We start from the raw sequence: 70,809 nt of genomic DNA on the forward strand, positions 1-70,809 counted from the left end.
CGAACTGCCTATTAAAGGAAGAATGGACCGACAAAAAAGAAGAAGAAGAAGAAGAAGAAGAGGAAGAACAGAAGAAGCAATTAGTTGTATTGCGGCAAATGTAGGTGAAGTCGAAGAAGTTAAAATTGAAAAAAAGGCATTGCATCAATTGTTGTGGGCAAAGCTAAAGTTTTGTTAAAGTTGTCTTTTCCTCCCCCAACTTAAGGAGTAAATTATGTACCGTGAAAAGTTAGAGTCGAAGAGAATAAAAGATTATGTTTTTTTTTTCTCCATTTATTATTTTTATTATTGTGTTTTATTTTTTTTCACATATATTTTGACATTTCATTTATTAAAATTTTTTAAGATTGACATCGATAGTGGAATCACGTGTCAAAAACTCGCATATTGAAATTTTGAATTGGGTGTTGAAGAGTGTCGGAAAAGTTAATTAAGTGTCGGATTTTTCGACACGAATTAACCGAGTGTCAAAGAAAGTATCGGATACGTGTCAAAATGTGGGATATGATATAAAGACTCTTGAAAAATGTCGGTACTTCATATTCGAGAGCTTGATCGATGGGGAAATGAGATCGAGCACTTGTGCACCTTCCCATCCATACCAGAGGTCGTCGCGGAGGTCGAGGTGGCCGGCTGTTCGTCCACATCGGCGAAGAGAAAGTGTGTTGCGAGAGAGGAGAGAGAAAAGTGAGAAGAGTCGGGCGAGAGAGCGTGCAGAGGAGGGAAAGAGAAGAGAGGAGAGAGAGAAAGGTGGGGAGAAATTCATCGAGAGAGCGTGCAGAGGGAGTTCTCGGAGAGGGAGGAGGCGGAGAGAGAAAAGTGGGGGAAAATTTGCTGACAATGTGGCCCATGCTGGACACGTGGCGCAATTTGAATTGTTTTTTTATTTGCCACGTTGGAGGACGAGATATACTCAACATTTTCTCCTCGAGCCCCGATCCTTGCCCCCATCGTGTCCGTAAATATCCCCGCTCAGACAGATCAATCATATCAACACACCACAGCACAAACATCTAGCGACTTCACCTGCCGAAATGGTGATGGCCGACGTTACCGGCGGCGGCTTCGGGTCCGGCTGGAGGGAGGCGAGGTCGCTGGCCGCGCACGCCCTCCTCGGGCGGTGGTTCATGGCCTTCGCCGCCCTCCTCATCATGTCGGTGGCCGGGGCCACCTACATCTTCAGCCTCTACTCCGGGGACATCAAGTCCAGCCTCGGCTACGACCAGACCAGCCTCAACCTCCTCGGCTTCTTCAAGGACCTCGGCGCCAACGTGGGCATCGTCTCGGGCCTCGTCAACGAGGTCACCCCGCCCTGGGTCGTCCTCTCCATCGGCGCCGCCATGAACTTCTTCGGCTACTTCATGATCTGGCTCGCCGTCACCGGCCGCTCCGCCCGGCCCCGCCTCTGGCTCATGTGCCTCTACATCTGCATCGGCGCCAACTCCCAGTCGTTCGCCAACACCGGCGCCCTCGTCACCGCCGTCAAGAACTTCCCGGAGAGCCGCGGCGCCATCCTCGGGCTGCTCAAGGGCTTCGTCGGCCTGAGCGGCGCCATCCTGGCCCAGCTCTACCACGCCTTCTACGGCGACGACTCCGAGTCCCTCATCCTCCTCATCGCCTGGCTCCCCGCAGCCATCTCCGTCGTCTTCCTGCGCACCATCCGCATCCTTGAGGTGGTCCGGCAGAAGAACGAGCTCAAGGTCTTCTACAAGCTCCTGTATGTCTCGCTCGGCCTCGCCGGGTTCCTCATGGCCATCATCATACTGCAGAACCAGCTCCGGTTCTCGAGGATTGAGTACGCTGGAAGCGCTGCGGTCGTGCTCCTCCTGCTCTTCCTGCCGATTTTCATCGTCGTCAAGGAAGAGATTGTTCTCTGGAAGAGGAAGAGGGAGATCGTTATGAACAATGACCCTTCCCATCAGCTCAAAGTAGTCGCCGAAAGGCCCGAAACTCCTCCGCCACCACCGCCGCCGAACGCTTCCGAACCTGTGCTGGCGCTGCCTCCGCCGCAGCATACCGGGGCGTGCGGCTGCGGCAATATCCTCCGGCCTCCGGACAGGGGCGAGGACTACACGATCCTGCAGGCCCTCTTCAGCATCGACATGCTGATACTATTCACTGCCACCACGTTCGGCGCTGGCGGGACGCTGACGGCCATCGACAACCTGGGCCAGATCGGGAGCTCGCTCGGGTACCCGTCCCGGAGCACCACCACATTCGTGTCCCTTGTCAGCATTTGGAACTACCTCGGCCGGGTTGTGTCCGGGTTCGCCTCCGAGATCCTCCTTACCAAGTACAAGTGCCCCCGCCCTCTCCTCCTGACCCTCGTCCTCCTCCTGTCCTGCGTCGGCCACCTCCTAATCGCCTTCGGCGTCCCCAATTCTCTCTACGCTGCGTCGATCATCATCGGGTTCTGCTTCGGCGCGCAGTGGCCGCTGGTGTTCGCCATCATATCCGAAATCTTCGGGCTCAAGTACTACTCCACGCTGTACAACTTGGGGGCCGGCGCGAGCCCCGTCGGGAGCTACATCCTCAACGTGAAGGTGGCGGGCCGGCTCTACGACCGGGAGGCGGCGAGGCAGATGGCGGCCGCGGGGCTGGCGAGGGAAGACGGCCAGGACTTGACGTGCAAGGGCGTCGAGTGCTACAAGACGGCGTTCCTGGTGATCACGGGGGCGACGCTCTTCGGGTGCATGGTATCCTCATTTCTGGTGCTGAGGACGAGGAAGTTCTACAGGGGCGACATCTACAGGAAGTTCAGAGAGGCTTCCATCGATTTGACGGGTAGGGGAGATGATTCCAAAGCCGCGGCGTTGGAAGCAGAGGCGGCGGCGGCGAATGGAGATGATCGTACGGCCACCGCTGCAGCAGCTGGGGACCCGACTGCCGCCGCCGCGAGGGCTGCGCGGCAGGGGAGGGGGACGTGAAAGCTCGCTCCGGGAAACAGAGCATGACAGAGGGATGGTTCGTTTCATTGTAAAACTTCAAGTTGGCCCACTAAAGTGTACCTCGCAAACGATAAATCAAAGTTGAAGAAATGATTTGTACTGTATTTATCTCCGAAGATAGAAATTATTGCAGATCTTTTTACATCTTTTTGGCGGAGGGGGCGTTGCTGTTCTCATCATTGTAAAGTTCCTAGCTCTTCAATGGCGAACAGGAATTGTCCAAAAAAAAAAAATGGCGAACAGGAAAGAAGAAAAGGTGTCCTGACTCTTGGGGTTCGTTTCGATACAAGAGCAACGACTTTTCCTTTTCAAGAATTTGTATTAAACTTTATATTTATCTTGTATAATCTGAATTTTTTTACATGTTATATAAACCTCAAGCTGATTTAGTTAGACGATGTTTTAGCTATTTCACTTAAGCCACGTGAACGCCGTGTCAATATTGTTTGCTTTATGAAGTCAATGTTGGCAGATTTTTAATAGTTTTCATTGATAGAACTTTGATGAAGGGTAAATATGTTAGAATGTACATGCTTGAGATTTTTGGTGTCACATAAAAAATTTAGGGTAAATGTGTCACAATAAGCATAGTTTAGGATTTTTGGTGACTTTTACCCTTAATTTTAACAACATATTGGTTAGGAACAAAATCTTTTAGGGATTAAGTTTGGTGAATTGTTTTTCAACAATTTTTTTGCCTCGTGTAATTGCTACTTACGATATTTGTCTATTTAATTAAGGCATGATACCTTTTCTCTCATAATTTGTATGCTTAAAATAAGCTAGGTAAGACTAATAGAAATAAGATATTTATCCTTTGGTAACATTTAAAGAAGAATAGAGTTTTATAAAACTCACACAAATTCTAACTATTGAACAAGTACTTCGAAGGCACTAATTGTTTTACATGAAAGTCGATTTCTACGCTACACATCAGATAGAATATAAGTTTCTAGAAATCTAGAAGGTATGATATATTAGTCATATCTTTGTAACAATTGAAATCTTTCTTGCATAAACAAAAACAAAGTCGATCCGCTTATGATATAAAAAAGTATGCAAATAAAGGGAAGGTTGAGAAAAAGAAAAATAAAAGAATTTCAATGATATGTGATTATAATATATGTAAAGTTAATGAGTCATATCATAAAAGACAGTGTAATAAAGTATTAATACTGATTAATCCATGACTATATGAATCTATTCATAGAAAAAAAATTCAAGAGCCTTGAACCAATAAAGACTAAGAAGATGGACTCAAGAACAAATTTCATGAGGGATTCTATTGTGTAATTCAAACCTCACCATTAAGTGTAATATTTCCCCAAACATGACATCTGGTCCATCAAAATCGGTAGTTTAATAGAGTGCAGTTACAAGATCCATGCATTGAATTTCTGGTTTTACCCCTCGTCATCCTGAAACTTCGACCCCAACTTCCGGGGTCCACGCCTAGAGTGCGGCCTCGGGTGCGTCTCCTCTTTCAAAGCCCGATTGCACACATTTACTGTCAAGAGCACTCCAAAAATGGAAGAACGTGAGAAAAATTTACTATGTTTTGGGCAAAGGCGAGAAGAATTGCGAGAGAAACCCTAGGAATCCGGCATCTGAAGCGTACCATCATGCACCTTAGCTGCAAAGAAGCAGAACGTCTCTTCGTATCCACACAAACCAGCAACCAAACGAGTCTGGGAGGTCAAATTCTCGAGGGAAAAAGAAGCGAGTGCACTGACGTTATGACAAGGGAATCTGCTTTTTACATGGTGAAAAGAAGGGGAAGTGAAAGGTGTGCGTTGATTGAAATGACGTGATTTGAGCATCCATTTTGGCATTTTCTAAGATGGTCTTGGTTTATCCTACCTTATCGTCGAGCACAGCCTGACTAGTCGAGCACAGCCTGACTAGTTGTCACTTAGATGGCAAAACTTAGATGCACTTGAGATTGTCGCCAAATTAGCCGCGCGAGTCAGCTTTTGATGGCCGGTTTTAGGATAAGTACGGCTTGCTGATGTCCTTCGGATAAGTGATGTATGAATAAATGTAGTCCATGTACGTTACTGAAAGCTTGATACCAAAACACGACATAGAAAATTGAAATAAAGATGTGCGCTACACGCTTTTGAAGCGAAAGGAAAGGTGGACAGACATGCAATGTCTATCTGTGCTTCTCTTTTTAGCTTGATTCCCTCGGACTATATGGTCTTTAGTTCCTGGAACTTTTAGGTTTTTCGGCTTTCAATTGGTGGTACTTGATTTTCCTTATCCATGAAGTACTTGGATATTCTGTCCTTTTCGGAGGAATCATTGGAAGTTATATTGATGCAAGAACATAGACGTGTTGAGAACTAGCTTGGTAGCTTCGACTTTATTCTCGATTTAAGTCACTTCAGAAGCCAAACGAGGGTAGTGCTCGACAATTTGAAAACCAGTGTTGAAATTTCTTAGGTTATTTTGATGATTGCAAAACCTAATCGCAGGACAGCTTCTACGAGTTTGTGCTATCACACGAGATCTGACCGTATGAAGATGTCAAGTCGAGATATTCGTATTTTCAAATATTATATTCATCTGATGATTATTGAGAAAGGAAGGAAACACACGTGGACACCGCATGACTTTGGTATACGTTGAAGATCAGGAGTGTGGACGATGTATGCGCTATGTTACTGCTGCAGATTACATTTGAAAGTTTTCGTATATATATCATGCTCGTGGGAACTTAATTTCGAAACTTAACTCATAAATATTATTTTAAAGTATCATGTATCATAACATGCCTAATTTGGTTAAAATTGCGCGATTTACCGGATCGATGATTAACAAAACGTAATGATGTACCTTGCCATAAATGGAACATAGCATACATGCTACACAACTGAACTAATTGGAAGATACTCTTTTTATAGCTCATTATGGGGACTAATGGCTACATTTACTAAGTAAACTCAACATTGATGGAGCAACTATCGATTCAAGCTTTGACATTCAAATTTAAGGAAAATTACCAAAAAAATTTCAAACTTATTGCGATTATACCGATTCAATCATAAACTTATTTTTTTAGATAACTGAGTTCTAAACATTTGGCAATTGTACCACCGCTTGCGGTGGCGCAGCTGGTTCATGAAGGGGAGGAGTTAGAATCCCAGAGGCGTCGCATTCGTGTGACTCACCCACGGCTGGGTCTGTGGTGGTGGCTTAGTCCACCCCAAGTTTAAGTCAGTTGGCCGCCGGCTATATGGTGATTCCCGAATCATTAAAAAAAAAAAAAAAACATTTGGCAATTGTGCCAATTCAAGTACTTCTAGCCAAATTTGGCTGGCTAGTGCCGACGTGGATGCCGCCTAGTGTCGGCGACAATATTTAATATTATTTTATTTTATTCGAATTTTTTTTATGAATTTTTAATCTTTTCTTTTTCCTTTTTTTTTTTTTTGCTCTCCTCCCTCCTTTCGGTGATTGGCCGAGGGAAGGGCTGGTCATCGGACTGAGGGGGTTGACTAGGCTTGACTGAGGGTGAGCTCACCTTGTCGTTGCCAGGCAAGGGTCGCCCAACCACCGGCGAGGCAAGCCTTTGTCAGATCGGGTGAGGGTGAGCCCCCTCGCTGGATCCACTAGCGAGGGATCAATGAGCTCGCTTGATCTAGTGAGGGCTCGCTGCGACGTGGTCGAGCTCCCCCCAGCCACTAGCAAGACAAGCTCCCGTTGGATTTGGCGAGGACACTCTTTTCCAGTGGTTAGGCAAGCTCAAACTCGCATAGCAACAATGAGGCACTTCACCCACTGATGGTGAGGGCTCCCCTTGCCAATGGTTGGGTGGCTCTCGCTCAATGATGGCAGGGTGAGCCCTCACCGAATTTGGGCAAAGGCTAGCTCATCGATTCACTAGCAAGGCTCACCCCTCACCTAGATCTGGCGAGGGCTTGCCTCTCCAATGCCTAGGCGGCCCTTGCCCGGTGACCCTTAATCGGGCCTAGCTGACTGCCTCAGTTTGGCGACTGGCCCTCCCTTTTGGCTGGTTGCCGAAAGGAGGGAGGAGAGGAAGAAAAAAAAAAAAAAAAAGAGAAAAAAAAGGAAAAAAGAGAAAAGATTAAAAAGTTAATAAAAAATTTGAAAAATAAAATAATATTAAAATATTGTCATTGGGTATCGCTTAGCCAAATTTGGCCGGAATGATTGAATTGACATAATTATAAAAGGTTTATAACTCAATTGTTTAAAAAAATAAGTTTAGTATTGAATCAGCACAATTATAATATGTTTATGATTTTTTTGATAATTTTCCCTTTCGAATTTGGATATCAATAACCATGAGAAGTGAAGCTATGAAGACTGTAGAACGTATTGCTACACTCGTGAACTTGCCAACTAATATTCATACTCAAAGAATTTGAAATATGGGATTCTTACTTGAGAATTGAGAACTTTACTTGTAAATATCTTCCCTAAACACTCATTATTCATTTGTAAATATCGGATATTTTCATGGTTTTGAAAATTTGATAGCTGTTGTTTTACAATTGCGCTTTGATAGAAGTTATGAGGGAGAAGTGCCAAAAAGTCTTAAACTTATTGTATTGGTTCCAATTTAGTTCTAAACTTTTCAATTGAATCAATTTAGTCTGAAATCTTTTCACATTTCTATTAATTGAATTTATCTGGCTAATTTATGTTGGGAATTATCGTTATAGATGCCGGTTGTCCTTCATGACACGATTGACATTGACGAGATATTTTTGTATAATATTTAATTATTTTTTCGATTTTTTTAATTTTTATTTGTTTTTTCCTTTTCTTTTCCTTCTTTCCTTCATTTCTTTTCCCCCCCTCTTTCTTCCTTCTTTTCCTCTACGAACCACTATGATGGTTGTTAGTAGCTTGTTGGTAAAACAAACTAAGAGGTACCCTGTCCTACATTGAAAAAATCAAAGTACACATGAGAACAAGATTTGACATTAATTAACGATCATAATTTTTTATTTATTGAAAAATTTGAATTTACTTATTAACCATAGCGTCCCGTGAAATAGTGTGTCAGTTTACAAATGAGTTATGGTTATTTATTATTTGTTTAATTCCTAATTTTGAGATGTCTTTTTAACGTATACTTTGAGAGTGTACTTGTTCATTTTACAACCGTTTGAAGGGTTGCCTATTTTCAAAAGATTGAGATAAGTACGTTAGTCTTTGAGATCAATCTTGATTAAGTTTTTTTGAGTCTTCTTTCTAAAACTACGGCTATCATTTCAATTGTTTCCTTTGAGAAACCCTAGAGAAAGACTAGAATTGTTATATAATATTCTCAATCGAAACTTTGTTGTATCTTGGAGGATATTTGTTGGTTATTTGTTGGTGATTCTGAGCAATATTATGAGGCAAATAAATCTTTAAAGAAAGTTATTTTGACTTAATTGTTCCACCCAATTTGTTCATCATTATTTTCTTAACAACGGCTAGTTGGAGATTGAAAGTTGCTAGCAAGGGAGAGGGCTGGGATGCCCCTTCCTAAATTCAATGAGGGACCTTTGCCCAACCTTCGTTGGCCTTTGGGGAGGGGCTAGCATCACTTGGATAGGACCCCTTGCCATCCAAGTGAGGCTGCCTTTGTCACAGGGTCCCTTGTTAGATTTAGTGAGGGCTGGCCTAGTCAGCCTTTGGTGCTGGCGAGGGCCTTATCTAGGTGGGGTTGGCCCTTGCCATAGGCCGGCAAGGGCTTTCCAATGCTTGCTGGCCTCTAGTGAGGGCTAGGCGAGGGTCCTCTTGCTAAATCTGGCGAGGAGTGGCCTTATCCTGCCATCGCGGTAGCTAGCGACCTCCGCTGGCCATCATGGAGGCTAGCTAGCAATCTCCATGATTTGGGGATTTCCTTTTCGCCCCATTTCTGAAGTTATTAAATGGAACAATGGGCTGTCCTTGTTTTTCATTTCGAGTTTAACTTACATGATATATCATGGGAAGTTAGTTTGTTTCCTTTTGTTTTTTGTGAGGGTGTCAAATTGTCTTGAGATGAGATGAAGGTTTTACATGTAGCTTTTTCTTCTCGGTCTCTTTGGCTGTTGTCCGGTAATTCATTTCGAGGGCTGGAATGTTCCCTGGCGGTAGAACATGATTTTTACTGCCAAATTGTGGCCTGCCTTTCGAGGATGAATGCGCGTTCTCGCTCGACGGAGCCACTGATTCTGGAGGGCATCTTCCCTTTCTGTTTGTTCCTAGTTACATGACCTTGATAGCTCCACTTGCTGCTTTCTCCAAATTTGATCGACTTGCCACAAAAATCAAATGTGTTTTCGTGCTCATCTAGCATCTTCCAGAAATACATAAAGTTTCTGGCCGACAATGAGTTAATATCCCTGCTTTCCTTGTTCTTAATGGGTTGGTTCTTTCAAGATGTAATTGCTAATATTTTGCAGGAGTCTATGAAGTGTTTCTGCCAATTCACGGTTGGTGTTAGAATATCGGGGTAGCTTTATTTATAGATTGTTTAAATTGGGATTGGGTGAAATGCATATTCTGGAGCGAGGTTACTTGTGTATATGCGACCTAGTACATTACATGGCTTTAGGGTTTTATAGACTTGACGGTGGGAGTTCTGCTATTTTTGTCCTTCGACAAGATTGGTCTTTATTATCATGCCATTAGGTTTGATGGGAAAATTTAATGAATTGCTACCCCGTGATCCCCGGTCCTACAAAGGTAATTCAAGCTGCAATCCCAAGAAACCGCTAGGATACGTTGGGAACTAATTTTGGAGTTGCCTGAACTGTATGCGGTACTGACCATGAGCAAAATCTCTGTCTCTGTCTCTCTCACTCTCTCTGTCTCTGTCTCTCTCTCTCTCTGTGGACTTAGGAACACTTCTCGAGGTTGCACTGCAATGACCTGTTGAAGATCTGTTTAGCGTTGTAATAATCTCCTGGAATATCGTAAAGGAAATGGCAAATATTATGTCTTTGTCCTGCGTAAGATGGAGTTTCTCCGTATTTGCTATGCTTTTGGACTGGGACATTCAAATATTGATTATGGATGCATTGATAACAGTTAGTTACTCAGATTACATTTTCCTTATATGACTTCTTGCATTACAGAGTATTCATGCTACTCTTTCATAAGAGGATGCAAGAAGGCACTTCTTCCATCTGTTTGTATGTTTTTTTTCCTTTTTGTCATTTTGTTGGTGACCTGATTGTCTTTCAATACCTTTATATCAGATGTTGACGTGAGAAATTGGTTGCTCATTGATGCTCAGCATTGTTTTACTTTATCACGTGCATGACAAGAGTGGTTCAGATATCATTCTTCATTGTGTTTCATGGTATCCTTTGTCTCTTTTTCTTGATATCATGCATCTTTCTTGTGTCCAAACAGGTCTGGTGAATTAGTGTCGATCTGAAGTTTATGGAACCTGTTGAGAGGGAACTGAATTTGCTTGGGAAGGTACTTATGTTTTTCTCTCTCTTATTGTTATCAGTTTGTATTATTATTTCTATGTTCTTGAAATATGAATTGATCTTTCTAAGCAGCGGCTGGGGCTTTGGCTGCTGCACTTTAGGCAATTTCATTTGCCCTTTTCTGTTATTCTGCAATTGTTATTTTTTCCAAAAATTTATGGTGGGTTTTTCTTCTGCTGTGGAAAATCCATGAGCTATAGGAACTTTGGAAATGATAAATGGTTAGGAAAGTCTACTTTTTCGAGGTAGAGGGTCTGTCATCAGTTGTTTTGACGGAGAATTTGATGCTCTGTCAGAAGTGTAACTGCAATTGTGTATATTGTTTTATGGAATTAAAGTGGCATTTTAATGATGGGTGCTGATATCTAAAACTGGGTTATGTTGTTATATACACAGAAGTACAGGAAGCCCTAGATTTTGTGATGGAGAGAGGAGAGAGTAGACATCGTGTCATGCTGTGTAGCGCTGGTGGATTTCTTAGGACGATTGGTTGGCTTTTCCAAGCATGGTTTTAGAAATTTTTGATTGCATAGGTTCCTCTGGTTGTTTAAATAAGTAGACAGTCTGCTTCTCACATCTCATTTCTGCTAGTAGTAGGGCTGGTCTCTTTTCTTTTTGTCTTTCCATTCATGCTTTGAGAACCATTTGTTTCATCATTTCCCTCATAGTTGTAGATTTCGGTGGCACAATACGAGCAGCTAGTAGTATTGGTTTCTGTTTCTCTGGATACAGCTGCTGGATTCGGCTGTTAACCTCATGAACAAGTTGTTCATTGATCGCTAAGTGCTTCAGACTCTTATTTAGTTTAGAAATGAGCTTGTGATTGCAGAGTAACCCTTTTCTCGTTGTGATATCATTGTAGATAGTGGACTATGAAGAGGAATTTGTTTTTGCTCGGTCTTATGGGTGGACCATTTTGATTGACACCTGAGCTGGTCACTTTAGTAGATATTTTGGTCATGGAAATAATGTATTACATAGTATCGCATTTAGAGTTACACATTTGAGTGTAGGCCCGATTTTTCTCTATCTTTCTTTAATTAAACCAGAGGTGTCTCCCAGATACAAGTGGGTAATTGATATACTGTTGTCAAGCAATTGCAGCTGTCTCACGGAGCAATCAGCCCTTTCTTTTGGCGATAAGTTGGGGATATCTGTAAAAGATGTAGCAATCGTCACTTCGAAGCAATATATTTATTACTCCTTGGAGAATCAAATGTAGAATCGCAGGGCACAGCACTGTTACGTGACGGAATTGGAAACAGTTTGGTTTTCCAAGCCTTTCAAGGAGTACTCACCCTTTGGCCTGGTTGGGCTCTGTAAAACTACCGACATCCCTGATGCTAACACTATCTTGATGATTGAGGATAAAAAAGATTATTGCGATGAAATAACGTTGTGAGTGTTTATAGCACTCCAATTCCCTATGAAGCTTTGGGGATCCCCGACTGCAATGCGTCCTTCTCTAGTATGAACAATCATCTCTTGGATCTTATTAATGGTGTTCTACTGTCGGGCCCTCTTACGGTTTTAATGAATTGGACAATATCAAGTTAGAGCATTGTCTGAGCAGGCAATTGCTGAGAATGTTCCTGAGAAGTTCCGTAATTGCCGAATTTCCTTTACCTAGAACTTGTGTCAATGATTTTTGCCAATGAAATAGCTTTGGTTAGGGAGACCATTATCTAGCTAAATATGTTTTTGTTTTGATTATGTTATTTCTGTAATAGATGTACCATTGTCAAGTATTTGCAGCTGTCTTACAAAGCAACCATCCCTTTCTTTGCTGAATTGGGGATATCCGCGAAAGAATTAGCGATTGTCACTTTGAATTAAGATTATTATTACTCCTTGGAGAATCAAATGTAGAATCGCAGGGCCCAGCACTGTTGCGTGACGGAATTGGAAACAGTTTGGTTTTCCAAGTATTTCAAGGAGGACTTACCCTTTGGCCAAGTTGGGCTCTGTAAAACTACTGACATCCCTGACGCTAATACTCTCTTGATGATTGAAGTTCAAAATGATTATAACGTTGTGAGTGCTTATAGCAAACCCAATTCCCTATGAGGCTTTGGGGATCCACAACTGCAATGCATCCTTTTCTAGTATAAACAATCATCTCTTAACCCTTTAATGATGTGCTACCGTGGGGCCCTCTTAATTTTTTTTAATGAATCAGACAATGTCAAATTAGAGGATTGTCTGAGAGGGCAATCGCTGAGGATGTTCCTGAGAAGTTCTGCAATTGCCAAATTTCCTTCACCTAGAACTTGCATCAATTACGTTTGCCAATGAAATGAGCTTGGGTTAGGGAGCCCATCTATCTAGCTAAATATGTTTTTGTTTTGATTATGTTCTTTCTGTTATGCGGTTGGATCTTATTTTGCATTTGTGGTGGAGTTTTGAAATGCTTTTGGTGCATACAGGATATACGCGCTAGTTGCTCCTGGTGACCTCTTATATTTGAGGGAGCAGAAAACAAAGTGAAAAAAGTGAAAAGTAGTGGAAGGCGAGGAAAAAAGTGGAAGAAAGGCAAAAAAATATTGTTATTCTCGGTTTTAGGATCATAGGCCTCGTTATAAAAAAGAAGAAAGAAAGAAAAGACGGGCTTATAGATGGTTCAAGTTACTTTTTTTTTGGTCGAAATGGTTCAAGTTACCTGAAAAGGCACATTTGTCTGCCAAGTATGTTTTCGTTTCGACTACATTCCTCTGCTATATTACCGGTAATTATTTTGGGTCAGTAGTGGAGTTTATAATTGCTGTTTACATATATAAATTGCTAATAGCTGCCTTCACAACTTACGGTGGGGACGTGTCTTCAAATTAATGTGGCCATGATAAGCTTGTGTACTTAGGAGCTTTGAGAGTTGTTCCTCGTGCCGTTAATAAGCTCCTCGTCTTTGGGAGCTCGTGACTATTTTCCCTGATCGCTGTGCAGCCTATATAAACAGTTCTTTTGAAAAGCCTGTTGTCACATCGAAGAGGTATTTATAACTAAAGGGCCATGCCTTTTCGAGGGGAACTCCGGCGATCGCTAGGATTTCCAATAGAGCTCTTCCGGAACTTTCCAAGGGCGGGCGATATGGTCATTACACCAAGATCTAGAATTCTCCACTCATCAATGTCGGTAGTTGGTAGGTTTGGTGGTACGATCTCGTCCGTTGAATGAAAAGTCGATCAATGGATGTAATAAGAGGGTCTCTAGTATAAGAAGGGGTGTCATTCCCTCATTTGTAACCATCCAACCATTCAATAATACAAAGGTTCATTTCTTTTGAGAGCTTCTCTCTCTAGAAACTTTCTCTCTACGATGCGGGTGAGCGAGCGAGTGTGCTTCGATCCAAAAGTGCTTGAGTCACCATACGGTCACGATCCCAATCGATCGGCCTATGACAATGTCCTCTTGGCGTAATGTTGGCCGTGACAATGTCCTCTTGGCTTAATGTTGAATTCTAGAATATTAGTGTTGTGGTAAAAGGGGTTGGGTAATGGTGTTGGTGTGAGTCATTAAATTTATATCGCATGGATATTGGTTCAAAACGAGTTAAATGGATTAATTTAGATTAGATCATTTTTCACCTCATCCAAACCCGACTTGATTTACCCATTTGACGGCCGATTGCCATTGCAAGTATGGTCTCTCAATGGGAACAAAATTGTATTCTAAATAAAGCAAGCAACAATAAAAAGGCAACTCTTAATGCCCAACGGTGACCCTCACCAAAGTTAGCAATCCTCGAAACATATGCGAAGCCAAGATCCAAAGTCAAGTCAGTGCTTGTAGTCCTTGTGATCAGGAGACTTGGAAGTGCCCTCATCGGGTTGAGGTCGCCCTTGTTAGTTCCCTGAGGTCGCTTCTGAGCTCGCCTTGTGTCTTGTGGGGAATGCGGACTATCGTTTCGAGCTTTGGCCTTCAAGGTTCTCTGTTGTAGTGGCGGACCAAAAAAGGAGGAGAGGCTCCATGGCTTGTTGACCTTGAGATTGTTCATGGTAATGATGGCCTCGTCCTTGCTCTTCCCACTGCATAAGAACACAATGGCCGGAATGGTAATGGGCACACTATCCTTCAGAAGTGTTTTTAGCAATGGACTGTGGATTAGCCTTACGGGCTATCTCGAGCATCAACAGGGTTCCCTTGATGAGCACCTCGGCAATTTAGGGCCATCATGCAAGTGCTGAGAACTATCTTTGTCAAATTGGCGACCAATGCTGGATGGTTTATCAAACGACAGCTTGGGATACACCATGGGACGAGACCTCCCCTCTAGTAGTAAGAAGTAGCAAACGATGCCAGTTCCTTTGCCTGCTTGCCTATAGCAGCCTCAGATGGCTCACTTGCGTCGACGACGGGCCCATCACCCCCACACAGCAAAGTGGGCCTCGACTTTGCGGTATTGTTAGATTTTCTGAGCAAGGCTTAGGACCTTGGGCAACGGGGTCGCCCCTAATCATAATGCCAACAAGTACTTCACTTCCCTTCAAGACATCCACGAAAGGTTTGCCTGCATAAATAACAAACCTAGATTCGATCATCTTGAGATGTCGCAAAGACAAAATTTATAATGCTCTCAATAGATTAAGGGCAATATACAACAAAATTGACACTGATCATTGGCGGTCTTCTGAGAGAGAGCTTCTTCAGAAAGCACCACTCCATTAAGTGAGCGGTGAGCTCTAGGAGTCTTCAAGAGTAGTTCTCGACAGGCACGCCTGAGATCCTCATTATTTTCACAATAGGGCAGCTTGACAGTGCTAATCGATTCATCAGCAGCGAGGATACCTTTCCAACGGTCCCCAAGCAGGCAGCATTGGCTATGAGCTCATCTACATAAAGCCCACTGACGCATAGTCCATCACCACCAACAAGAATATTCATGAGAAAAAGCCGAACATTGTCGGACGCGAAAAAAAATAGGGGTATAGTGGCAGATAGAACAGAGAACAGATGAGAAGGCCAATCCAGATCAGATCAAGCCCTTCTACCACGGATATATATGAGCTAACTTTGAACTAGCAAGATAATCACCATAAAAACAAAACAAAACAAAGAGAGACTATAGGTTCAGCCCACTTAACAGTAGTGATAAATCGAGCAAGGGACAAATGAAGCAGAAGGAGCACGAACGAGAGACAGAATAATATCCTATGAAGATTAAACTCAACACTCCAAAGTAAGCAAAGCGCATGTAGAGAGAGAAGAAGGAATACCGTGCCAATTGCACTTGGAGGTCGACATTTGCTCTTCGTTCCCAGTGATATGAGGAACCTGAGAGCAGGAGGCTTCTTCCGATTGTTGGGAGAAGTCACATAATCTGTTGTGTGAGCAAAAAGTGCATATGACATTTCATATGAAGAAGAGACAGAAACTCACCACTGTCAAACCGTCCTCAAACGAGAATCTCATAGGAAAATGTTGGGTTGGGTACCCAAAGAGTGTTACGTTCCATGGGAAAAAGTCATCAAATCTGATAATGAGGGTTAAAAAATATTGGGTCTGTCCCGGCCGAGTCAACGTGGGAGAAAAAATTGGGTGACTCAGTGTCGTCCCTGGCCACTCATGAGGTGCCACGTGGAGGAGCGGGCCCACTTGGTGTCTTCTGCCTTCTTCCCCTCTCTCTCCTCTTCCTACCCTTCTTTCCATTCTCCCCTAGCCTACATATGCCCTCTCTCCTCCTAGGTGATTAGGTCCAAGGTGGGTAGGGTCCAGACGTGGACCTTATACATGACCTTGTTATAATCAGTTCCCTTTTTTGGACCCTGTATCCTACCCTATTTACATTAGACCCTATACTCGAATCACCCTGTTTTTCCGATCCGGTTCCAGGCCAACCTTGTTTCCACCAGAACTTGTTTTGTTACTGTCCGATATCATTGGAAAATACACTTGAAAGAAGTCCAACGTTTGCCTCCTTAACTCGATCATCTCCAATATATGGTTCCGGGGTAATTTCGTAGCAAGATTCCTTGCAAATTAGAAGATGACTCTTATTTTAGAACCAGAGGATAACTTAATCACTTGTAGAAAACAACATACATCCTATAAATTTTTCTTTACACCATCAATCACTAGCTATGACAGTATGTCTTGTCCGTATTTTTCATGTAAGATACATCATTGAAAGATGGTACAACTAGCATTTGCCCCATGATAGATGAATCGGTACATTGAGGTACTAAAACCAGCATCCAGCTTGTCGCCACATTGATCCACATAAACAATCAAAAGTAAATGATAATTGCTGCCAGCTTACAATGCCTCTACTTCTTTCATTGCTTTAATATATACTTAGCCTTTTCTCCAATCATAAACTCACCCTCCAAGAGACAAAACCATATCCAACATATTATGCAAAAAGCATCAACAGTGATGCGTTTACAAATATTTAAGTACTAGGTGGAAGAACTTTTCGAGCTGATAGCATCTCTGAGGTTGGATTTGTGCCATTTATGTAAAATATAGAGAGTTTCAGAACCCATGGCCATTAAATTAGTCATTTTGGCCTTGGATATGGTGACTTTGACAAACAATAAAAGCATATGAGAGCCTCCAAGAAAACATATGCAAAATAGTATATATAAGAACTCTACAAGACTAAAGGATTAGCATGATTCACCTTGTATAAATAACGACTACAAAGTGAAGTTCCTTGCAAAATATAGGCTCTTGAAAAGTCAAATAAAGATGATACAAAAGTTATGGTTTAATAAAGTCTATTTACTTACCACAAAATTGGAGTTTCCACAAAATGAAGTCTATTTTCCAATGATAATGTCTTCGGTAAGACAATCCAAATCTAAAAACCAAAAAAGAGATTAAATAAAGCATTCACTTAATAGATAATTATACGAATAAATTACAAGATAGAAAGAAATACATATGACTTACCCGCCTCAAACTTTTTTGCATTCTCGATGCACTCTTTAATATTGATTGGCACACGAATAGCTCTTAACCAATCTTGAGTGCAAATCAAACATTCCAACACTTTAGGAGTCATAAGAACTTCGAAAGCCATCAAGTACATGTCCCAACGTAGTAAAAGTCGACTCGGAAGCAATGGTAGTCACGAGAATAGACAAAACATCTCGAGCCATCAAAAATAAGATTTTACACTTTGACCTAGTACTCTTCCACCATATCAAAATGTCGAGATTAAAGATATCTTCATTTTCAACTTCAAGATATCGATCAAGTTCAGATTTGTTTCCATCCAACACTCTTTTCTTGGCGTGGAGAAAGCTTTTATGCCAAGTATGTATTTCACACTCATTGTCATCAATATCGACATTGGAAGCACTGCTACTATTATTCACACTTGAACCACTAAAATTTTCTTTACTAGAAGAACTATCAAAAGATTGCTCATAAAATTTATATAAATGTTCCAAGGCAATCTTCACTTTATTATGCATCTCATCAATTTTTGCTTCATCATCATAAATTTGTTCAAAACAAAATTTCACATGATTCAACTTTTTTATAGGATCCAATGCAACTACAATCAACACCATTATATTTACTTTATCCATACTCTTATAATATATGTCAAGCTTCTCTTTCATTTTATATTCATAGCTTGAAGCTTTGGGTTCAAGGAATTCGCTGCATTATTCAAATATTTATACAACATAGCTATTCCCTAAAAAAAAATCATTTGAAGTAACATATGAACTCCCTGACATCCTTTTGGTTGCTTCATAAAACTGTTTTAGAAATTTAGAAAGAGTGATGGTTCCTAATCTTCATCTTTAGGAGCATCATTGTCAATCTCCTTTAAGAAAAATAAATCATCTTCTTCAATTCTTTCAAAAGCTTTCTTGAATTTTATGGTGGTGTCTAATATCATGTAAGTGGAGTTCCATCTAGTGGTAATATCAAGACAGACTGAAGATTTATATGCAATCCTCTCACTCTCAATACAAGACCAGAATGTCTTAGCTCTAACAAGAGAACTCCTTACATACTTAACTAGGTTTTGGATACGTACAATATAATCACACACCTCATTAAATCTATCTTTTACTATCAAGTTAATTATGTGAGTAGTACATCTCATATATAAAGCATCGCTATTCAAAATCAAAAACCCTTCTCTTGAAATTTTTTTCTTCAAATAATCAACAGACACATAATTTGAACTAGCATTATCCACGGTTATTGTGGATATTTTTTTTTTCTATTCCCCAATCATGAATATATTTCTCCACCATTTTCCTAATCTCCCTATGTGACATCCTGATTTTTTGACCCTATTTCGATAAAATGAAATAGGCTTTTCATCGGTACGCCTATGGTCCTTTTTCTCTAAGCTGATCATTTATGAGTTAACCAATCTATTAGGTGAAGCCGTTAAGGGATATAACCGTAGTAAAATCCCTAAAAGCTACTAGGTAGGTTGGATTTGACTAAAATCGCATTCGGTCAATTTTAACCACGAAATTGAATTCGGTTTCGGGAATCGAACGTTCGAGCGTGTCACGATTCATTTTTAGGACATCATCTCATCTTTCGGTAAAATTTCGACGAGTCCAAAATTTTGCGGAAAATTCGGTTTTTGAACAAATTGGAAATTGAAAATGGAAATTCGGATGAGGGGTTGAGTGAGTATTTTGCTGCCCAAAATGGATCTAATTAGGGAAATTAGACCAATTGACAATTGAGGATGAAGACTTTTGTGGCACTATAATCATTGTTTTGATTTTTTTTTTTTTTGCTTTTTTTTTGGACTTTTGGGCCCTGTTTGGTAATCATCTAAATAGGGCCAAATTCTGATTTTTTGTTCCCAGAATTAGTTTGGGGCCAGAATCGCGTTTGGTAAAATTTTTGTTCCCGGGAACAGATTGGGAGCAAAATAATATATATATTAGATACTCCGGACCCAGCCTTTCTTATGTTATTAACAGAAATAACATCTAGAAAATGGACAATAAATATTATGATAAAAATCAATAATGAGTTTATTATTGAAACAACAACACTCTTCGATACAAGAGCTGATCACAATTGTATCAAAGAAGGCTTTGTTCCAACAATATACTTTGATAAAACTTCCGAATCTTCAAAATCAGCCTCAGGAGATAAACTTAATATCCAATACAAATTACCAGAAGCCTTGATAATAAAAGATCAAATGTCCTACTAAACATCTTTTTTTAGTAAAAATATGAGACAATAGATAATTCTTGGAACACCTTTCATACAATTAATCCAACCTTTTACTGTTACTAACGAAGGTATCGAAACCTATGCTCTAAACAGAAAAATCATCTTCAACTTCATAACAAAACCACAGAAGAGAAGTCTAAATATTTTACAAGAACATTCTATTTCAGAAATAAATTGCCTTATAAAAGACAAAGAAAACTAGCTTGAATTTTTAAAAGAAGATTTATAATTCAAAAGAATAGAAGAAAATCTTATAAAACCAAACATCATAGAATAGATAGCTTCCCTTCAAAAACACATAGAAAAGACTATATGCTCTACTCTACCCAATGCCTTTTGGGAAAGAAAGAAGCATATCGTTGGTTTACCTTATGAACATGATTTTTCTGAAAACAAAATACCTACCAAAGCTCGCCCAACACAAATGAATCAAGAAGTTTTGAAATTTTGTCAAGCAGAAATACAAGATCTTTTAGATAAAAAACTCATAAGAAAAAGCCAATCACCTTGGAGTTGTTCTGCTTTTTATGTCAATAAAAATGCTGAACTTGAAAGAGGATTTCCTAGATTAGTCATTACTTATAAATCTCTTAATACAGCCCTTAGGTGGATAAGATATCCTATACCCAATAAAAAAAGATTTGCTAAACAGACTTTGTAGATCAAAAATATTTTCAAAATTTGACATGAAGTTAGGATTTTAGCAAATATAGGTAAGTGAAAAGGATAAATACAAGACAGCCTTTACAGTCCCTTTTGGCCCATATGAATGGAATGTTATGCCATTCGGCCTAAAAAATGCCCATTCAGAATTCCAAAGAATTATGAACGAGATTTTCAATCCTTATTCAGAATACATCATAGTTTATATAGATGATGTTCTAGTATTCTCTTCCAATATAGAACAACATTTCAAACATTTATCTATTTTCATAAAAATTATCATACAAAATGGTATTGTAGTTTCTCTTACTAAAATTACACTCTTCAAAACCAAGATTAGATTCTTAGGTCATTACATTCATATAAGCACCATCACTCCCATAGAAAGATCAATCTCTTTTACTGATAAATTCCCTGATGAGATAAAAGACAAAACTCAATTGCAAAGGTTCTTGGGTAGTCTCAATTATATTCTAAATTTCTTTCCCAATATAAATATCCTTTGCAAACCCTTACACCAAAGGTTACAAAAGGATCCTCCACCATGGACCTCCGTCCATACTAACATCGTCAAACAAATAAAAATCCACGTTAAAGATATACCATGCTTACATCTTGCTGATCATTCTACTTTCAAAATAGTTGAGACCGATGCTTCAGAATTAGGATATGGAGGCATTCTCAAACAGGTCAAAAACAACAAAGAACAAGTTATTCAGTTTATATCAAAACATTGGAATTCCACTCAACAAAATCATTCGACAATCAAAAAAGAAATACTTGCCATAGTTTTGTCTATATCAAAATTCCAAGGAGATTTATTAAACCAAAAATTTATCTTAAGAATTGATTACAAATCAGCCAAAGACATTTTACAAAAAGACATTTTAAACATTGCATCAAAACAGATTTTTGCCAGATGGCAAGCCATACTTTCAGTTTTCAATTTTGACATTGAATTTATAAATGGTTCTTCAAATTCATTACCTGATTTTCTCACAAGAGAATTTTTACAGGGGATACCAATATGCCAAGATCCAAAAAAGACAAAGACAAAGGCAAAGGCAAAGCCACTGCCGAACCCTCCAATACACCACCAAAGCCGAAAGGCTTAACATCTGTCAAGACATGGCTTGAAATGGCAGAAAACAACCAGACATTCCTACACCAAACACCTTTGAAAATAGAACACATATCACCCGATCCCATGTTAGCCTTTAATCGGTTAGCCGACAAGATACCAAAAGAAACCATTTTATTACTTGCATAGTCTATATAAAACAAGACAAAGAAATAGCCATCTAATGCCATCGAAGTAAGCAACAATCCTTTCCCGCTGGTTACACAAAAACCAGCAGAATACAAAAGAATTTTGAATGACGTGGTTATTAGGCCACAGGCAACCCCTTAATCTCAAAAATAAAAAATTTTCCCCAAAACATCATTTAAAAAAATATTGATGTAGAAGATGGATTCTTCGATGAAAATCCAATCAAATTTGCAAAAAACATCTTTCCAAAAAACTGGTTATTCAAACCACACAATGCAAACAAAATCCTTGCTTATTATGAGCAAATTCTAGTGGAGATGGAATCAGCAAGATTTACCCATTTTGCTGACAAAAACAATACGGAAAACATTCTATACTCCACTATATCCATCAGTAAAGTCATACACCCCTCACACTGGGGAGCCTCACCTCATACACCCAGAAAATTCCAGACCAGACTTACCCAAAGCCTGCCATATTCTTCCTCATACACTTACTGGGACTACCAACAAGCTTGGTGGAACGTTTTCTTCAGACAAAATACAAATTTCCAACACACCTGGTTGTTATTTTTCAAAGATAACTTCTCAAGACAAAGCTTACCAAATTGGTTTGACTCTTAGTGGGATCTCTTTGGTCCTTTGGACATAATACTACACCCCACAGTCAAACAAGGTTATAAGGTTTTTAGTGAATACTTTGTACCAACACCACATGATATAAGGTTCCCATGCCTTATGCATTTCTTTATAATATTCAGAATCTCTTGGGTAACATCATGGGAATTTGAATACAATACATCCACAAAACCTGGGGTACCAGTTCTTGTCCAAAAATACAAAATAAAATGGTGGGATGGATTCAAATATCATGAACAAGGATCTGAAGCTGCGGTTAAAACATGGCTAGACAGCCATAAAAACATGATAACCACAGTCCCATCAAATACATCCTTTCTACAGGAGAAATCCATGGCAAATGCAGCACTTGCTGTAGTCCAGAACATATAGGAATACTGCAACATCCTCAGGACAATGCTATCGGAAGCGGAAGGATCACAATGTGGATCTTCCAAATCTCAAGACAATACAGACGGATCTTCACAGTCACATCACAGTGGAAACACCAATGAAGACGACTGCTACGGGATCAACTTATACAGAGATTAAATTCAAGACATCACATGCAAACACTGTTACAAGCGGCGCAAAGGCTATACATCGTAGCGTAATAGACATACACTGTTCATTATTCACTATTTAAATTACACTGTTCACTTTACACTGTTCAGCACTGTAGCACTTTCATTGTAGATCCCCCTATAAATACACCCTCTCGACATAGAAGAAAGGGACCTCGAAATTTTCCAGATTTCTCTCTTCTTCCTCTCTCCCTCTCACTTGTAAACCATCATCCCTTCCATCTCCCTCCTTATCTCTTCCATCCCCAAGCTCTCTTACCTTGTATCTCTTGGTTTCAAAGTAAGTTAGTTTTTCATATACATAGTTTTGTACAGGGTTACCAACTTACATGATAGTTGGTTAACCATTTCTTGTAATACAAACATCAATACTCCCTGGAGTGTGGATTACCGCCCTAGTGGATGACTTGATTCTTTAATTTCTACATCTTTCAATACATGTAATTTTAATTTCAGCTTTTCAGCTTTATATAATACAAGTTCATACCACCTTTATGGTTGGTTTTTGACTTTTGGCTCTCCCTTATCTCTCCCTCTCTCTCTTTCTTTGTTTCACATGTTTCCTCCCCCCCAAACCGACTCTCCCTTCTACTTTGTCCTTCCTTTTTGTGGCGACACACCACTCCACCATCGTAGCCCTTCTTCTCTTGTATTTTTGTTCCCGTTGCCCCAACTGTCCAAGTCACGACCAGTAGCTCCATCATCTCCATCGTCCACCACCGGTAGCGACCCGTTGCCGTCTAACAACCAGCCACCAATCCCGTCTGCTGCAGCTCCAACACCAACGAAACCCAGCTCCTCCGAGACCGACTAGCGACCCCCGCAGCAGCCGTTTCACCGCAACAATTAGCAACCAGCAACACTGTAGCTCCGCACCATGACCACTGCAACCCTAGCTTGCCAGCCACGCCAACGGCGAGCCTCACCAGCCACCGAGACTAGCTCAACCTAAGTCAAATAGAATCGGTTCCTCCCTTGGTCGAGAGCCCTTGTAGGGTCGTTTCATCTACTGTCGAGTCTCCGTTGGAGACATGGTAGTTCGGGGTCTTCATCGCCTTTGCGCCGCTGTTGCCATGAACCCGTTGGCTCGCTAATCCGATGAGTTAACTTCCTAATCCTTGATTAGATTGTTAATTACGCTTAGGAGGTTAGATTAGTGTTAATTAGCTTAGTTAGATTAGTACCAAGTGAGATTAGCGTTAAGATGTATTAGTGTTAATCTAGAATGGTTGGATTAGCTTTAAGATGGATAAGTGTTGATCTAATTGGTGAGATTAGCACTAGTGAGGAGGGATTAGTCCAATTCGAGTGGATGTTTCTCAAATCTGGTTTTTGGACTATCTCTATTTGCTATTTTTGTGGATTGAAACGAGTTAAGATTTTGAGGTTAATTCCTCATTGAAAAATGTTTTAGACATTCTTAGCTATGACATATATTTTATTTAAGATTTTAGAGATTTAAAAAGAAGGAGATTTCAGCTCTATCATTTGAAAACAGAATCTCTGTTTTTGCTGGAACTGGTGACCTTTTTCGGATTCTAGAGATTATTATCAACTCTTAGAGTTCGAATTTCGAAATGGTTTCTTCACAAAATTTATTCATCATATTTTTTTTAGTTTAATAAAGTCAAATTTCAAATCAAATGGACAAGTTTTGGACCTCAAACCAAACTGATTTTGGAAAACAGACTTTTGAAAATGGACCCAGTTTTTGTACTAGATTGAGCGATTTACTAGGCTTAATATAGGAACATCTGGGTTAAGAAATCTGCATGAAAAATGTTCTTTTATGTGTCTTTTACAACATATTCAAATTTGAAATTTTTTTGAACTCGTTCGATTAGGTTTCTGGATTTAAACTCGGAGACGTGCGGGTGGACTGTTTCTGCTAGTTAGGGCCGGTTATGGTTTTGTGGTGTTCTTAGTGCAATGCTTGTTGGATTGCGTATATTTGATGATATGATTGACTTGTGACGTGCTTGGAACTTGTGCATGATGATGTGTGAATGGTTGTGCCATGGCGATAGTTTATGGGCATGGCAAAAGATGGCTGTTGTAGGGCGATATGTGAATATATGAATATGTGATTCTGTGATTATGTGAGGACTATTGAAAGATAAGGTGATGTGTTAAGGCAATCGCATGTGTTGTGTGGAGGAAACTGAATGGATGGTAAAGAACTAAGTGCTACACGATAACGTAATTTCGTGTGAGCCAGCTTTAGAATCTTGTATTGTTGCTTATTATAGTCAAGGGGTAAGTGCTACATGGTAAATTGAGTCACATGGGAGCCACTTCTAGAACTTTACACTACTGTCTTGCATAGTCGAGGGCTAAGTGCTACGGGAGCCACCTCTAGAACCTTGTATTGTTGCTTTATGTGGAAAAATGACTAAGTGCTACGCGACAAAGGAACTTTGTATAAGTCACTTCTAGAATCTTGAGCTGTTGAGTTGTTGAACTATTATACTATTGCTGATTGTGGTCAGGGACTAAGTGCCACACGATAACAAAATTTCTTGGGGGTCACCTCTAGACCCTCGAGTTTAATTATTGAGTTTGAATATTGTGTTCGGATATTGAGAGTGAATACAGTGTGGATTGAACCACTGATATGAGTTATCTGCGCTTGATTATGGGGCGAAATTGTGGCATGAAATTGGACGTGTCATAACGATTTAGCCTTATAATTAGGAGTCTTATGAATTGTTTGATGAGTGATATGATGTGTTCCATTTTTTGAATGCATTTACTGTATACTTATGTTTTATGAGGTGTGCTAATGTGCAGGAAGGTGTTAAGGTAAGGTAAGTTTTGAGTGGTGTATGTTTAGGATGCCTCTGAGTGAATTATCGTCCTAATCGGGGTTTAGAGTGTTGACTCACTGAGATTTATTCTCACCCCCATCATGGTGTACAATTTTTCAGGTCTCTAGAATGGAGGATCCGGAGTTTGAGGTGGAAGGGTCCGGAGTTTAGGTTGTCTGGTATTTCTTATGAGGCAGACCTTTAGTGATCAGACCTATAGGACTGACTTGGTTTGTATATAAAGTGTGATTTGTGAAAATTGAATGTCCTATTTTTCTATCCCATGTTTGTTGTTATATGGGTACATGTTATGAGTTTGCTTCTGCATGTGCAGTAAAATGATTGGGTTGGCAACGCGTCCTGAGAATATTGCAATTCTATCAACCACCGAACGATGTTCATGCGCTCGGGGTTTGAGGTGTGACACCCTATCATTGTGACTATGTATTATCACAAAATTGATGATTCTTTTATGCTACTTCCAATATTCATCAATAAAATGTGTAGTGAGACATAAATAATTCAAATTTTGAATGGAACTCCACATGTCAGTTGCGAGTGCAATCCTAGATTTAAGCTTATCAAAGGAAGCTTTCAAACAAGTTTTTTTCACTCAAATACAATTTCATACTATCTCTAGCCACCGTAAATCTTGAAAGATGTCAGAAAAAGGCTGTAATTCGGTGACAAAATCGTGAAAACCAACACGCTCAACCATAGAAAGCGGTTGTTCATTAATAATAATCATCCGAACAAGCACGTGCCTACAACGTTATGATGAAACTTCCACGTTGTTAAGACGTTATCACCACTGCGTGATGTAATCAACATTTGCTTTTTATCTGCATGAGGATATTTTTTGCATTTTTTCAAGTGCTTTCACATAGTTGACGTTTTATGATCAACATTATACACATATTCAACCCCACAATGAATGCACTTCACCCTAATGGTTTTCTTGTTTTCTCATATATGATTCTTGAAAAATTATCCAAAATCTCTAATTGATTAGCTCACTTTTTACCTAGAGGAGGATGAGAGTTAGGTGCCCTCACCTTGTTTGTCGCACCCATGGTTGCAGATTCTACTTTATCAGCTCCATGGAATGGTAATTCCATGAGCGGACTTATTTTATTATGTCAATCCACTTCCATTGATATATTTTTGTCTTGATCCATCGACTGAAAATAGAAAGAGCAAATCAGCCCCAGATAAGGACAACTGAGACCTGCAAGGAAATCATAAGAATTTTCACGTCAGCTTTGGAGAAATTAATAAGTAAACAAGGAAAAATGAGACATTATTCTGCAAGAAAAATTAACAACAATAAGCTTTAACTTTAAAGAAATCATGAACTCGCTGTACAGTTCATACAATTCATCTAGCACGTCATCACGATTAGACTCAATTTCCAATATGAGCTTCTTCAAGAAGTTTTACAAGTACGGAGCATGACATTTGCCAATCTGCATCAACACATCACTTGTTCGGAGAACTATGTAGTAACAGTCATTCACTAAAATAATGCAACAAAAACAGATGGTAATGAACCTGGTACTCAAGAACTAATGCATGAGCTAGTATTACTAAGCTAGAGCAACAATTCCAAAAGAAGCAACATGAACCATAACTTCCATAGAAGCATATAATCATTTTGGCTAGTCTATATGGTGTCAACGAGTAAAAGAAAACATTCACTTTAGCATAAATGACACAGAGGAAACACAAATGATTGTTTTTTTTTTTGTCACTTATATCCCAAACCAACGTCAACATGTGACGTGAACTCAAAAGACACTTTAGTTGAGACATCCTCTTTGTTTCCTGTTTTGGGTTCTTGAGTTTGGGAAGATCCCTCAATCAAAACTTCCGAAGGAGCACTCTCTTGACCATCAAAGGATCCATACATTAACAAATTATAAACCAATCACGAGTTTCTTAATTTTAATGAGTTCAGATTGTTGCTAACACGCAAGTGGCACAATAAATGCAGAGAAGTGATAATAACACTCAGACTAGAGTGGAGTCACAAACCCACCAACAAGAGGTGACAAGCGGACGAGAGGCAACAATGATTTGTGTTCCTACGAGGCGCCAACGAGAGGGGAATCGGCTAGTGACAATGGTGGCGATTAGCAAGGGTGCAGCAGTCTTTAAAGTCAACGGTCCCTCTCCTCTCTCCCTCCGATTCCCCCCGTCCTCATGAAAGTCTCTCCGCCTTGTTCCTTCCCTCTGACCAGGGTTGCCCAGCAACCGTTGTTGCCTTGCTCCTTCCCTCTAACTAGGGTTGCCTAGCAACCGTTGCTATAGGATCGGGATCGCATGACCTTGAAGAGAGATTGAGAGAGAAATACTGCTGCGATTGAGAGAGAGGGGCCAGCAGAGAGAGGGGTGTAGCTGCAGGATTGCAATTACACGAAAGAGAGAGACTGAGAGAAGGGGGGACAGCTGCAGGATTGCAATCACACAAAAGAGAGACACTGAGAGAGGGGGGCAGAATGCTTAGGGTTTTATTTTTTTAGTAAAATCTCAAAATCGGGTCCAAAACTAGTCCGGTTCCTGGGTGGGTCTTTACTCGGAAACGAGAACCAGACCGATTCTACTAGGAACCGGTTCCCAAATTGGTTTTCCGGGTGGTTTGGTCCGGGTTCTGGGTAAACCTGGTTCGGTTGCTCACCCCTACCTAGCTGGACGCTCTCTCTCTTGTGTCAATGTGGTCTGGATGATCCCAACGAAAACATCAGCAAATTTTAAGCCTGTGGTCCCGGAGCGCCAAGTCAACGTGGTCCTCGGCCCAAAATTTTCTCCTTTACTCAGCGCTCCTCTCTCTCCTCTCTCTTCTCACTCTCTCCGCTCTTTCCTGATCCGACGACGTCCTCTCCCAAACAGCGCCCTCTCTCCAACGACAGCCATGCTCCCTCCCGACGATGGCCTTTCTCTCTCCACTCTCGTGACCTCTCTCTTCCCGAATCGCGCTCTCCTGAGGACTGATTCTGCTCGGCTTTCGCCATCCCTCCGTACTTGCGACCGAGAAGCAATCAGCTCTTCTCTCTTGTCTAATCTTCCATCGACGACTTGCTTCCATGCTCTGCTCTGCTCTGCTCAATGCTGTGTCTCCCGAGAAGCCCTAAATCTACGAGGATAAGCCCCGCCTTTCAGGTTCAATTTTTCACTAGGTTTTTATGTTCGCATCTTTGTTTTGGGTGAGTTGATTGTTGACATTTCTTGCTTTGCCACAATATGTGTAGGGGTGGTTCTTGCATAAAGGCGAAGCGGTCGCTCTATTTTCTCGTCTAATCTTCGATGGCTCGGTCGGCTCGGCTTGGCTCAAAGCCGTCCCTCTCGAGAAGTCTGGTGTATTGCTGTACGCAAGTTGTGAAATTTTTTTAATATTGTTTTATTTGTCATTCCAACAGCAAAAAAGTATGTGGTTTTTCTGTCTCTTTTTACTCAATTGGGGGTGTTAAAAGAAGTTTGAGGGGCCTCCTCCGCAAAATTTCTTGCACACATGGGAAAACAAATGAACCAATTGCTGCCATCTCCATACCCTATGTATCCTCTGAAATGTGGCTTCTGTTTCTTCAACGCTTAGAGTATGTACTGATTGCGCTTGCAGGTGAGAATTTTTGTGAGAATTCTCTGCTGAGACAAGTATCTAGTCTTCTCAGAAGATTGCTAGCTATTGAATCAGGGAAATTTCAGGACGACTTTTGATGGTAAGTATTCTGTTCAGTTTAACATGCCCTGAAATCGAGGCTTCGTTTTTTTTTACATGCCCTGAAGTTGAGGTTTTGTTTTTTCCTTTTTAAATTTCGTTTTCTATGTTTGCTGAATAATTTTGTTCTTCACTTTCTCGCTTAGATTATTCTCCAATTTGCTCTTCTTCCAGGAGTACAATGATACGTTGCTGATTACTTACCTGGCCATGCTCACCAATCGCTCGAGGTATGAACAAACTTTTAATTATTTACTTTTGACTTATTTTGACTATGCTCATGAGTCATGATTTGGGATGAAAAATTGCTTTGGATCATCTTCTGGGTGATAAGGCTTGGAGGATTGTGTATATAAATCAAGCTACACCTGTCATGTGCCTGAAAGCTTATCCAATGATGCGAGTTATTAGCTGGATCTGGAAGATTATATACTATAAGTTGAAATTTTCATCGGGAACAATTTGACTCAGATGACATCTCCCTAGTATTTGACTTTTTGTGCAATCTACTCGTTAGGAATTGCTCCTAGCAGAAATGGTGTTGGAAAACCCTATCCAATATTTATAGCCTTGAGCAACACAATGCATTTGTTCTTTCACAAGGTTTCAAGTTAGTCCATCCATAGGAAGCCTTGGAACATGATAAACCTTGGGTACGGGTTAGTTAAGCTTTCGGGAAAGTAGCAAAGTCGACAGCTTTCTTTTGTGAAATATGCTTAATTTTGGTTTGGGCGCTTTATAACTTAGAAGTTTCTATGGTGCATAGACAAATTGATAATGACTGGATTGATATTAAATTGTCAATGCGTGGCTTTCCTCTTGATGTCGCAGGCTTCATTTCAGAAACTCAGATAATACTTCTCCTCTTTGCAGCACAATGAATGAGCTAATTGACAAATTCAACACCGCTTATGACAGACACGGTAGGAGGGGAGAAAGGACCCCTTTTGTTTGAAAGATTCCTTTTCTCTATCAGACCGCCTTCAATTGATTATGGTTCTGCATCTCTCCTAGCATTGCGCTTGATTTGTGGCCTACTGTCTAAGTCTAGGCTTGTGCATGACGCAGGCGATCATGGCCGATGCATATCAAGCAAGTTTCCTTACGGAGGCTCATACCACATAGAAGATGGGATCAGGGACATGAAATCAAAATTTAATAGAACACTTTATACATTCGCATTTTACTGCGGTTCTCACTATTTGCTTGGGATGTTCCCACCCTCCTGGGCATTTCGTGTTTCCTGGGGCTAACGATAGTGAAGTAGGGAACCTTGCTGCAAGATTTTCATATTTTACAGGCATGTTTTGACCTTTTGGTGTTGCCCTGAGATGATGGTCCTGGTATAGCTTATGGCATCTTGTAGTGATTCTATATATTTAACTTTATGGATTTTGAGCATTGTTGCCGAACTTGAATACTTGGTCCTGTGTAAGGCTCCTACGTTCGCTTCTGTTTTCCATCTCTTTTATCCAATAACTTTGGTAACTTGCTACGATGAAGGGGCAAATTCTTGTATGCCTTCGAGGATCTCAAGTGGCTGGTATTTGTATATAAAACATAAACAGTTTGATTCGTACAAATCAACAAATGTGGACAAACTTCATTTTCGTTTTATTCCAGTTCTCATTGGGAGTTTTTTACGACATTCAGCATATAACAACAAACTTGGAAGTTCTTGCCCATTGGCTTTGACCACTCCCAAATGCGGAATCAATGACAGAAGAAAACATATCTGGAAAAAGCCCTCTTAAATTTTCATACAGACAGTTCAGTTTTGGAGACAATGTGAGGTACAAACAGTTGTTGACCATTAAAGAAACAACCTACGAACTTCCAAAAATAGCTAAAGGGGAAGTCCATAGACGAGGAGAATCCATCCGTACCCCTAAGGCATCCGTAACTTGACGCCCCTGCAGCCCTTCCTTCTGCGCAGACCACCTATTCTCCGTGCTCTTCTTCTTCGAGAAATTCGGCAAACCACTGACAAATCTACCAATGAACTAGTTCCTGTCATTGCTGAGACCCGCCCGGACATTATATTCCTACATAACGCACAACATACGCAGCATTCAGCTCCCACTCACGTTCCCTTACCACCCACAATACGCGCATCTCAGCTTCCAAGAACACAGAAAAACCATAGACAGCTTGTAACCCTCCCCTCGCAAAAACTCAATCACCTAAATTGACTGACTAAACAATCCGAAAACGAGCAACAAACACATCCAACCGCAAAACCACATAACACACTCAATCCGGCGAAGGGAACGGAAAAGAGAGAGGGAGAGAGGGCCAAACCCTAATCAAGTGAGTGAGCGTGGCGCCGCACTCGTAGCACTTGGCTCCGGACTCCGCCATCGCCTTGCCGCAGGTGGAGCAGAGCGTCATGTGCTTGCAGTTGCTGCCGTAGAGATCTGCCGCTGCCCCGCAGCCACCACACGTTGGCTTCAACACCAGATCTGTTCGCCGTCGCAGATCAGTGTGCCCGCAATGTAGATAGGGATGTGCTTTTTCCTCGACCTTTTTCTTGCTCGATTTCAGGGGATGTGAAGCCAAGGCACTAATACCGATCGCACACTCATTGGGCGTGAGACTCTCGAGCACATCCGAATACTGTTTGGCCAAAGTCTGGAGCTTATCCCGCAAAACCCCAAACCAAGTCTGCACCTATGCTTAACCCCAAAACACCAAATTGTCACGAGTTGAAGCACAAACATAAGCACATTGTCATCCAATGATCACATATCAAGTAGAAAAAGAAAAAAGGCCTCTTTCCCCGCATAGACAACTGTCTCGGAGAAGCTTGTAATGGATAAACTAAAGTCCCCCATCTTTCACAAAACTAAAGTAATCCCACAATAGAAAAAAAGAAGGCGAAATTTTACTGACCTTGAGAGCATTGACGAGGCCAGCTCGATCCTCGTCGTTGAGAGCTACACCAAAATGAGAAAGCAATCACATCATAAACTTGAAACAATAAGGTAAGTTCGGTGAAACCAAATCTTGCAAATCAGTAAGTTATGAGCAGTGAGATCGGTCATGTTGAAGTTCTCATTCGCGTTGCTCAAGGTGGCAACTGAATTGGGGAGTGAGATTGGAGGAGGAACTCTTGGTCAGAGGCGGCGGAGGCGGAGGCGGCGATATCTGGATCGCTTCCATGTTCTGAGCCTACTGTCCCATGTTCCCACCCACCAGAGCGCATCTCAAGCTTCCTCCACCATCAATGACCGACACTCTTCCTTCACCTCTAGTTTCGAGTAGCTCCCGAACCAGGACGTTGTCCTCGAATACCTTGAGAGTGACAACAGGACCCAAGAACATTTTGCTCTGGCTGCATATCCGGAATATTGGATGCCACGTGAGCAGGTCCCCGCTTGCCACAACATAGGCATTTGAGACTTTGGCTGTTGCCAGGGAAGCCATTGTGTTTTCCTGCAATATTGGTTGGTTAGTTCTTGGCAATCAAGAAAAACACCGACGATCCAAATATATTTTTCACTAATCCCCTGAGAAAGCCAATAATCGAGAAAAACACAGATATAATTTTCACAGAATCCCCTCAACAGAAAGCTGATAAGATATGGACCTATGGTTGAGCAGTCACATCCCTTTTTATTGCACCAGTAAAATATCCATTACTAGACTGCTTACTTCATACATCAATCTAAATGAATACCTTAATATGCGATTGTGACCTTAAACAAAGCGACTTGTGTATACATTAATCTAAAGGAATACCTAAATGATGCGATCGTGACCTCAAACAAAGCGACTTGTGTATACATTAATCTAAAGGAATACCTAAATGATGCGATCGTGACCTCAAACAAAGCGACTTGTGTATATTCGCACATTTTGCAGACTAATGCATTGGAGGTTTTGTTTCCAGAAGGAGATGAAGAAAATAGCTAGTGCACACCTTAACTTATGCCATAAGATCACATAAAAGTTGCAGCTGCAACAAATGCTGCAATAACCATTAGCTGCAACTAACACTAGTACATTTGTCCCAATGACGTTGTTTTTGATTATTACATCTGTATTGTACCGCACGAGTCAAAGAAATTTCAGAGCTGCAACTCTATGAATTGCTCCTTCAATCATACTTTGCTAGCAACAAGCATCACCAGACACCATTTAGACCATTCCAAAATGATTTAAAGAATAGTTTTAACATTGTCAAGGGATTATTCATTTGACCTAAGCTTTTAGGGGATGATTTCGCTCCAAAAGCCACCGAACTAGTTCAGTACTACCATCAAACCCGTTTCATTGATCATTGCATCCTTTTTTGTAAATCTCACATCATTTGCCACGTGATAGGTTAGGTTGATATATTGAACACTCAAGAACGCAACAGCTAATTCCATATGATCTCTAAAGCATTCGTTAGAATTTTCAAGCATCACTTTTTCAGTAACATGAGTTTCTGCGCAGCCACTACTCGCAATACTCCACATTTGTTAATGAGACTTATCAAATCCAAGTTTTGGAAAGTAGCAATCGGGTAGTTAGCTAACATCAATAGAACATAACGAAGGAACTACAAAGTCATCGATGTTCAAACTGTAATTCCCCACCATTTGTAATAAAAAAAATTAGTTTGAAGTAAATTTTATCATAAGTTTACGAGTTGGGGATTTTTAGGATATTAATCTTATATAAAATGAAAGAGACAGTAATTCCGAAAAAGGTTATGAAAAGTCTTAAACTCCGAAACTCCAAACAAAACAAGAAATGGAAAAACAAAGGAAAAAAAACGGTACAGAGAAGTTGCTGAGCCACAGGGGTTGGCGAATAAAATCTTTTTTCCGGATAAACCCCTATCCTCTCTCTCCCTCTGTTCATCGCAAAGTCGCGCACCGCCTCTCTTCCGCTTCTCCACCAGGCGCTCCAAAACCACCCCACCGGCTTCCGCCCTCTCGCCACCGCCGCCGCCGCCGCCCATCACCGCCGTCTTCTTCTTCTTCTTCTTCAGCACATCGCCGACCTCTCACGACCGCCGTCGCAGTCGCTTCACCAAACCTCATTGCACGAGTCCGCGGCGCACACACCCATATACGAAAGATGTCCAGGAAAGGAGCTCCGCTCCCGAAGGACGTGCCCTGGCGGGCGTCCTCCGGCAAGCCCATCCCCAAGATTCACCACAACCCCGTCCTCCGCGTCTCCCAGACGCCTTACTCCACCTACGCCATCTCGGTCATGAAGGTCAGTGAACCCCCTCCCCCTTTCGGTACTACCCGTGTTGCTCGCTTGTCGTGGAGGTGGTTTCGAAGGTTCTGTCGAGTTGAATTTGGAATTCCCGTTCGAGCGTCATTTTCATTTTGGGAGTGTGTCGTGGCAGCAGCATCCTGACCCGATCGGGAGCGGATTGGGGATTGGAGCGGTGGTCGAAGCTGCGGGGCCGGATTGCATCGTGCCTGGTCAAATCCCGCCTGTTAAATTGCTCGGTGTCAAGGTGATTTGGGGATTTCCTTTTCGCCCCATTTCTGAATTTATCAAATGGAACGATGGGTTGTTCTTGTTTTTCTCTTCGAGTTTAACTTATATGATATATCATGGGAAGTTAGTTCGTGTCCTTTTTTTTTCCTGTGAGGGTGTTGAATCGTCTTGAGATGAGATGTAGGTTTTACATGTAGCTTTATCTTCTTAGTCTCTTTGGCTGTTGTCCGATAATTCATTTCGAGGGCTGGAATGTTCCCTGATGCTAAAACATGATATTTATTGCCAAATTGAGGCTTTCCTTTCGAGGATGAATGCGTGTTCTTGATCGGCAGAGCCACTGATTTTAGAGTGCATCTTCCCTTTCTGCTAGTGCCTCGGTTACATGACCTAGGTAGCTTCGCTTGCTGGTTTCTTCAAATTTGATTGACTTGCCACAAAATTATGTGTTTTCATGATCTAGCCTCTTCCAGAAATACATAAAGTTTTTCCTGACAATGTGATAAGGTTCCTGCTATACTGGTTCTTGATGGGTTGGTTCTTTAAAGATGTAATTGCTAATCTTTTGAAGGAGTCTAGGGTTAAGTATTTCTGCCAATTCATGGTCGGTGCTTAATTTATAGATTGTTTAAATTTGGGATTGGGTGAAATGCATATTCTGAAGTGAGGTTACTTGTGTATATGCGATGTGGTGCATTATGTGGCTTTAGGGTTTTATGGACTTGATGGTGGGAGTTTTGTTTTTTTTTTCTTTTGTCCTTCCCGACAAGATTGGTCTTTATCATCACGCCATTAGGAAAATTCATAGGAAAATTTAATGAATTGTCCCTGGTCCCACAAAGGCGATAGAAGCTACAATTCTGAGAAACAACTAGGAAATGTTGGAAACAAATTTTGGAGTTGCTGGAACTGTATGTGGTTCTGACTATGAGCAAATTAACCTCTAGCAACTACTCTTGGTAATATCTCCTCTTGAGATGGTCACTGTGAAGAGTTGATCAGAAACTACTTAAAAAACAAGAGGAGTTAATCACAAACTCTGTTTTGCATCTCTCTCTCTCTCTCTCGACTGAGGAACACTCTTCGAGCTTTCACTGCAATGACGTCTTGAAGATATGGTTGGTGTTGTAGTATTCTCCTAAAATATTGTAAAGGAAACAGCGAATATTATATCTTTATCCTGCCTAATATGGAGTTTCTCCATAATTGCAATGTTTTTGTACTTGGACATTCATATACTTAATACTTGCTATGTCTTTGTATTTGGACACTCAAATATTTAATTACAGATACATTGATATTAAACGATTAGTTATTCAGATTACATTTTTCTTATATGACTTCTTGCGTTACAAAGTAGTCATGCTACTTTTTCATAAGAGGATGCAAGAAGAAAGCACTTCTCCTGTTTGTTTGTATGTTTTTTCCCCCTTTTTTCCATTTTATTGCAGACCTGCTCTGTCTTTCAAAACCTTTCCGTCAGATGTTGACGTGAGAAAGTCGATGCTCATTGATGCTCGGCATTGTTTTACTTTATTATGTGCATGACGAGTGGTTTGGATATCATTCTTCATTGTGTTTCATGGTATCCTTATGTCTCTTTTCTTGATATCATGCATCATTCTTGTGTCCAAACAGGTCTGGCCAATTAATGTTGATCTGAAGTTCATGGAACCTGTTGAAAGGGAACTGAAATTGCTTGGGAAGGTACTCATGTTTTTCTCTCTCTTGTCCTTATCAGTTTGTATTATGATTTCTATGTTCTTGAAATGAATTGATCTTTCTAAGTAGCAGCTGGGGCTTTGGCTGCTGCACTCTATGCAATTTCATTTGTCTTTTTCGGTTATTTTGAAATGGATATTTTTTCCAAAATTTTATAGTGGGTTTTTCTCCTGCTGTGGAAAATCCTTGAGCTATATGAACTCTGGAAATGATAAACTTCGTTAGGAAAGTCTACTTTTTCTAGGTAGACGGTCTGTCATCAGTTCTTTTGACAGAGAATTTGATGTTCTGTCAGAAGTGTAACTGCCATTGTGTATATTGTTTTTTGGTAAAGTGGCATCTTAATGATGGTGCTGATATCTAAAACTGGGTTATGTTGTTATATACACAAAAGTACGGGACTCCCTAGATTTTGTGTTGGGGAGAGGAGAGAGTAGAGATTGTGTCATGCTGTGTAGGGCTGGTGGATTTCTTCTTAAGACAATTGGTTGTCTTGCCAAGCATGGTTTTAGAAGTTTTTGATTGCATAGATCCCTTTGGTTGTTCAAATGAGTAAACAATCTGCTTATCACAGCTCATTCTGCTAGTAGTAAGGCTGGTCTCTCTTTTTCTGTCTTTCCATTTATGCTTTGAGAACTAGTTGTTGCATTGTTTCCCTCATAGTTGTGGATTTTGGTGGCACATTACTAATAGCAAATATCGGTTTCTGTTTCTTTGGATGCAGTTCCTGGATTCGGCTGTTAACCTCATGAACAAGTCGTTCATAGATCGTTGAGTGCTTCAGACTCTCTTATTTAGTTTAGAAACAAGCATGTGATTGCAAATTAACCCTTTTCTTGTTGCGACAGAATCGTAGAGAGAGTGGACCATGAAGACAATTTTGCTTTTGCCCGTTCTTGTGGATGGACCATTTTGATTGACACCTGAGCTGGTCACTTGAGTAGATATCTTGGTCGTGGAAATAATGTATTGCATAGTATTGCCTTTACAGTTACAAGTGTAGGCCTGAACTTTCTCCAAGATACAAGTGGATAATAGATATACTGTTGTCAAGTATTTGCAGCTGTCTTACAGAGCAATCATCCTTTTCTTTAGGCGATAATTTGGGGATATCTGTGAAAGACGCAATTGGCACTTCGAGGTAAGATTATTATTAGTCCTTGGAGAATCAAATGTAGAATCGCCGTGCCCGGCAATGTTACATGACGTAATTGGAAACAGTTTGGTTTTCTAAGTATTACAAGGAGGAATCATCCTTTGGATAGGTTGGGCTCTGTTAAAACTACTGGCATCCCTGATGCTAATTCTACCTTGATGACTGAGCATCAAAAAGATTATCGTGATGAGATAACGTTGTGATTGCTTATAGCAACCCAATTCCTGATGAGGTTTTGGGGATCCACACCTGCAATGCAACCTCTTACAGTATTAGTGAATTGGACAATGAAAAGTAGGAGGGGGCAATTGCTGAGAATGTTCCCGAGAAGTTCCTTAATTGCCAAATTTCCCTTACCTAGAACCTATACCTACACAGACCATATCTGCTTGCGGAGGCGAGGAGAAACTCTCTTGATACCAAATGCCTGAATGCATCAACCATAAAATGAGAACTTCTGCAATGACTCTCTCCTTGATTTGTGTTAGAATACTCAATGGGGACCATCTCTGGTCGAGAACGCTTGAGAAGCAACGATATTACTTGCTAAGATCAGCTTGCTATAACTAGTTATAAGTTCTCATTGGATTTATGTTAAATTAGTGATTCTGCTTAATCAATGATCTTACTCTGCTTTGTGGTAGCTCGTTCGGAGTCGAAAGGCACTCCAGCCCAAGGGACTTCTAGAAATCCTTTTTCACGACATATAGAAAGTGTTATCTGAGCTGATTTAGAACCGCAGCGCTTCTCAGCGTGCGTCAGATTGCAAAAGGTTATAGCCCCCGCGATAGGACTATCGCCAAGAATCATTCACCAGTTCCCCTCGACCTACCAAAGAACATTATCCTAAAGAACTGAGCTTATCAATATCAGTCAACATTTTTAAAATGCCGAGCAGAGAGCAGCCAAAAATCCAGAGCTGGTGATCCCAGAAAAGCAAAGGGATAGAGGCCTTCCAATTTGTCTGGCTTGTAGACAGAACCATTGGATGACATAACAATACCAACGGTTCAATGCATTGCTATCGAATTCAGTTCATGGTGCTTCCACATAGGCTTGGTAGTGTAATCCACCGAGGGTTTCCAAGTATAAATATTTTTTGGTTCCTTTTTCTTCCATTTAGCCTTCACCAGTTGCTGCCTTCTTTTCCTATATATTAGGAAAGTGGTCTCCTCTTGCTTCTTGCCAAAAAATGATGGGTCATCGAGGGGAAGCACGAGAAGAAAAATTGCGGAAAGGACCTTGGATTGAGCAGGAGGATGAGATTTTAACTGCCTTTGTCACTGTTTTAGGGGAGAGGCGGTGGGATTACATTGCAAAAACATCGGGTATGGTTGTCATAAAAATTAACCTCGTTGTACGTACTTAATGGAGAAGGAAACAGTCATCTTATATTGCACACTGATAGGGACACTAGTTAACCCTCTGAAGTTTGTATAAATGCAGGTCTCAAGAGGAGCGGCAAGAGTTGTCGTCTACGATGGAAGAACTATCTTTGCCCCAATCTCAAGCACGGTCCCATTAGCCCGGAAGAGGAGAGGATTATTATTAAATTTCACGAGCAATGGGGCAACAAGTGAGTTCTGATTCAAATCGTTGCCACTTCTTATTAATTTAGTAGAGATATTGCGAATAAGGAAGATTGTTTAACAAGATTTTGCTGAAAGATTGTCCTATATGCTCTTCCAGGTGGTCTAGGATAGCAGAAAAGTTGCCAGGAAGAACCGACAACGAGATCAAGAACTTCTGGAAAACCCATTTGAGGAAAAAAGTGCAGTCTTCAAAACAAGCTTTGATAGGAGCTGCTTGCGACGACCCAGAATCTCAAATGAGCAAAATTAATCAAGATTCCAGCTTGTCTAATGTGGTTTACCAATGCAAACAAAAGCAGGACTGTCAAGACCACTTCCCAATTGCTGATAGCTCGAAAGCCACGGGTAGTTCCTTGAACGTTCTCAGTTTCTCGGACTTTTCACACTTGAATTCTCCATATGAGATCCGCTTGTTGGATTGGATGTCGGAGTTCGGGAATGATGCAAACGAAGTGAATTGTGTGGACTGTAAACACTGGGGCTTGTGCTTTTGTTTTCCAAAATGGGATTTTGAAGAAGTTGATAATTCCATATGGAACTGCCCGGGATACCTTTGGGAGTAATTTCTTAGGTCTTCCTTCGGGTGCTTGAAACACCCGCCCTCTTGAGAATGCAAGGATCGAGTTGGTTATTATCTGGTAGATCATCTTGTACCTAAACTAGTTTTGTTCATAGAGAGGTGCAACCCATTGAAACCAAGCCAATAGAATTGCTAAGTTTAGAGCTTATGCTCTACGATGAGTTAACCAATAGTTATGATGTGACCAATTGGCTGTGTCTATGCATATACCTGATGGACTCAGATTCAATCTTGGCATTAACTGAGGTATCTCGACACGGACATGTATTTCACAAACTGCTTCTCCCAACCCGTCAATCCTGGAAAAAAGAGTTCTAAGGTGCTTAAATTGCTTGTAAGTTGTTTTTTTTCTGCTAATCCAATATTCTACTACTTTTGATACCTGTGCATATACGGAAGTGAGCGATTTGGGTTCATTATCACTGTTCTTTGAAAATCACTGTCTGGGAAGCCTCAACTCTGCTCAGTCAATTCTTGAATGAATGAGCGGTAATCTCTTCAATCAGGCTATGAGGATCACAATTCATTTCCCAAAATGCGTGCTTGCCCATGGCATCTACATCTTCTTAAACTTTCGCAGACATTTTCCTCTCGAGCAGTAAACTAAGCAAATATAATCGAACACTCATTCTTTTCTTTGGCCATAAGAGAAGAAAGCACCCTGCTTTTCTGTGAAAAAAAATACTCATCTTGATCGAGCGATAGATATCGTTATTTTCGAATGTAGTCAAATAAGACCTTGTTTAGTACAGCTGCGTTGGATTAACCTCGTGTCGCACTAAGCAGCCAGATAAATCAGCTGAACGCCAGCATTAACTTTAAGCCCGTGTTGCATCGCATGCCATAGTTGTTGACCCGATCTCAGGCGTGGTAATGCTAAAACAAGAAGACTGACTGGCATGATACTTCTTCTTGCCAGACATCTGCCGTAACCACTAGTTTCTTCAGTTCGAGCTTCAACTCTACGGAAGTGAAACTTCAAAGCCAAAGCGGTCCTCTGAAAAGGAGTGACTAGAAACTAAGGGCTGAGGCAAGTAATTATTGCATCAAAGGTGATCCCCGCTTCCACATGTGGCAGACCAAGTAGCGGCTAAGAAGCCTGATATTTCTTTACTTATGAAAAAAAAGAGAGGAAATAAGAAGTGTACGTGGATTTTCCTTTTGTGGAAAGATCTCGTCACCTCACCGCCTCGCTCCTTCCAGCAAAGTGAGCGTGTCATTAGAAAACAATATCATAGTCGAATAAAGTGGAGCTTATGTTCGCGGTCGCTGCTTGCTTTTCCTCGCCCGCACGAGTTGCTTTTGTCACATTGCTTTTTGATCGACAAGGAGGATAAGATGGGGGACAAACTCTGCTACATCATCTTCATATTATTATCTTTCTGATCAGATGGGATAGAAAGGGGAGGCCCCAACTAAGGTGTTGGAAACAAAGCATTAGTCCAATGGCGATTACGGGGCTTGTGCAAGCGGTTAAAGAACAAGACGTGCCTGTGGGATTACTTGCGGCGGGATTAGTTCGGTTTCTCACGTCATCAGTGCATATGATTTCATGTTTATGGACAGCCACTTGCTCCAATTCTAAAATGCGGTTTTATAATGTTGGCTTATTTATCTTTTTCCTCCGGAGTTGTCTCTAATTATGCTTCGTCGAAATACTTCATTCAAGATGCAGAGGAGGCCAATCTAACATGTGCTGATGTGTGGAGCGGGGGCACGGAAATAAAAAGTCGTTTTGAAATTTTTTTTGAAAGATTTGAAGTGAGAAAATGACTCCGTTATTTTAATTTCATTTATGACAAAAAATAAGATAAAATGATGAATGTTCCATTCACATTATTAGCACAATCCGAAAATTGATAGCAGTTGACAGTGGCGTGCTTTTTGGTTAGATTTGCCGCGACTTCATCTCACCATGGTAAAGCCAATAAGTGAAGCGAGATTCATAATGTGAGATGATGGCCTAACCCTTGTTGGATATTTCAGTAGTTTTAAAATTTTGAAAGTTATTAATTTTTGTAATAGTTTTTTACCATTATCAATTTGTAATGATTTTTATCTATCATTAATATAAAATGATTTTGTAACGTTTTATAACGATCATTTAACAGTTGTATAATGGCTTTATAAGGGTTTATAACATTGGGTTTATTTTATGACAGTTGTACACTGGTCATCTTTTTCCATAAATATCAATTTATTATAATTGTTTCTTAATGGCTCTCTCTATCTTTTAACTATAAAATGCTTCTTTGAATATAATTGGAAAGTGATATCGATATTTCAAAATCAGAATATCTTTGTTTCCTTATTCCTATTTTCCTTATGTATTTTTCTTTTCATTGCTGGATTATACACATAACGCTGTTTTTGTTTCCTTTTAATATTCACTGTGAAGTATAGAAAAAGGTTCATTGTATTTTGGGAGGATAGTCGCTATAGCCTTATGTACCGAGATTCGTACTCTGAAGGGTAGAATTATCTTTAAGGACAGTGCTTGCATACATCAAATAATTCATTTTATTTCTATTTTTTAATGTATTTTCAATAATTATTATTATTTTCATGTATTCTAATATTTTTCCAATAATCTTAAGGATAATGTCTTACGGATTTTAATGGCTTGCTTTCTAGAGCTCGAGGTGGCCAATTTGATTCTCCTGTTGAGGATTATAGGGATGCACTCATCTCTTTTAGAGGATTTCGCCTCCAACTAATAAGCTAAGTCCAAAAATTCATGCTTTTGATTTATAGTAACCTTATGTGTATATATTTCTAGTTTACACAAGTCATCAATTTTATTTGTAGAAATGTTGGCTATTTAGACCAATCCAAAGCACCATACGTCGTCTGCGTAATTGGTCCTTGCTTGTGGTATTTCGCAGGTAGATGGAGCTGTGCCGTTGCCACCAATCTTAACGGATTGGAGAGGCTTTATAGTTGGCCAGCATAAAGTATGTTAAGTATTTTCTAATCTTTTTCAATGTATTTTTTTAATAATTATTATTATTTTCATGTATTCTAATATTTTTCCAATAGCCCTACTATCAGAAATATGAACTGACTATATGTCAATTCTCTAACACTAAAAAATCTGACCACCTAATCCCAATTCTAGAGCTGAAATTAGGGGCAAAGTTGGGTTTTCGCATCCTCATTTGCAATTTTTTTTTTTTTTTTTTTTTTTTGGGTTAGAAACTGATAATCCTTCATTAGTTCACCACAAGAGAAGTGACTAGTGGTGCAAGTGAATTGGCGACGAAGTACCTTTGAAAACGAGATATGTCAAATTAAAATCACATGGATTCGTTAAATGAGTGGGTCGGCTCGGGTCATTATGACCTAATTCAAATAGACCAATTTAACTTATTTTGACTTATTTCTATGCAACACAAATCTAGTGACCCATACACCATACTCAACCCATACATGACCCAACCTAGCCCATACATGACCTAACCCATATTTCTAAAATATTTTCACATTTAACTTAATTTATGAAAACCCATAGCCAAACTAAAGTGATAGTATGGATTGAGTGCCGAGTGTAGGTGAGAGATACTGAAAAGAGTGTTATAGAAATTTGTTGGGTTTAAGTAAGTTTTTTCTTTTGGTATGAAATGTAAGTACTATTTATAAGATGACGTATAGAGAGCATAGGGGCATTCCCAAGCATTACGGAGATACCTAATAACATGAAAAAATGGAGTGAGGGAGTCTCCATATTGTAGCCAATATTACATTTGTTTGGGAAGGTCTAAAGTTTTAACCATAAGTCATAAATGGGTTTAAACATAATATGATGGTTGAAGTAAGTTATAAACCAATTTATGACCTATTTATAACCTATTTAACCCTAATATTATGTTTAAACCCATTTATGACTTATTTATTTAATATAATTAATCCATTTAACACCTATATGGTTAGGAAATGAGTTTATTACCATTTTATCAATCTATATGAGAGAGAGAGAGAGAGAGAGAGAGAGAGAGAGAGAGAGAGAGAGAGAGAACATTTACCAACAACAGGTAAACAATAATTACTTTTTAGCTCCAAGAGAAATTCCTTAATAAATATAATGTTTAGGTGATCAATAATTCTTGTAACCCAAATTAAATGAACAATAATCTTTTAATAATTATTAATATCCTTATCTAGATAATAAATGGTTATGCTGATTCATTTTTGTTGAATGCCATCGAATTTGTGTTAACACCATGCGCATTCATTATAATTAAAAGCATGAAAACTTAAGAAATATAATGTTTAGGTGATCAATAATTCTTGTAACCCAAATTAAATGAACAATAATCTTTTAATAATTATTTATAGCCTTATCTAGATAATAAATGGTTACGCTAATCCTATTCGTTTTTGTTGAATGTCATTGAATTTGTGTTAGCACCGTGCGCATTCATTATAATTAAAAGCATGAAAACTTAAGAAAAACAATATAAGTAGTAACTCTTAGTACTTGAGATATGTCACTACATTAAAATTCATGCTTGAGAAGATAACGTCATATTATTCATGTTTTATAAGACAATTATATTGGTTAAGAGCAAATAATCACGACATAGCACCAACGAAAGATCAATTTACCACGTACTTATTACAATTAAATAAACAAGTCAAGTGTTTTTTTTTTCCTATGAATTTCGAGGTGGGTTCTTCGATTCTCCACGTGGGTTCTTTCCATGAGAATCTCTGGATCCTTCTCGTTTTCCTCGAAGAATAGCTTGCAAACCTATAAGTAAATCTGAGATGAGCGTGATTATATTGTAAGAATAGTTGTTCAGTATCTTGTTGAGAGTAGATGTTGGTACTCGGAGATGTTCAGTGAGAAAGAGCAGAGGGAAGACTGACAGGGAGTACAAGAAATTGAAAGAACTGATAAGAAAAGATGAGTGATTAAAAAAAAGAAAAATAAAAAGAAAAGAAGAAAAAATATGGTCATGTAGCAAAGGTTAGGATGCAGGGGTAAACATGGTCTAGCATTTAATCCAGAGATCAACCCACACAATGTTGATCCCTTTTTTTTCATTTTTTGTATTCCTTAGAAGGACAATCATATCATTTGAAATCATATATTCATCAACAATGTGACATTAAGCAACCAAACTATGAACACCAATATATATCAAACATTAATATAATATAAGGCATCATAATTTTACACTTGCTAATAAACAAACCATAAAAATGAACACTTGAGGCGAGCTAGGCAATTGAAGAGAGGTGAGCGAGGTTAAGGTAAGTGAAGAGGTTCTAATTTTTTTTTTCTTTTTTGGATTGAAATAGGGTTGATTTTCTTTCTATCTTTTAATTTACACAACAAAGTGAATTGCAAAGAGAATAGAGGGTGAGGCACTAGAATTTAGAGTAGATAAAAGCATATAATATAAAATATATAATATATATTGTGTACAGGGGTGGTTCAGATTGAACTAACACTAAATTCTTGGGACGAAGAACCAATCCGTACAACGCAAGGTCTAGGAGTCTCAAAATCAAGGACTAACCTAGTCCCTTTGGCAATCAGACCAAGACTGGCTGGATTGGGCTAGTTTGGGATTGGTCTATGGTTGATCCTAGTTGATACTTACCCCTATTAGAATGTGAAGAATAAGTAAAGGGATAGAGATGAATGACCAAAAAAGGATAAATCAAAGGGAAAGAAAACTAATGAAAAAATAAGAAAGAAAAGTCAATTTCGACATGTCACAATGGATTTTAAGGGAAGAACAAGAAAATAGTAATGACAGAAAAAAAGTAGTAAGTAGAAAATGGGCTTATTTTGATTGAAATAGAGAATAGGTTTAGTTGGGGGATCGGTGTTAGGGTAGTGAAAATGGGTTTAGTGGGGTTATTTTTGAAAACAAGCTATGAGAGCTAACAACTAAAATGGGGCTTTGTGTAATGAAACCCAACTCGTCTTAGGGCCCAAATTTGCAAAGAAAGCTATCCACTTGGAATGCTCAACTCAAACTATGAAACTTACTCGATTTGACGAACTTAAAATCCTATCAATAAAGCACGAAGAGATATCAAAAGTTAAGTAAATAATTGTCTTAACTAAGATTGGACTATGAGGCACTATTTTCAGAGTCAAAATGCTCATTATGGGTTGACAAAAGGCCTCAAGACAGCCAGCTGTGGCGAATAAACACTAAAGCAATAAACAACCACTCACATGACAAGTAGCCATTTGCACGATAAATTTTTCATGCTATATCTCTCTACCGGATTCAAATCCAAGTGTGTTTGTTGTCAAAAGAAAGCCCTTTCAAAGTACATAAAAACTCTAAATTTGGTTGGCTCAAAATCTAGCTGGCAACCGACAAAATTGAGCACCGAATATTGGTGGTCAAGTTACCGTCCAGCATGTGCCAAGGATTTTGAAAAATCGATTTCCCTCAAATGGGAAGTCTAAATTGCAATCCAGTATATCCTACAAGTTCATAGGGACGTGAGGGATCTAATTATCTTTCTATTGGACAGCTTAAACTTGGCCAAAGTGTCACTGGTGAAGCCAATACGACAAGGGCGACAATTTTGACCCCTAGAATGAAAGTTCAACTTGTAAGAGATAAAGACAGTGAGAAACTCTCGCCGCAAGCAAAAGACATATTCTGGCATTAATTGATATTTTCTAATCTGTTAAAATATGTCTTGATTTTGAGCCTGTTAAATGAAATCATTTGAAATAGATAAATAATTTATGAACTATGAAATCAAGCAAAGTAGGACACGATTGGTTTGCTTTTCAAGATTTGGAATTGGCCTGTTATTTCCATGTTTAAGTCCAAAAGAGTTTGTTGGACTTTGACCATGGAAATTGATTTTCAAAGAAGAAGTGTGGGCTTACTGACTGGGCACAAACAAGGAAATTCCTTGCTTGAGTCGGCCAAGGGACAAAATTGTAAAGTCCACAAGTTGGACTTGTCGACTGAAGTGTCCAAATTTCCTATTCTGAGTTGAAGTTGGCTGCAGTACGCGTCATGCATATTATATTATATATTTGTCTTCTTGCCGCAGGAGCACGCCGTTGTTGATCGAAGACAGTGCGGTCTCCGTGCTGGACTTTATGTCCAGAGAAAGAAAGAAGACTTGAAGCGCCGTTTGTGTACGAGGGCTTGGTGGATGAAGACACGTAGATGAAACTTGTGAATTACATTCATCAAGTTAGTATTTGTAGCTTTGAAATCTTGTGGCAAGATTTATGAATTTTTTTTGTGAGATTGAAATATCATTTTGCGAGAATTTATGGACTAAACACTGTATGAATTATTGAGTGTAATTGGAGCTTAAGGGTGTTTAAGTAACTCTAGCGTATGATTTCTATTGTCTTGTTTGGTTTATAGTGAAATTCGATGATACTCTTTCCGTAAACATAAGTTATTATGATTAAATTATATAAATCTTATGTCCAATTAATTTTTTATTTTGTTTATTTTATTATTCGATCACTCGTTTTTTTGCAATATAACCAAGCACAACTCCCCCCTCCCAACAACAACCGGCCGCCTTTTTGTCTCTCAAGTTAACGAGTGGTGCTTGAAGAAGAATTAAGTAGTCTTCTTAAAGGTTTATTTGGGCTGAAGTCGGCTGGGCCTCTTTTATTTCTCAATTTCTCATTTATTTGGGCTCTTATTTAACATATAGTTTCTCGAAAAAGTTAGTAGACCTAAGTAGTTTTTAAGAAATGCAAATAAATCTTTGCAGACGACAAGAGCAATTGAAAATTAAAAAAAAAAAAAAACATCAGTGAGTAACTCAAATGAGAATTGACAATCCTATACTATCCCACAACCTAATGGAAGAAAAGTTGGCTAATTTAGATTGATGACTTTTAAAATAAATATAAAGGGTTGTTAATCGAGGCAAATAAATATTAGTAGCTTAATAGAGAAGTCGGTAAACTCAAAAAACAGACATTGGTAAGTGACTCCCAATTAACTTAGTGATAATCTAATTTGACAAAAGTTGATAATCACTTTGATTTGTGTTAGTAATTTTATATAAAAATTAATAAATTTAAACATTGGTAGTTATATAGATACAAGTTTGTAAAATAGTACAAACATTTCTAATCTATATACTATAAGAAAAAGTTGGTAAGTTTGTAAAAGTATTGGTGAGTTACAAACAAGTTATAGGAATCGATACATCCAGAATTTTTCATTTATATTTTTGGGCAGGGTATAAAAGAATTTTACAATCACAAAAGACCGGATGTTGAATTTGGAGGGTATAAAGTAATTGAAGCTTCTAGAGATGAGGAGAAAAAGATATTTGATTCTGCTAATTTGATAAAGTTATTGACCAAAATTAATCCGATAACGTTTTTCTCCTAGTGGACAACCTTTGTCTTGAATACGATGTTAAACCAAATAAATTTAAACGATAATGATTAAAGTGAAAAACAATGGTCAAGCAACAGCTTGCCACCTGCCACAAAGTTCTATTAAATTCACCATCATCACACACCATTATTTTTTTTATCACCATGGAAACTGGAAATTATATTCACTAATATCATAGTTTTGCCGGATCTAAATTCAAGAGAATTTATCCATTTTACCAAAAATATTTTATACTCTTTTTTCTATGAATAGACCATGACGAACGTAATATATCATAATTACGTAGAATGTAACCCCAACATGCATTTCTTTTTCTTCTTTCATATAGGAATGGCCACAGCTTTTAGAGATTCAGCCTTTTGGATGGCTATTCCGAACTTGTCTTCCATGTTCATGTTCTCTGGGGTAACACCATCTTCGAGCCTCCAATTGAAAATATTGATGAGTGAACCGAGCGTCAAAGGCAACATTCTCATGACCAATGGCAATCCCGGGCAAATCCGCCTGCCGCCACCAAAAGGTAGGAGCTCGAAGTTTTGTCCCCTGACATCGATATTGGATCCAAGAAACCTTTCGGGCATGAACTTTTCTGGATCATCCCAGACGCTAGGATCTCGACCGATCGCCCATACATTGACGAGGATTTGTGCACCCTTTGGAATTGTGAAACCGCCTGCAATGAAATCTTCTCCGGATTTCCGAGGAACAAGGAGAGGAGCTGACGGGTGAAGTCGGAAATTCTCCTTCACGATAGCTTGTAAGTAGGGTAAGCGAGAGATATCGGCCTCTTCAATCTGCTTGCCTTTGCCAATGACTTGATGGAGCTCGGCTTGGGCTGTTGATAGCTTTTCTGGGTTGCGAAGTAGTTCTGTCATCGCCCACTCCAGAGTACTCGCAGTGGTTTCGCTACCGGCAGAGAATATGTCCTGCATGACCGATGTCGCAAATCAAAGATTTTTTACCTAGAAATTAGATGTTAATCATCACAAACAAGGAGGCATGAGACAAGGGCACAGTACCAGTAGTAGATGCTTGACTAAGGACATGTCCAGGGTCTCATTTTCATCTTCCACTAAATCAAGAAGATTATCCAAAACATCGTTATACTTAATCGAGCCAGTATCCATCCTCAGCTGCAACCTTCTCTGGATCAGGTCGTCAAAGATGTCGAAAATCTTCTTGAAATGTGCTTCGAGGCGATGCTTCGGACCACGGGGGCCAATCTTCTTGAGCACGGGAAAGTAATCTGCCAGGTTAGGCTTTCCAACCTCTACCATGATTTGCCACACCACGTCCTTCAGCTCTCTGGCTGGAGTCAACGGTTCCATCGTGTCCAAAGAGAAAATCGTGCTCGATAGCACGTTAAGGCTGGTCCTAAAAGCTGCCTCGCTGATATTCACCGCCTCGCCAGCGCACGCGTATTTCCTAACAAAGCTGACCAGCTCTTGCACTTTCTTGCTGCGCACGTGTTGGTTCAAATCGAGTTTCTTGCTGGAGAAAATATGCGAGTTGTATATTTTTCTCAGGTATCGGAAGAAAGGAGATACGGGTGCCCAGGCCAGGCTTAGTTTGTCATGGTCATGGGCCATGACGCAATCAGGAACCATGCGATTCGAGAAGACCGCATCGTGGGTTTGGAGGATTTCTTTGGCGAGCGCGGGTGAAGAGATCACCACCGTGGTCACAAAGCCGAGTTCCAGTTTGATGATGGGGCCGTAAGCTTGAGCGAGGTTGGCGAGGGACTTGTGGGGAAGGTCTCCGAGCTGGAGGAGGTTGCCAATGATCGGAAGAGGCCGTGGACCTGGGGGGAGGTTGGAGGGCCGAGCTCTTCGGCCACCCCTGGCGACGTAAGAGAGAGCTTGGTACAAGCCCCAGAGGAGGTGCAAACACAGGATCAAAACCAAGTAATCCATCTCTCTTTGTGAATCTACAGCCACAAGGCGTGCGATCACTTCCTATACATAGCTTGAAAGTCGGTCTAATTTTAATTTTTTTATTGCATTTGTCTCTTTTTCTCAGAGTACTTAGCAACTCTTTCCCTCAGGCTCTCAAAATTCTGTCAACTTTAGGCCTAGATTTGCGGCTTTTGTCATACTAACTAAAGTAGACTAGCTTTTTCACGGCACGTGTTTGACTGAAGGACCGATGAAATAGCCAAAAAAGAAAAGAAAAAGAAACACCTCAATTGGCATATTTTAGTCTTGCAAATAGAGAGTATTCTACTACCAAAACAACTTCAATTGGGCAGATAAAGATATTTCAGAGAAAATTTCGTGTACTCTAGTATAAATGTAAAAAAAATTACGACGAGCAGATAGCGGCCGTAGTGCGAGGCCGAGGCCCCTGGGTCATTGGCTCCATGTAATAGGAACATGCTTTGGCTGGTAGGTATGACTTAAGCCATTGAAACATTTCTTTTTCCAAACAAGATAATATTTTTAAGCTAACATGATATCCAATTTCAATTTCACTTTCACACGGAAACGACTTATCGCTCCACAACAAGGCCTCATGATATGAAAAATCAAGAGCGATTGTGATGTTGTCCAAGGTCGACTGTTCAACTAATAGGATCAGATTATACACATGGAAACTTAGTCATAAAATCGAGTAAAAATTTCAGTTTTGTGTTAGCTCAGGAAAATGAACATAACTTTGTCGATTCAGATAAGAATGACTTGATTCTAAAGCCAAAAGAATGGACTGTTAGATCTATAATTTTTTTTCCCTTAGATAAGCACTATATGATTGTCGATTTTGAAAGGTATTGGGCGAAACGGGATTGGACAGCTGAACGTGACCATTAACTTTAAACTCGTGTTGCATCGCATGGCATAATTGTCGACCATTAACTTCAAGTAGTCAAATAAGACCGTGTTTAGTACAGCTGCGTTGGATTAACCTCGAGTAGCACTGAGTAGCCAGATAAATCAGCTGAACGCAACCATTAACTTTAAGCTCGTGTTGGCTCGCGTGGCATAATTGTCGACCATTGACTTCAAGTTCATGCTGCATGGCATGGTGCTTTAACAAGAAGAGTTTGCCAGAGATCCGCCGTGACCACCAGTATGTTCAGTTCGAGCTTCAACTCAATGGAGCATACAAATAAAACTTCTAGTGTATTCATTTGAGGGAAAGTGTTTTCTAGAAATCCATTTTTCACCCGTGTAGTTCCTTGAAAATGATTAGTCAACTAAAAATACTTTCCGGTCAAATAAAATATTCACGTATACAGTCAAGAAAGTGCATTCCCTCATCTAAGAGAGTGAAAACATTTTTCAAAATTGGTCATCTTGATTTGTTAATATTTTATTATTATTTTTTTAATTTTTTTTCCTTATTCCTCCCTTCGCTTGTCATTGGCCTCGACTAGCCACAAGCACAGGCCAGTGAGGGCTAGCCTCAGGTGAGGCCAAGGTCCCTAGTGAGGCTTCAGGTCGCTAGCCTGTGGTGAGCTTGAGCCTCGCCTGCCTTGCCATAGTGAGGTTGAGCTCACTTGATTTTGACTAGCTCGACCTTACTCGAGGCTAATTAGGTTGGTCCTCCTGCTGTTGCTAAGGCTCGGCGACTGACGGAGAGAGGAAAAGGAAAAGAAAGGAAAGAAAAGAAAAGAAATAATTTTTTTTTTTTTTTTTTTGCTTAAGATAATGTCATGTTATCGAAATCATTTTCAATATGAGATCCAAACACTAGAAAATTTTTCAATCACATATCACAAAACAAAGAAAAACTAATGATTTCCCTAGAAAATGATTTTATGAAAAATGATTTTATGAAAAAAATTACATTTTCATGAAACAAACATATACTTCAAAGTTACCTTACCAAAAAAAACATATACTTCAAAGTCAAAGTAGTTCTTTGAAAAAGGAGTGGCTAGAAACTAAGGGCGCAAATAATAACAATTCTATTCAAGAAATTGATTTTTATTTTTATTTCTATTTCTATTTTCTGACAAGTTTCTGAACAAAAATAGGTGTTTGATCATGATACAAAATTTCTATTCTTGAAATATAAATTCATTTGATAATGATACAAAATTTCTCTTTCTTAAGTGGCAGCGGGAGGTGGCCAATGGGTGGGTGGCTACTGATGGCAGGTAGGTAGTGGGTGATGACGAGAGTGAGTAATGAGAGGAATCTTTATTTCACTTTTATTTCAAAAATAGAAAAGCAAAAAGAATTTTACTTTTGATTTTTATTATAAACCTATTTATTGAGTAAAAATTGTTTTAAAAATAGAAAAATAAAATTATGTTATTACATGGATTTCTATTTCAAACTTGTTTTCAAGAATATAAAAATAGAAAAAAAAAAAAAAAAATAGTTATCATACGTGGTATAGGGTTTGAGGCGGCACTCTATTACATCATCTTCAACCATAAATTCTTTGCCAGTATAATCATATCAATATCTTTCCGATCAGATGGGTAAGAAAGGGAAGGCCCCGACTTAGGAGTTGGGAACAAAACATTAATCCAATGGCGATTGACAAGACGTGAATTGCCCAAGTGATTTCATGTTTGACATAACTTATTGTCTCATCCGTGAGGTTAGTGACTCAAGATAGACAGCCCCGCCTCTAAAACGCAACTTCTATAATGTTGGCTTAAAGTAGTTTTGAATTCATGTTTGAAAGATCTGGACTGAAAGAATGGCATTGTTATTTAAATTCCACCTACCACAAAATAAGAAAAAATAAACATTCCAACCATGTCATCGATACAATTTAACATTCGTAACAGTGACAAATGTATGCTTTTTCGCTAGATGGAGTACTTATCTTCCGTATAATTCAGTAGCGACTCTATCCGACCATAATAAAGCCACTAAATGAAGCATCATCCATAGTCAAGCTACCGGTTTTTTCTTTTCTTTCTTTTTTGGATTAACACAATGAAAAATCCCAAGCATGTACATCTGTGACAATTTGTCACTCCCGTTAGTTTCCATTAGATATCATCAAATTATTAAATTGGATAATATATGATAGTTGATAGGTATACTAGTTTGAGGTCTTACCCTCATTTATTTGTAGTTTTTTGTGATATTAACTTAATTTAAAAGAAATTAACAAAGAATAAATTTGTCATAAATGTATCAGTTTGTGAGGTTTTTGGTAGTTAAAAAATTAGTTTGTGATAAATTTATCATGTGTACCAAATTAGGATTTTTTATGGTAAAAAATAATAATTAATTTTAGTTAGATTTGTTATAGATGTACTAAATTAGAGTTTCCGTGGTATTAATCCTTATTTTCATTTTGTTACAAGGCTACGAATTAATTCATGTCATATAGGTGTTGACAGCATATAAAGCACCTCCAACCATGATAATATGAGACAACAGCCAAACCCTAACTCTTAACTCCGAAATCCCACCAGCTAGCTGAGGGGCGCAATGGGTTTTTACATGCTCGTTCGCAATTTTCTTTTTGTTCGTCAGAAACCGATAAGCCTTCATTAAATCACCACAAGAAAGTGACCAGTGGTGCGACGAAACCATTGCAAGAAAAGAGCCCATACTTAATCAGCAAATGACACACGGTCCCATTTGGGCTATTGCCTCGGCCATCAGAGTTTCAGTCCACGAACCTTTAATCCACAAGTTACCACCAGAGGTTACTAGAATTGATAAAGAAAGCCCATTCGAGAGCCCTCAGTTGGCTTCCTTCTCTCTCTCTCTTTCTCTCAATAATCACTTCATCTCTCTTCCACCACCTCCTCCTCTTTCTTCTTCGTCTGTGCTTTCTTTGTTTTTTCGTCGTCTTCCCAGCCAGGGACGACCGAGCCAGATTTGGTTCCGTGTGCGGTCGATCATGGTTGGCGGAACACCCCATTGTCAGGGCACAGACAGAGAGGAAGATGATGTAGGTCGGGGACAGCGTGCGTGTGCTCGATTCTAGGTTTTTCTAAAGGTTCATATCATGAAGAACACTTAAAAAAAAATTATCACAAACTAATTTTTTGACTACAAAAAATTTCAATTGGTAAATCTATGATAAGTTTACCATTAATTAGTTTTTATTAAATTTTACTGTTAAATTGTTGAGTTAAATGACACGTGGCAATTAATGGATATACTAGTTTAGAGTTTTATCATCTGTTTGGCTCAAGTGTATCAATTTGTGGTTTTTCGTAGCATTAATCTAATTTAATATAAATTAATTGAATGAATTTCATGAAATAATTACCAACAGAAGTAAAACAATATGATTGTTTGGCCCCAAGAGAAATTCCTTAAGAAATGTAATATTCAGGTGATCAATAACTCTTATAAAATAATTGATCAATAACTTTTAAAAAATGATTGATATCCTTATCTAGATAATAAATGGTTATGCTAATTTGTTTTTGTTGAATGTCATTGAATTTGTTTTGGCACCAAGCGCATTCCTTTTATTAAAAGCATGAAAAGTTAGGAAAAACAATATGAGTAGCAACTGTGAATATTTGAGTATGCACTACATGAAAATTCGTGCTTGAGACGTTACTTTGTCAACACTTCGTATTATTCATGTTAAGAAGACAATTATATCAATTAAGAGCGAATAATCCCGACATAGCACCAACAAAATATCAATTTACCACGTACTTATTACAATTGAATGAACAAGTGTCAATGGGAGTCATAGAACGACGAGCGTGCTGTGGGTTGTGGTGAATTTTCTTCTGATAAGATTTTTTTTTCCATACTGATTTGTTCAAGATTTATTATTTTCTGGAACATTTTTGGAAAGTTATGAGTAAATCTGAGGTGAGTGTGATTATGCTGTTAAGCATGGTTGTTCAGTATCTCGTTGCGGAAGATGTTTCGTACATGGATATGTCTAGCGAGAAGGAGCATAAGGAAGAATGACAGGAGTATAGGAAATTGAAAGAACGAATAAAAAAAGATGAGTGATCGAAAAAGAGGAAAATAAAAATAAAAGAAGAAAAAATGTGGTTGAGCTCAGTAAGTGTTTGGACATGGGAAAAGACCCAGTAAAAGGGATGGAGATTTTTCTTTTATTCGAAAAAGGGATAGAGATGAAGGGTCGGAAAACGATAAATCAAAGAAAACAAAAAGTAATAAAAAATGGTGGCACCATTTCCACTCTTAAATGACTACATCCACCCGATTATCATCAAAATGATAAAATTGCCCTCTATTATTCAATTGCAATTTAGATTTATTTTTTTTTTTTTTTAGTTTTCTACTTTTTTTTAGTTTTTGTTTATTGTAGATTCTCCATGTAGTTTTTCTATATATTATTGTTAGAATTATTTATTTATATTATTGTTTCATAAAAATTTATTTTGTCGAAAAGAGAAATTTCCAAAAATCTAGTTCTTTTCCATGTTGTTGATTATATTATGGATCATTTGTTATGTTGATGAAATTTAATTAAATCAAAACATTGCATTAATTAAGAACATTTTTTTTTTTTTTGGGAAATGCTAGTGAAATATCATTATTTTAGATTGATAAATATCAATATATTCTATATACTGTTTACAAAAAAATAATAATATTAAGATACCTCATTGTGCATAATATTTTTAGTGCATTCCTTTATATTCCTTTAACATCTTACATTTTATGTATAAAAGTATCTCACTAGTATAATGAGGAAAAAAGATAAATTCTTTAATATAGCAAATAAATAGGCCGGATATATATATATATATATATATATATATATATATATAAAAATAGATTAATGTAATTAATAAAAAAGTTTACAAAAAAAAGAGATTTAGAGATAAGAGGAATAAAAATAGACAAGTTCTTACAAGGTCAATGATAAAAAAGACTTTTCAGTTTTATGCCATGTTCAAAAATGTTTTTTGGTCCTTACTACTAGCAAGACAATTTTACCTGGTGTATGTAAAATGTTATAGAAATATTTGAGAATGTACTTTTCTTTAATATGCTAAAAAAAATGTGAAATGGTTAATTATGGTGACTATCATAAATAGAAAAAGGAGTCAGGCTATCACTTTAAACTGCAATTGAAAGATTATGGTAGTTTTGTCTTTTTAGTGTAAATATGGACAAATAAAGTCATTTATGGGGTGAAAATAGCGCTGTTCTAGAAAAAAATGGAAAGAAAGTTCAGTTTCTATCGGTCACATTGGGTTGTAAGGGAAGAAAAATAAAATAGAAGGTAGCAATGAAAAAAAAGAAAAGTAGCTAATAGAAAGGGGGCTTATTTTGATTGAAATAAAAAATAGGTTTAGTTGGGGGTCGGTGTTAGTGTAGTAAAAATGGGGTTATTTTTTAAAATTGGCTATGAGAGCTTACAACTAAAAGGGGGCTTTATGTAATAAAATCTACTTCATGTTAGGGGCCCAAACCCGTGAGGAAAGTAATGCGCGCGTGGACGAGTGATTCCGGGAATGGGGAATTTTTGGGTTAAATGTATGGGAATGGGGGTGTATAGGAATGGTTCTCGATGGGTAAATATAAGTATGGATGGAGTACAATTGCCACCAGAGTATAAAGAACGTTCCACCAACCAAGGAAGAAGATTGGGATAAATGAAGTTCACCACCAAGGATTTCGGGATAAGAGAAGTTCACTACCAATGCCTAAGGGGAAAACCATTAGTCTAGCATAAAGTGCTACTTGACTCACCATCAATGAGTAATTCACTCTCCAAGGATAAAAATATTGAAATAAGAATTATCTACTCTCCAAAGATATTTGCTCACACAGAGAAAAATCTCATATTATTTTTATTCTTCAAAATCATTTGTGTTACAATAGTGAGGTTTCCTCTATTCATATAAGAGATGACACCAAGGGAACTACTGAAACATTTAAAGACATGGGAATTAGAAAGAAATTAAAAACCTAGGAACTTAGAGCTTTGACTCTTGTAACTTACATAACAATAAAAACTCCTAGGAAATTAGAGATGCATTTAGTCACATGGGAACTTATATTCTTAACTCTTCAACCTTGTACCTTATCTTCAAAATTGTCAATCATTCTTGAGCATAATATATCTACATTAAAAGTTTGTCAAATACTTGCAGATATAGCTTGTAATAGCCTCCCATTGATATATTGTTGAATAACTTCAATTTCAGTGACTAATATAGTGAACTGAGAATCGGTAACTCATTAATCGTTGGTAACTTTGTAATCCTCAGTAACTTTTTAATCAATATCCCCATCAATAACCGTCTTCTTGGTAACTTTGTTAGGGAATGGATCGGTACCTCTTTAATTGGAAACTTCATTCTTGACCCATTCTAGTATGTTAAGTCTAAATTCTATCTCTTGGCTTGAATGAGCATTGAATGTGTTGAGTTAGTTGATGGAGCTAAGTTGGATGGTCCCGCATTAGAAAGTTACTCACTTGGAATGCTCAACCCAAATAATGTAACTTATTCAATCCGAATAAAGCAAGAAGCGACATCAAAACTTAAGTAAACAACTGTCTTAACTAAAAATCAACTAGATGACACTATTTTTGAGTCAACAAGAGGCCTAAAAAAATGCCAACTATCCCGAATAACCGCCAACGTGAAGAACAACCACTCACGCGACAAACTTTCTCACGTCATATCTTTCTCTACGGAACTCCAATTGAAGTGTGCTTACTGTCAAACAGAAAGTTCTTTCGATGTACTTAAAGCCCTAAACTTGGCTGGTCCAAAATCTAGCCGGCATGTGACAAAATTAGGCACCGAACGCTGCTGATCAAGTTACTGTTCAGCGCGTACCAAGGATTTTGAAAAATTGGTTTCTCCCGAAAACGGGAAGTCCAAATCGCAATCTGTTGAGTCCTACAAGTTGCTAGGAGTGCGAGGGACCTAATTATTACTATTGTACAGCTCGACCTCGGCCATAGCATCACTGGCGTCCAACTTGTAAGAGATAAAAACAGCGAGAAACTCTTACAAACTGCATGTAACAAGCATAGTCGCGCGTCAATTGACGTTTTCCAACGAGCCATTGCAATTTTTCTCTTCTTTCTAGGTGCAGTTCTCTTTCTTTTTTCTGCGTCTCTCTTCTCAAGCTCTTCTCAAGTTCACTAACGGTGCATGAAGAAGAATAAAGAGTCTTCCTAAAGCTTTATTTGAGATGAAGTGGGCTGCGCCTCCTTTATTTCTCTCTCTCTCTCTTTTATGTGGGCTCTTATTTAACTGATAGTTAATAAAAAATTAGTAAGTAGTTTTAAGAAATGCAAATACAACTTCACAGACGATAAGAAAAATTGAAAAATTAGAAATAAAAAATAACAACGGCGAGTAACTCAAATGAGTATTGACAACCCAACACTATGCGACAACTTAATGGAAGAAAAGTTGGCTAATTAAGATTGGTGACTTTTAAAAAGAGTTAAATATAAGGAGTTGCTAATTGAGGCAAATAAAAATTAGTAGTTTAATGGAGAAGTTGGTAAACTGAAAAAAAAAAAGTCGTTGGTAAGTAACTCCCAACTAACTTAGTGATAATCTAATTTGACAAAAGTTGATAGTCACTTTGATTTAGGTTATTAATTTTATATAAAATTAATGAAATTAAATGCTGGTAGTTATATAAATGAAAGTTCGTAAAATAGTATTAGATTTCTAATCTATATTCCATAATAAAAAGTTGGTAAGTTTGTAAAAGTATTATTGAGTTACCAATAACTTATTAGGAATTGATACATCCAGAATTTTTCATCTATATTTTTGGACAGGGTATAGAAGAATTTTATAATTACAAAAGATCGGATGTTGAATTTGGCGGTGTATAAAGTAATTGAAGCTTCTAGAGATGAGGACAAAATGATATTTTGATGCTGCTAATTTGATGAAGTTATTGACCAAATATAATCTGACAACGTTTTTGTCCTAGTGGACAACCTTTGTCGTGAATACGACGTTAAACCAAATAAGCAACTTAGACGATAAATGATTGAAGTAAAAAAACAATGGTTAAGCAGCAGCTTGCCACCTGCTACAAAGTTCTATTAAATTCACCATCATCGCACACCATTACTTTTTTTTTTTTTTTTTATCACCATTGAAACTGGGAATTATATTCACTTATATATTAGTTTTGCCGGGATCTAAATTCAAGAAATTTGTGCATTTTACCAAAAATATTGCATAGACTTTTTTTCTATAAATAGACCATGCGACGAACATAATTTACATAGAATGAAACCTCAACGTGCATTTCTTTTTCTTCTTTCATATAGGAATGAGCTTTGAGAGATTCAGCCTTCTGGATGGCTATTCCGAACTTGTCTTCCATGTTCATGTTCTCAGGGGTAACACCATCTTCGAGCCTCCAATTGAAAATATAGATGAGCGAACCGAGCATCAAAGGCAACATTCTCATGGCCAGTGGCAGTCCTGGGCAAATCCGCCTACCGCCACCAAAAGGTTACAGCTCGAAGTTTTGTCTCCTGACATTGATATCGGATCTAGGAAACCCATCGGGCATGAACTTGTTTGGATCGTCCCAGACGCTAGAATGTCGACCCATCGCACATACATTGATGAGGACTTGTGCACCCTTTGGAATTGTGAAACCGCCTGCAATGAAATCTCCTACAGATCTCCGAGGAGCAAGGAGGGTGAAGTCGGCAATTCTCTTTCATGGGGATAAAAACACTACAAGTGCCATAACTTGGCATAAAAGGGATATTTAAGTGCCATAACTTTCGAAAGGTACACTTAAGTGACACATTTGAAGAAAAGTGAGACACCGAGTTCCACCTCTGGCGAAGTCAACTGGAAATCATACGTGGCATATAAATATTAATATTTCTTGCCGAGGTGGCTCGCCGGAAAGATAACTTAGCTTTACTTCACCCAAAATGATGTTATTTCTATAGTTAGCCAAAATAGAGCCCTTAAATCAACCAAAACGACGTCGTCCTCCAATTGCCCTAAATCTAAAACCTTAAATCAGGCAAAATGCCATTGAAGCGTTGAAGCCGTAGTCCCAAACCCTAATTCGATTTGCACCAAATTCGATTTGCCCCAAATTTTCAGTCGAATATTGGAAATGGAAAGTAGGACTTTCAGTAGCGGCTTAAATATCTTTCGCTGAAGCGAAGGAGAAGGCAAGCGTTTTTGTTTTTGTGGGTTACCAAGTCCAAGAAGAACATTGTGGACTCGAACGAATCCCGAGAGAAGATTCTATGGATGTGCCCGATATAGAGAAGGGTCGAAGTGCAAATATTTTAAATGGATCGATGCGAAATTCTCTCACCAAGCCACAGAGGTGATATGGGACCTACTTGATAGATGCCATCAACCTTCATCTATGCTTGTGGACGACTTGGACGATATTGACTCAATGCAAGCTCAAGCATCTTCTGCTAATTATTTGAAAAATGAAGTTTCAATGATGAAAATTGAACGAAAGTGTTACCAAGCGTTTATTATGTTGCTCTTTTTTTTTTTTTTTTTTTGTCTATCCTACTTTATGATGAAATGTAAAGTACTGGAAGTTGAGAAGAAGTTTATTCGACTGCCATAGTTGTAAATGAGTGGAGAAATGTACTTGTTTTGAATGAAATGAATGATTTATCTTTTTGGAAGATGAGAAGAAGTTTTGTGTTGTCTACAAGATTATTGTGGCTTTTTTTTTGTTTTTGGGTTGTCATTGCTTGTGGGGAGGTCAAAGAATTTATATTATGTTTTTACTTATTCTCGAATATAAATCGGTGATGATGGAATGCATATTGGATCAATGTGTTGTGGTGACTTCTTTACTTGAACTGAATATAAACCAACAGCAAACATTGAATTGAATGGAGTTGCCATATTAAACCAGCAGCTTCTCTGGTTTGCTGCAAACCACCATATACATAGGATAGACACAAGTAATTACTCGAATGCTATAAGTCGTATGTAGTAATCACTTAAGTGCCAGTCGTGATAAAAAAAATAGTCATTTAAGTGTCAAATTATTACTAAAAGTGATTACTTAAGTGCCACTTGTGATTAAAAATGATCACTTAAGTACCACTTATGATTAAAAGTGAACACTTAAGTGCCATTTTTTTGTACATTTCTTTTATAAATTGCACTAGCTATTAGCTACTACTAGCCACCACCACCGCTCACCACTAGCCACCATCGGCCTCCAGCCATCACTGCTAGCCACACCAAGCATTCTAGCCATCCACTTGAACCACCACTAACCATCACTATGCTAGTGATATGCTTCTGTAGAAGTTATTAGTGCAAGGTGCCTTATACCAGCTTGCACCAGCACTACCTGGTGCAAGATGTGCATATTGCACACTTACATCTTACACCAAGTGTAGCACAAACTCCTAACCCAACCCCTATAATAGACCCACCATCAGTAGGCATTAGTAGTCACCACTGGCCACCACCACTAGCAACACCAGCATCCCAGCTACCACATCAGCACGTAGCCACCACCATAGATCTGCCATTAACAGCCACTATTAGTGGTGGGTTGTGGGTCTGTTGCAAAAGGGGCTCGTGCAAGCTATGCACACTACACTCTTGCACCAGTAATAGCTGCAGCAAGAGGCCCCAACCCAACCCCCACAATGGACTCACCACCATCAAGCTTCACCAGCCACCACCCCCACCACACGAGCATCCCATTCACCACCATAGATCCACCACCAGAAGCAATAAGTAAAAGTAAAAACAAAATAAACAAATTGACAAAAGGCAAAAATGACAAGCAATTAGACCGTTCCATTGATATTGAAATGAAGTCTGAAGTCTCATAAACTCAAATGGCAAACTATTAAAAAAAAAAATCCACAGTTGTTTAATTGACTCCTCAACCCCACAAACCATATCCTATTCCATTTTATCAATGAATATGCACAATGCCTCCTGTTTGTGCTATTTTTGATGGACTTTTCACTTGATTCATAATCCGTGCACTTTTTCTAACAACTAGATGTGAGACTTCTTCTTCGATTGTCTCGGAATGTGTTGATTTTGATGGAGTTGCAATTGTCGTAGGCTGAACTAATTCGAAGGAGCTGCAACTGTTGTAGGCTGAACCGATTCGAGATGGACTCAGAATCGGGTTCTTCTTACTCTACTTTCTTGTTGGTGCAGCCAATGTCTTCTTCTTTGTTGGCACAGCCGTTGATTCTTGAGTTGAGCCTTGAGAGATAAGAACCTCTGAACTTCTCCCAAGCTTCAAAAAGAAAACTCAATTATCAACAAAAGTTAGAACTATAAATTAAATTAAGTGCAGCCTATAAAACTTACATTAATAATAACTGTTTCAAAATGTTCATCTGTATAAACGCCATAACCATATTGTTTTAGCCTCTTCCCAAGAGCCCCTCTTGTTCGAATGGGAGCGCCACTTTTAGGTACTTGTAATTGGTTAGCTTTTCTTCTCGCATGTGATTTCTTGGGCTCTTATTGTGGCTGTTCAGCTACAGTAGGGGCTTCTTCGACCAATTCTTCAGCTAGGCGTCTTCTAGATGGCCTTCTTGTAGGTGGCTCTTGATTTGACTTTCTTTTGGTTGTTTTTCTATTTAGTCCTTCAGTTTTAGTGACACCTTTGGTTGGCTTTTGTGGTGGCCCTTGTGATGACCCTTGTAGTGGCCGTTGTGGTGACCTTGGTGATGGATTTTGTGGTGGCCCTTCAGTTGGGCCCTTTATTGGCAGCTGAGTTGTAGCTTGCCTTCTTCAAACCTAAGAAAAAGACAAAGGACATTATCATAAATATAACATCAAGCCATATAACAATGTCAAGGAAAACTAAACTCAAATTAGTGAACTTACCAAGTATTTTTTTCTCTGTTGCTGCTGACGAATAGTCGACTTAACTAGCCCTCCAGTTGCTTCAGCTGATCCTGCAGCTGACTGTCTTCTACCTTGCCTTTTTTGAACATGCATTTCAGTTTCAGGTATAGCAGGGGCTTCGATCAATCCTTCACGTGGCTGTCTTCTTCCTTGCGTTCTTTGAACTGGCCCTTCAGTTTCAAGTATAATAGGAGCTTCGGTCAATTCTTCACGTGTCATTCTCGTGACTTGATAAAGACAAAAACATTACATACATGTCACTTATATCTATGTACATATTTGTAACTAACCATAAAGCAAAATAAACACAATTGTCATGACTTACTGGATTTATTGTCGTCGACTGAAGAACAGTCGACGAACTTTGCCTTTCTTCTCCAATTGTCCCTTCACTAGGGCCTTCGGCCCTACTCAATTGTTCTTGCTGCTTCATTAATTGACAACCTCTACTATTGTTCTTTGCTATGTGGCAAAAAGTGCACTTTATTGGTACACTTGTCCTATTCATCCTACGCTGACATGAGACATCTCCCTTTGTCATTATTCATTTTTGCTTTGGTCTTCCTAGTTTCTTATTTAATGGCAAAGGTTAAGCTGCTTCACGATCTGTTGGTCACTCATGAACGCCCACCTTGCCCCATTTGTTATCTCCAAATCAGTCATCAAACTTTTTAGGAACCAGGACCGATTGTTCTTGTTCTCTACCTTCACAACAGCCCAAGCCAGTGGAAACATTTGGTTATTTGCATCTCTTCTAATTGCTACAAGCAATTCTCCCTTACACAAAGCCTTCAAAAAACACCCGTCCAATCCTATAATCCGTTGATAACCAAATAAAAATCCTCATTTGCATGCATCGAAGTAAACATATAATTTATCGAACTTGGTCCTAATATCAGGAAGTGGTCTCTCCATGACCTCTACATACACTCTACTTGAAGGATTTTGTAGCCTACACTCTCAAGCATAATCCCACAACTGTCCATATTCGGTGATGATTGACCAATGAGTATCTTCATCACCTTTTGCTTCGATCTTTTATATTGATTCTTTGATATATTAATGCCTACCTACTCCTTCACCAGCATCCTGAACTAATTAGTATTAATTTGAGGTATCAGCTTAATCAAGTCAAAGAAGTGGTTTGACAACCATGCACTTGTTACCCTTTTATTTTCAAAATTAATAGAACAAGTATGTTCCTCTTGGTAGGCTCTAATTTGGAAAAATCCACTTCTCTTAACAAATGCACCATAGTCTTCCATGGATAGTAGCTCTTACAAAGGTCTTAGTGTTTCTAATGAAGTTAATATTCCTCTGTGCAGCAATGGAGTTCTTCAGTATAGCTTTTCTAAATTGTTTCGCATCATGAAATTTCATACCTACCGACAACGTAGGAGATGCAACGGATGGATCATAAGAAGAAAACTTACTTTTCCTTCTACGCACAATTCCTTCATCTTCTTCAAGCTTATCCTAGGAAGTAACATTCTCGACACTTTCTTCATAATTAGTCTCCTCGCCAGCAGCACCAACATCTGTAGGGTCTTCGGCCTTATTTGGAACTTCATCAACTACATTCAAAGCTGCAAACTTATATGTCAAAAAATCCCTTTGCTTTTTTTCTTAACTCTACAAGCTCCTCGTCGTCATTATCACTTATGAAATTTTTAGCAAGCAACCCTTCATCATCATCATCATCAGTTGATTCAGTTATTTCCCACTCTAATCTAGTGATTGTGACATTACCTATGTCATCATCACTTTGGTCAACTGCATTTGCGCTCCTCTCCTGTCCATCATATCTATCCTACCCTCCTTCGACCCTAACGTCAGTATTACCTTGAATACCATCTCCTGTTTGTTCTACTTGGGCACTTTCTCCATCATCATCTTCGTCCTCACTTGCACTATCGTACTCAACATATATTTTTACCTCTTCAACATGAAGATAATGGTATAGAATATTCATGAAACCATTATTATCTTCTAAGCATCTCAAACCATCTCTTAAGTCTTTCCCAATAATACAATACAACAACTTTTGGACTTTACAAGGCAAATAATTCCTTATATCCCTAACAAATCATATATAAGATGTATTCTTTATCTCAACAAAGATGGTGCCCTCATTTCCATCCTCATACTTCCACTCATCCTCCCCAATCACAAGTTCCCCACCGTAGCAAACTATGACAGCGACATAATTCTTGTCACAAGCCATTTCTGCACCAAGAACAAGAAAAAGAATAATTATTTTTGGGACCCCACATCCACAAAGGACAATAGATAATTGCACACGGGAGTCCCCCCACTCTCATGGACTTTATTAAACAGAGGTCCCACACACTGACAATATACCTCTACATGACAGCCAAAAAAGAGGTCGCCACTTTAATTATTTGTCTTCCCTCCCCTTAAAAAACTAAAAAAAAAAAAAAAAAAAAAACAGAGCTCCCCACAACAAGCATAGGTCTCCACAACAAGCACAGCCCAAGCAATTTTGTCTACTATCTTTTGCTGAACTAAACCTGCGATGTGAGAGAATGTACATCAACTTAATCAAATCTATTTTTCCAGTGAAAACACATACAAAAAATTAAGGAAAGCTCGATGTAAAAATATAGGGTGAAAATTCTGTTTCTCATCCAACCAGGAGAAATCATTCCATACTCTATGATGTCTGGCTATTAATATATCGTGTCAAGAGGTCATTACACAAACCAAGAGAAATTTAGAGAATTTATCCATTGCACAGTAGACTGATACTACATGTCAAAAGAGCTAATATAAACTTTAAAAGGAGATACTTACATGTGATTCCACATATGTCCCTTGTAGGTAAACGAGCTTATATAAAGTATCAAAACAAATTTTGCACTCCTCAATGTACCCTACATATATGTTGACTATTTGACAAGAAAGAAGAGTAAAAGAACCAAAAGATCATAATCAAGGGAACAAAAGCAGATTGATAGCAAAGTTGTGTGCTCTTTGCAGAGCACTTGAGGGCTATTATTTCACACCTTCCACCTTAATCTATCTATCATATCCCACCTGATTCAACATTTTGTTTCACTCAAACACACTAGTTCCTAGTTCCACCTTATTCAATATTTCGTTTCACTCAAGCATCGACTACAGAAATCATTGACCAAGGCGAGCATCTCCACATAAGGGCGTAGCCAAACAAAGCGCGCACATTTCAACAAAAATTCCATTGGAGCCCTTATAAAATAATCAAGTGAGCCCTAATAATATAATCGAGTGAGCCCTAATAAAATAATCAAGCCTTAATTTCATCACAGGGGAGGGGGAGAAGGGGTCGAACCTGGAGGAGCGACGATGGTGAGCAATGACGACGACCAACGATGGTGAATGGCGACGACAACCAACAACGGCGATTGACAATGGCAATCGATGACCACCTCTGGGCGTGAACGGCGACGGAGAGAAGGGCCTAAGATCTAGTGTGAACGTGGATGGGGAGGAACGGCGACGGCCAGGTGTGCATAAGCCAAAATAACCTAACGACGTTATTTAACATCAAGGAAAAATGACGTTGTTTAGGTCAGCTCACTTAGTGTGGATAGACAACGTCATTTTTGTTGTCCACGTGGGCTTTTTTTTTTTTTATAAATATTTGCCACCTTAGTAAAAGAAGTCACCGGAAAATGCCACGTATGCAATTTGGCTGGATTTTGGCCGGATTGGCACTCAAGTGATTCACTTTGCTCCGATTTTGGCACTTAAGTGTACTTTTCAAAAGTTATGGTATTTAAGTTTCCTATTCTATCAAGTTATGGCACTCCAGGGGTCCGCACCTCCTCTTTCACGATAGCTTGTAAATAGGGTAAACTAGGAATGTCGGCTTCTTCAATCTGCTTGCCTTTGCCGATGACTTGATGGAGCTCGTGTTGGGCTCTCAATAGCTTTCCAGAGTTTCAAAGTAGTTCTGTCATCGCCCACTCCAGAGTACTTGCAGTGGTTTTGCTACTGGCGACGAATACGTCCTGCATGACCGATGTTGCAAATCAAAGGTTTTGTACCAAGAAATTAGATATTAATCTTCACATAGAAGGAGGCTTGATACAAGTAGACGGTACCAGCAATAGATGCTTGGCTAAGGACATGTCCAGGGTCTCATTTTTATCTTCAACAAAATCAAGAAGATTATCCGAAACATCGTTACCTTTGATCCAACCGGTCTCCATCCTCAGCTGCAACTTTCTCTGGATCAGGTTGTCAAAGATGTCGAAGATCTTCTCGAAATGCGCCTCGAGGCGATGCTTTGAACCATGTGGGCCGATCTTCTTGAGCACAGGAAAGTAGTCTGCCAAGTTAGGCTTTCCAACCTCAACCACGATTTGCCATACTACTTCCCTCAGCTTTCTCGCTGGGTTGAAAGGTTCCATCATGTCCTGAAAGCTGGTCCTGAAAGCTGCCTCGCTGGATTCAAAGGTTCCAAAGAGAAAATCATGTTTGATTTTGCGTTAACGTTGTCCTGAAAGCTGCCTCGCCGGCATACGCGCATTCTCTGACAAACGTGATCAGCTCTTGCACTTTCTTGCTGTGAAGGTGTTGGTTCAAATCGAGTTTCTTGTTGGAAAGGATATGCGAGTTGTATAGTTTCCTGAGGTATCTGAAGGGAGGAGATATGGGCACCCAGAGCATGCTTAGTTTGTCATGGCCATGGGCCATGACGGAATCAGGAACCATGCGATTCGAGAAAACAGCATCGTGGGTTCGGATGATTTCTTTGGCGAGCGCCGGTGAAGAGATCACGACTCTGGTCACAGGGCCGCGTTCCAGTTTGATGATGGTGCCATAAGTGCGAGCGAGCTTGGCAAGGGACTTGTGGGGAAGATCTCCGAGCTGGAGGAGGTTGCCGATGATTGGAAGAGGCCATGGACTGGGGGAAAGGTTGGAGGGCCGAGCTTTTCGGCCTCCTCTGGCAAAGAAAGAGAGAGCTTGGAACAAGCCCCAGAGGAAGTGCAGACACAAGATCAAAACGAAGTATTCCATTTCTCTTTGTGAATCTACAGCTACAAGGTGTGAGATCACTTCCTGTACATATCTACTTGAAAGTCGGTCAATTTTTTATTCATTGCATTGTCTCTTTTTCTTAGAGTACTTAGCAACTCTTTCCTTCAAGCTCTCAAAATTCCTCACCATCGCTAGGCCTAGCAATGCGACTTTTGCCATACTAAAACTAAAGTAGACTTTTTTTACGGCACGTGTTTGACTGGATCACCCATGAAAGGAGTAAATAATAATAATAATAATAATAATAATAATAATAATAATAATAATAATAATAATAATAAATTTCAATTGGTAGTTTAGGGCGTGCATGACAACCATTATGTTCCAGAAATAGTTTCTGGAACAGAAATAGATTTTTCTATTTCTATTTCTGGATGAGTTTCTGAGCAAAAAAATATGTTTGATAACGATACAAAATTTCTGTTTCGAAATAGAAATTCGTTTGATAACAATATAAAATTTCTACTTCTTAAATTTTTTTTTTTTTTTTTGGAGCAAATGAGATGTCCATTCTTACAAATTTCATATGCTTATGAACCGATTGACCCAAATACAAAGTAAGAGTTTTTTTTTTTTTTTTTAAATTTTATTAAAGTCTCCTTTTTTTGAAAAAAAAAATACAAAGTAAGAGTTGTTATATCAAAATTTCTAAATTTTCACACAAAATTCTTTAGCATCCACCTAGATATGCAATTACGGTCAAACAATATACTTATTAATAGTCTCCATACAATAGAAAAAAGAGATCAATATGTATTAATTTTGAGCATGATAGAAGGTTCCCAAAACTCTAGTAGAATGAAGGTGGGCAACCATATTCTAATTCCCTTCATGCTAGTGTGTCACGTTAATCGCCACCACGGTTTACGATATCGAGCAATCGTTTTAGAAAGAAACACAAAGAAGTGTATTAGGCAATTTGCGGCAAATTTTACAAAATCAGCGAATTTTATGAAGTGTAATAGAGCTTGTCATAAAGAACCATTACAAATAAGAGAAATTCCCAAGTAGAACATCACATTACAAGAATTGAGATAGGAATCATCAAATATAGTATCATATTACAAAAGCAAAGATTGAAAATCCCCAAATAAAAATTAATAGAAATACATTACAAAAGTTGAAAACACGGTTTCATGGAATTTCCGGCATATTATGATCCCTTGCCATCTTATTGGCAATACTTTTTCTAAGCATATTCATTTTAGTAGAAAATTTCATGGAGAAATTATTTCTGGAGAAATTATTTCTGATTTATGTTCCAGAAATAGAGAAGTAGAAAATTTCTACTTCGATTTCTCCAAATCTATTTCGAATGGGCAATCTATTTTAGAAATAGAAAAACGAAATAGGTTTATCAAACAGATTTCTATTCCGTAAATATGTCTGGAATAGAAAAATTGTTTCTAGAACATAAATTCTGGTTTGTCATGCACCCCTTAGTCTTGCAAATAAATAGTAATCTACTTACCAAATACAAAAATATTCTTCAATTGGCCAAATATGGAAATTTTGGAAAAAATTTCGGGTCCTCAATTATAAAAGTGCTAAAAATTGCACCGAGCAGATAGCAGTCTGAGCATGATGAATTCTGGCAAGGCCCCTAGGTTGGTCGTTGGTTCTAAGGGTGGGCGTGATTTTAAGATGGAATCAAGAACTGGAGAACTCGACTGGTAAGTTTGGTTCGGTTTCTAGTTACATGAAGGGTTGGGTAGATTCTCGATTCTATTTTTTGAGAAACAGCCGGTTCTTGGTTTGGTTCTCAATCTTTATGGGAACCAGAACTGAGAATTGGAATTGGAATTGGAATCGGAATGGGAACCGGCGTAGCCTAGAATCGGGAACATAATCCCAAACCCTAAAATAGCCATATCCGTATTTTGGCTCTAGCGTTCCCCTTTGTCCTCCTCATTCCTCTCTGTCAACAACAAGAAGAGGGAACCCATTTCTCCTTCATTCTTCCACTTGGTCCTTCTCGCTCTGCAATGCTGTCATTCTTTCCACTTCTCTGCGACGCTGTGGTTCTCCTTCATCTCGTTGTTCTTGTTCCTCTCAGCGACGCTGTGGTTCTTGTTCGAATCTTTTGCTGTCACCGACGTCGGCCGCGGCTCAACGACCATCATCCAATAGCTGCGCAACATCATCACTCAAGTGCTTCAAATTTGTTCCCTCTCAGGACACTTCGTTGAAACTCTCCCTCCCTCTCTCTATCTCTCGCTCTCTTTGGTTGTTGTTGTTGTTGGGTTTTTTTTTTTTACGGTGAGTGCGGAGACAAACATTCACTCGGGACCAGGCGGTTGTATAATTTTTTCTACTGCAAATTGCTACCTAAAAGTTTAAAAAAAATGCAAGGAATGTATTTCTTTTTCTATTCATTTTGGACAAAAAGCAGTTTCTTTTCAGCACACTAAACAAGTGCATACAATTCGGTTTCGTTGTTCTGTTTTAGCCTTTTGGTTTCGCTATTCACTTGAATTCACTCGTTCGGTTTTTTAGCTTTTGTAAATTGAGGAGAACATCTGCAAGTTCGCCAAGAAAGTTTTGACACCATCGCAGATTGGTGTCATTCTTCGTGACTCTCACGTGATTGCCCAGGCGAAGAGCATCACGGGGAGCAAGATTTTGCATATCCTCAAGGCTCAAGGTATGTTTTACTTCGCATGTTCATTATATTTGTGAAGTGAATTTGCTGGCTAATATATATGGAATGGATTTCAGATCTACGGAAGTAACTCTCTATATGCTATGTAGTACTAAAGTTGGAAGCTTGATGACTTTGGCGGCTGAAACAAGTTAAAGCACAGCTTTAAGAGGAGATAAATTAGTTTTAGGAGCTTGCTATGTTCCGGGGGTCCCAAAATCATCCTGAAAACTATGTTGCGCACTTTCTGTTGTTCATCAAAAGTTGATTTTCAAGGCTTGAT

At 39.1% G+C, this 70,809-nt stretch overlaps 5 protein-coding genes, 1 long non-coding RNA gene and 1 other non-coding gene across 13 annotated transcripts; 4 read left to right on the forward strand and 3 right to left on the reverse strand.

The window, feature by feature from the left end:
* Window positions 1-940: 940 nt before the first annotated feature.
* LOC120290942 (protein NUCLEAR FUSION DEFECTIVE 4-like) lies at window positions 941-3,052 on the forward strand. Its single transcript, XM_039307843.1, has one exon. It carries the CDS (start codon window positions 1,035-1,037, stop codon window positions 2,925-2,927), a length of 1,893 nt encoding a protein of 630 aa, XP_039163777.1. The 5' UTR covers window positions 941-1,034; the 3' UTR covers window positions 2,928-3,052.
* Window positions 3,053-28,366: 25,314 nt separating this feature from the next.
* Window positions 28,367-30,740, forward strand: LOC120291229. Of its 4 annotated transcripts, none has more exons than XR_005549152.1 (6): window positions 28,367-28,664; window positions 28,754-28,869; window positions 29,122-29,221; window positions 29,395-29,450; window positions 30,052-30,143; window positions 30,272-30,739. It is a non-coding gene; the product is annotated as an uncharacterized LOC120291229 (long non-coding RNA). The 4 variants fall into 4 exon arrangements; XR_005549151.1 differs by having other exon boundaries at window positions 30,289-30,739; XR_005549149.1 differs by having other exon boundaries at window positions 30,052-30,740.
* Window positions 30,741-30,937: 197 nt separating this feature from the next.
* On the reverse strand, window positions 30,938-32,649 carry LOC104439272. 2 transcript variants are annotated; one of them, XR_001987934.2, is made up of 3 exons: window positions 32,113-32,649; window positions 31,522-31,890; window positions 30,938-31,265 (listed from the first exon to the last, which is right to left on the reverse strand). It is a non-coding gene; the product is annotated as an uncharacterized LOC104439272 (transcript). The 2 variants fall into 2 exon arrangements; XR_005549154.1 differs by lacking the exon at window positions 32,113-32,649 and having other exon boundaries at window positions 31,522-31,981.
* Window positions 32,650-34,008: 1,359 nt separating this feature from the next.
* Window positions 34,009-37,466, forward strand: LOC104439249. Of its 3 annotated transcripts, none has more exons than XM_039310882.1 (5): window positions 34,009-34,431; window positions 34,568-34,681; window positions 36,304-36,372; window positions 37,112-37,157; window positions 37,236-37,466. In XM_039310882.1, the coding sequence occupies exons 1-5, from the start codon at window positions 34,291-34,293 to the stop codon at window positions 37,241-37,243; spliced, it is 378 nt and encodes a 125-aa protein (XP_039166816.1). In that variant the 5' UTR covers window positions 34,009-34,290; the 3' UTR covers window positions 37,244-37,466. The 3 variants fall into 3 exon arrangements, with proteins under 3 accessions (XP_039166816.1, XP_010050654.1, XP_039166846.1); XM_039310912.1 differs by having other exon boundaries at window positions 34,021-34,431; window positions 34,571-34,681; XM_010052352.3 differs by having other exon boundaries at window positions 34,019-34,431; window positions 34,571-34,681; window positions 37,112-37,443.
* A 133-nt stretch (window positions 37,467-37,599) lies between these two features.
* LOC104439239 (transcription factor MYB27) lies at window positions 37,600-39,871 on the forward strand. The gene is made up of 3 exons (XM_039310823.1): window positions 37,600-38,871; window positions 38,990-39,119; window positions 39,233-39,871. Exons 1-3 carry the CDS (start codon window positions 38,736-38,738, stop codon window positions 39,696-39,698), a joined length of 732 nt encoding a protein of 243 aa, XP_039166757.1. The 5' UTR covers window positions 37,600-38,735; the 3' UTR covers window positions 39,699-39,871.
* Window positions 39,872-48,180: 8,309 nt separating this feature from the next.
* LOC104439228 (geraniol 8-hydroxylase-like) lies at window positions 48,181-50,022 on the reverse strand. Its single transcript, XM_039310177.1, has 2 exons — window positions 49,104-50,022; window positions 48,181-49,010 (listed from the first exon to the last, which is right to left on the reverse strand). The coding sequence occupies exons 1-2, from the start codon at window positions 49,995-49,997 to the stop codon at window positions 48,405-48,407; spliced, it is 1,500 nt and encodes a 499-aa protein (XP_039166111.1). The 5' UTR covers window positions 49,998-50,022; the 3' UTR covers window positions 48,181-48,404.
* A 14,293-nt stretch (window positions 50,023-64,315) lies between these two features.
* On the reverse strand, window positions 64,316-67,864 carry LOC104456243 (geraniol 8-hydroxylase-like). The gene is made up of 6 exons (XM_039318160.1): window positions 67,368-67,864; window positions 66,946-67,288; window positions 66,819-66,852; window positions 64,956-65,065; window positions 64,682-64,775; window positions 64,316-64,413 (listed from the first exon to the last, which is right to left on the reverse strand). Exons 1-6 carry the CDS (start codon window positions 67,862-67,864, stop codon window positions 64,316-64,318), a joined length of 1,176 nt encoding a protein of 391 aa, XP_039174094.1.
* Between the last annotated feature and the right edge of the window lie 2,945 nt (window positions 67,865-70,809).

Source organism: Eucalyptus grandis, chromosome 1, assembly GCF_016545825.1.
Source record: "Eucalyptus grandis isolate ANBG69807.140 chromosome 1, ASM1654582v1, whole genome shotgun sequence".
NCBI classification, from domain to species: Eukaryota; Viridiplantae; Streptophyta; class Magnoliopsida; order Myrtales; family Myrtaceae; genus Eucalyptus; species Eucalyptus grandis.

Excerpts from the sequence above, each read along its gene's own strand:
- LOC120290942 (XM_039307843.1), top strand. The coding sequence starts at position 1,035 with ATGGTGATGGCCGACGTTACCGGCGGCGGCTTCGGGTCCGGCTGGAGG.
- LOC104439249 (XM_039310882.1), top strand. The coding sequence starts at position 34,291 with ATGTCCAGGAAAGGAGCTCCGCTCCCGAAGGACGTGCCCTGGCGGGCG. Across the intron at positions 34,682-36,303 it reads TTAAATTGCTCGGTGTCAAG|GTCTGGCCAATTAATGTTGA; the intron begins GTGATTTGGGGA and ends GTGTCCAAACAG. Across the intron at positions 36,373-37,111 it reads AACTGAAATTGCTTGGGAAG|TTCCTGGATTCGGCTGTTAA; the intron begins GTACTCATGTTT and ends CTTTGGATGCAG.
- LOC104439239 (XM_039310823.1), top strand. The coding sequence starts at position 38,736 with ATGATGGGTCATCGAGGGGAAGCACGAGAAGAAAAATTGCGGAAAGGA. Across the intron at positions 38,872-38,989 it reads TTACATTGCAAAAACATCGG|GTCTCAAGAGGAGCGGCAAG; the intron begins GTATGGTTGTCA and ends GTATAAATGCAG. Across the intron at positions 39,120-39,232 it reads CACGAGCAATGGGGCAACAA|GTGGTCTAGGATAGCAGAAA; the intron begins GTGAGTTCTGAT and ends ATGCTCTTCCAG.
- LOC104439228 (XM_039310177.1), bottom strand. The coding sequence starts at position 49,997 with ATGGATTACTTGGTTTTGATCCTGTGTTTGCACCTCCTCTGGGGCTTG. Across the intron at positions 49,011-49,103 it reads TAGTCAAGCATCTACTACTG|GACATATTCTCTGCCGGTAG; the intron begins GTACTGTGCCCT and ends TCGGTCATGCAG.
- LOC104456243 (XM_039318160.1), bottom strand. The coding sequence starts at position 67,864 with ATGGAATACTTCGTTTTGATCTTGTGTCTGCACTTCCTCTGGGGCTTG. Across the intron at positions 66,853-66,945 it reads TAGCCAAGCATCTATTGCTG|GACGTATTCGTCGCCAGTAG; the intron begins GTACCGTCTACT and ends TCGGTCATGCAG. Across the intron at positions 64,414-64,681 it reads AACAGGAGATGGTATTCAAG|TTGATGAAGTTCCAAATAAG; the intron begins GTAATACTGACG and ends CTTTGAATGTAG.